This window comes from Podarcis melisellensis (genome assembly GCF_964234715.1).
Source record: "Podarcis melisellensis genome assembly, chromosome: 10".
Taxonomy (NCBI): domain Eukaryota; kingdom Metazoa; phylum Chordata; class Lepidosauria; order Squamata; family Lacertidae; genus Podarcis; species Podarcis melisellensis.
Genome location: NC_138542.1, coordinates 12,444,378 through 12,516,466, shown reverse-complemented (window position 1 = coordinate 12,516,466; position 72,089 = coordinate 12,444,378). Strand labels below are relative to the sequence as shown.

General features: G+C 42.4%; 2 protein-coding genes across 5 annotated transcripts in view; one reads left to right on the top strand and one right to left on the bottom strand.

The window, feature by feature from the left end:
- Positions 1 to 16,974: 16,974 nt before the first annotated feature.
- BRD1 (bromodomain containing 1) lies at positions 16,975 to 60,413 on the bottom strand. 4 transcript variants are annotated; one of them, XM_081929131.1, is made up of 13 exons: positions 60,057 to 60,413; positions 50,678 to 52,055; positions 47,444 to 47,600; positions 47,030 to 47,161; positions 45,667 to 45,795; positions 44,179 to 44,491; positions 41,574 to 41,831; positions 39,432 to 39,920; positions 29,414 to 29,549; positions 28,911 to 29,038; positions 25,431 to 25,540; positions 21,032 to 21,186; positions 16,975 to 18,825 (listed from the first exon to the last, which is right to left on the bottom strand). In XM_081929131.1, the coding sequence occupies exons 2-13, from the start codon at positions 52,039 to 52,041 to the stop codon at positions 18,642 to 18,644; spliced, it is 3,555 nt and encodes a 1,184-aa protein (XP_081785257.1). In that variant the 5' UTR covers positions 52,042 to 52,055; positions 60,057 to 60,413; the 3' UTR covers positions 16,975 to 18,641. The 4 variants fall into 4 exon arrangements, with proteins under 4 accessions (XP_081785257.1, XP_081785256.1, XP_081785258.1 ...); XM_081929130.1 differs by having other exon boundaries at positions 28,971 to 29,038; positions 60,057 to 60,190; XM_081929132.1 differs by having other exon boundaries at positions 39,432 to 39,536; positions 60,057 to 60,190.
- A 5,699-nt stretch (positions 60,414 to 66,112) lies between these two features.
- ZBED4 (zinc finger BED-type containing 4) overlaps positions 66,113 to 72,089 on the top strand; it is a 15,779-nt gene continuing 9,802 nt past the window's right edge. The window contains exon 1 of the mRNA XM_081929129.1: positions 66,113 to 66,265. The gene's annotated coding sequence lies outside the window, so the exon portion shown is untranslated. The remainder of the gene's footprint in view (positions 66,266 to 72,089) is intronic.

The following is a 72,089-nucleotide window of genomic DNA, read 5'->3' as shown; positions in this document are numbered from 1 at the left end:
GCACTCAGAGGCTGGATGCAGCGCCTCCCAGCTCAGCTGGCTGCTTCGTGCCGCAGTGGCCATGGCAGACGGAGACTCTGGGCGCGGCGCTGCTTTGGCACGGCATGGCGGAGGCAGGCAAGGGCGGAGAGCTGGTGCCATGAGGCGCCACGTCCAGTCTCTGCCTCTTCCCTGGCACCCTCCAGAACTTGGTGCCCTGGCGCCCCGCGCCACTAGCCTCTATGGGTAAGACGGCCCTGCCATTACCTTCAGTAGCTTAGGGCCTCATCAAACCTAAATCTGGCCCTGCTCATATATCTGAGTTTTTAACACTGCAGGAATCCCTTTGCTGGCCAGATGTTTTGGACGGCATCACCCATCGGCCGTGCTTGCTGGGGCAAATGGGAGCCATGGCATCTATAGGGTACCAGACTGGCAAAGGCCGTCATTAGCATGGCACCACGCAACCTCATAGAATCATAGAATCATAGAGTTGGAAGAGACCACAAGGGCCATCGAGTCCAACCCCCTGCCAAGCAGGAAACACCATCAGAGCACTCCTGACATATGGTTGTCAAGCCTCTGCTTAAAGACCTCCAAAGAAGGAGACTCCACCACACTCCTTGGCAGCAAATTCCACTGTCGAACAGCTCTTACTGTCAGGAAGTTCTTCCTAATGTTTAGGTGGAAGCTTCTTTCTTGTAGTTTGGATCCATTGCTCCGTGTCCGCTTCTCTGGAGCAGCAGAAAACAACCTTTCTCCCTCCTCTATGTGACATCCTTTTATATATTTGAACATGGCTATCATATCATATCACCCCTTAACCTCCTCTTCTCCAGGCTAAACATGCCCAGCTCCCTTAGCCGTTCCTCATAAGGCATCATTTTCAGGCCTTTGACCATTTTGGTTGCCCTCCTCTGGACACGTTCCAGTTTGTCAGTGTCCTTCTTGAACTGTGGTGCCCAGAAGTGGACACAGTACTCCAGGTGAGGTCTGACCAGAGCAGAATACAGTGGCACTATTACTTCCCTTGATCTAGATGCTATACTCCTATTGATGCAGCCCAGAATTGCATTGGCTTTTTTAACTGCCGCGTCACACTGTTGGCTCATGTCAGGTTTGTGGTCAACCAAGACTCCTAGATCCTTTTCACATGTAATGCTCTCAAGCCACTGCTCTCGCCTTCCTCCCTTTGCCACGGCATTTCAAAAACTGCTCTGAAAGCTTCTCCTTCCTTTGGTCTGATCTCTGGGGCTTGGCTCCCTTCTCTGGCAATCAGATCTTCGCCAGAGAAGGGCACATCTGGAGGATGCAGGTTCATTATGCAGACAGCTGCCTGAGCCGTCCTCCCCGCTCTGTCATCAACTATCAAGAAGTCTATTTTATCTGCGAGATAAAAAGGCAGGAGTATTGTTTCATGTTTCCTTGGCCTCCGCCGCCTGGGCAGCTCCTTCCTTGTACAATTAAGAACACAGCTTTCGAAGGAGACCTTGAGGATCGCGGCGCACTCGAAGAAAGGGATCCTTAATCGCTATCGACATTATTAGCGCGGGTTACAGGAAAGGGGACACAAACGTCACGGTTTGAAAGCTCTTCCACCCTGAAAGGCAGCAGATCTGTGAGCAAAACAACAACCGTCCCACAGTACAAAAGAGCATCTTCTGCAGCGAACAGGATGCAATAACTTGGAAGAATAAGGCACCAGAATGCAAAGAGAAGGGAGGTAGGGTTGTATTTCCTCTTTGTGGCCATCAACAGAAATGAATGGAGAATTTTTAGGATGAACCCTCTGCCTACACAGACTTAGGCACTGTTGCATCATACATTTTTCATTTAAAAAAAATACATTTTTTATTTTCTTAGGTAAAGATAAAGGAACCCCTGACCATTAGGTCCAGTCGTGACCGGCTCTGGGGTTGCGGTGCTCATCTTGCTTTATTGGCCAAGGGAGCTGGCGTACAGCTTCAGGGTCATGTGGCCAGCATGACTAAGCCACTTCTGGCGAACCAGAGCAGCACACAGAAATGCCGTTTACCTTCCCGCTGGAGCGGTACCTATTTATCTACTTGCACTTGGGCATGCTTTCGAACTGCTAGGTTGGCAGGAGCAGGGACCGAGCAACGGGAACTCACCCCGTTGTGGGGAATTGAACTGCCGACCTTCTGATCGGCAAGTCCTAGTCTCTGTGGTTTAACCCACAGCACCACCCGTGTCCCTTTTTATTTTTTTACCAACAACCGAAACACAGTGAAACCTCCCAGGCAACTGATACATTGGATATACGTAATCAATAATAACATATTCAAATCAACCATATGTACAATTCTATATACATTAACACTCCTCCCTCCACAAGGTTTATTTAACTTTTAACATTTTAATTGCCTCAAGTTGTTCAAACCTACCCAAATAATTCAATATCTTCTCAAACCAATCCTCCTCTTTCTCACTGACTGTTGCAGCATACATTTAAAGCACATTTTGTCCTCCCTCAGGGTACCATATTACCCTGAGACTGCTTGCTGCAAACCCTCCAAGTGTCCCTATTTGCCAGGGACAGTCCCAGATTTACAGAAGCCGCCCCGGTTTCTGATTTGATCCCACAATGTCCTGCTTTTCATTAGAACTTCCCTGTTTTCATTGGAGAAATGTTGGAGGGTATAGAGTTATGCGACCCCCAAGCCAAGGAGATAAGTAGCTAGAGAACATTTAGAAGACATCTGAAGGCAGCCCTCTATAGGGGAGTTTTTAAATGTTTAAAGTTTTATTATTATTTTTATATGTTGGAAGCCACCCAGAGTGGCTGGTGCAATCCAGTCAGACAGGCAGAGTATAATAAATAATAATAATAATAATAATAATAATAATAATAATAATAATAATAATAATCAACATCCCTATTTTTATTGGAGAAATGTTGGAGGGTATGGCACTGGTGACTCAATTCACACATCTAGCATGACAAAAATAATTTGCCTCGTCTTAATCTGCAAACAATAGCATGGAACATATTGAAATGTAAGTCAGCAGTTTCACACTACATTTCCTTTCTTCAGGTATGGCCACTTTAAGGTCACTTACAGAGTATCCTGGGAAGTTGAAGAGTTTTCCCACTCATCTTTAGATATAGCCATTTCCAATGTCAAATTTGTGTCCATTTATTATTTTTCATGGAAACGGGCTGTTTGCTGCCTGTGACATTCTTAAGGCAACATTCATGAGTTCATATCAATCCTCATTTCTTTCGTAGAATGCTATCTGTTTGTTTTTTGTTTGTTTGTTTGCTTATTTCTCACAGTTGTCATTGCCAATTGACAACTTGCTGCCGCCATCTTTCATTTGCTCATTCAGTCATGCATTCATTATAGAGAGCCATCAGTATACAGGGAACTTTAGATAACAACCTAAGCGAAATAAGAAATAAAAAAATGACAAGTTCCTCTCCTCAGGAATGTGCTAGGGAAATGACAGGTAATTTCTCCAGAAAGACTTGGAGATGGTTGGATGAGATGACTCGTCCTCATTTGCCCTCCTCCAGCCAACAAATATAGAAAATCCAGTTTGGGGCTATAGGTTTCACGGCCTTTACCAAGAAAAATCAGAGCGACCCGAATCCATTGCTAAGGTATTGAAATAATTTAGAGAGAGCATCACTAAAAAGATGCAAAGCCCATAAAAATGTGAGGTGGAAAACTTTATTATTTAGATTTCGCCTTGTTGATACATTACTTGGTATCTTCTAATTCTGTCTTAAAATTTCCTGGAGAAAGTCATTCTTGACTCACTGGCAGAATGCTCCAAGTAGTTTGTCACCAAAGAGGTCATTTCATTTGCTTATTTGTCTGTGTCCTGAATTCCAGTTTGGACCCACAGTAAGCCAAGTAGTTTGAAACCTGCACCTAGGCTGGGGAAAGTGTACGCAGGGGCAGATACCATACCCTCCAACATTTCTCTGATGAAAATAGGGAGGTCCTGTTCCAAAATTGATAATTTTACTATTTATACCCCACACATCTTACTGGGTTGTCCCAGACACTCTGGGCGGCTTCCAACATACATAAAAACATAATAAAATATTAAACATTAAGAAAAACTTTCCTATACAGGATTGCCTTTAGACGGTTCAGGGATCAGATAACTCCATACCTTCCAACATTTCTCCAATGAAAATAGAGACATCCCAAGGAAAAGTGGGACATTCTGGAATCAAATCAGAAACCAGGATGGCTTCTCTAAATCAGGGATGTCTCTGGAAAATAGGGACACTTGGAGGGTCTGCCTGTGCCACGATATTTTGTGAGGGTGCCACATTTAAAATGTCACCCCGTTGATGTTTTTTTACACCACTAAATTTCAAAAACACAGATAAAACTCAGCTTGTTCATTCACTCCTGTCCTTGCCGCCCCCCTCACACGCCGGAGGTGCACACACAATAAATTCCACAATACCTGCCAAGTCCATAGTCATTTCTACGGGCAATGCTAAATGGGCAGTTTTTGTTTTGGCATTGCATGCTGTTTGTTAAAATAAATCTAAAAAGACATGAAGATCACACAGACCTAGTCCCGCAAGTGCGCTTAGACATATGCATAGCCAGGTGGTTAATGTTGCCTCCTGGCCAAAAACAAGACCTCAAGGATTTTCTCTTTAACTCCAGACAGGTGGCCTTGCTCATTGTTGAGATCCATAGTGTCTGTTTACCAAAAATACTGACATGCATTTCAGATGAAATGATGGACTTTTTGGCATGCAAGGTAACCAGTCTCGGACTGAAGGCAGTCTCGTTTGCGTTTTAAAAAATGAAGGAGCGTGTAATAAGAATCTGGATGGAAGGTCCTGATGACTAAAAAAACCTCATTCAATTCCATAATTTCCCCCACAAGAAATTCCGTTGGGATCTACACACGTATAGAAAAATGCTACAGAAATGCTTTTCTAAAAAACATTTTGAAAAACACATTGGATTTGGTGTGGCTCACTCTCACCATCTAGTGTCCCATGTGTACATTGCACTTTACAGTGCATTAAAAAAGTTTTATTTGCAGCTGTATAACTGGATGTCAGGGAACTGCCATCGGAGAGTCAGGTGGTGGAAGGGCTCAAGGAGGTTAGGAGACCTTTGGATGCGGAGGAAGGAACCAGTAGGGGGAGAGGGAGAGTTCCTGCAGAAACTCAATCGGAGGAATGGCTCCAAGATGTTTCCAGTGAGAACAGCGGGGAGGGCTCAGGACCTCCGCTGGGGACGCCCACTCCGCGGAGGAAACTGTCATGCAGAGAATCCAGAAGGAGAGTTTCCGTCAAGGAACTCTTATGTTGGCGTAAATTCCGGAAACGCCCACTGACGGATTCTGCCAGCGATTGAGGTAGCCATGCACCCATGGCTCCTCGGACTGGGAAAGTTTAGGAACTGATGGTAAAGCTTGGAGGACTTAAACGCTTACGCACGAGCAGCCCCCTTTTCCCATAACAGCAATCCGTCAGTCTTTGACGCTGCTTGTGCGAAGTAGAGGCATCATGAGCAACCCAACCGGAGCCGAAGGAGCAGGAGGAGCTGGAGGGGGTCCTTCAATACATCTGCGTGATAATTCTTCTCCATCTGCGCAGCAACTACAAGTGATGGCTGGAACACCTCTTAGCGCTACCCTGGTTAAGACTGACAACTCTGACGGATCTACTAGTATAGCCCATCAACGACCTACCACTACTCACCTCATTGAACAGCATCCAACCTCACTAATTTTGCCTAATTCTTCCTCCCCGGCAAAGCCCTCCTTGCCTGTTAATGTTACCAAATCATGGATTCGATCAACACAGAAGACCCTATCCGCACAAACTAAAATTACTGATTTCTTTATGGGTCCTCCTTCTACCTCCAAGAACGTATTAAACAACTCAAAGTGACAATTACCGAGACAGCACAAGGATCTGACATTATCAATACTTAGCTGGAACATTGCTGGTTGGAGAACCAAAAAATCAGATCCCGAATTCAGGAAGTACATAAATTCATTTAATATCATTCTATTCCAAGAAACATGGGATGAGGAAGAGATTATCATAGACGGCTTCGATCTTCTAACACTTCCGCCTCCCCTTCCTTGAAAGGTGGTCGCCCCAAAGGGGGTCTTTTGATTGGGATCTCACTCCAACTTCACGCCAATCTCACTCTGGTACGGGCTTCCCCGCCTTTTGCACTATCTGGACTAATCACAGAAGGGAAGTCCTCATTACTAATTACTAATGTCTATCTCCCCCCTGAAGGCTCTGCACCTGATCTTGATTGGAGATGGGAATCATTTGAAGATCACCTATTGTCATGTCATACCAAATGCCTTAACTCGTACTCCTTAATTGGGGGAGACTTTAATGCTCGTATTGCCACAAATTGGGACCTATTAACCAAGTCCAAATGGTGGACTCCCCCATGCTTGGACAACTTTGACTTGGAACATGCCAGAATTAGAACTTCAAAGGACAACAGAATAAACAAAGCAGGAGTGACCCTTTACCAAATGGCCATTCGCCTGAATCTAGTCTTCTTGAACGGCACCTTCCCCCCCGACATACCGGGGGAGTTCACTCACCTGGGACTTGCATCAAACAGTGTTATCGATTACTTCTTGATCTCCGCAAATTTGGCCGTTAATGTACTTTCCTTCCAAGTTGAAAACCAACATTTCAGTGATCACCTTCCAATAGTGACCACTTTGTCATTGTTCCGGTGCCAGAAGGACTATAAACACTCAGTCCTTCTGGAAACCTCATCATCGACCAAAATAAGAGGGATCAAATGGTCGGAGGCTGTGGCCCAAAAATACCAGGAATTTTTTCATAGGGAAATCATTGCCTATCTACCTCAAACAGGTACTGATTTACAAGATTTCAATTCGGTTTTGAAACTTTTTAACCTTCTCATAACAAACCTTACCACTTTTTTTACATCACCTCCTCAAAAGGCAAAAGTGGCGCATTGCAGTACTGGGGCCCCTTGGTTTAACACCTCTTGCAAACAAGCAAGATCCCTTCTTCACTCTATCTATAACGAATACAAAAACTCTAATGCCCAGGCTCTACCACCCTCCTATTTACAAGCCAAAAGAGCATATAAACAGACTTTAAAGCTGGCCAAACGCGAGTGGTACCAAAAGCGTTGGCGAGCCTTGATTGCGGCCTCTAGATCCCACAGATCCCAGGAATTTTGGGCTCTGATAAACAAAAGAGGAAGGAAGTACCCACTGGCGATTATCCCTGCGCCCACATGGGAACAATTCTTGAGTAAATATTTCTCTTTGGCAGAGGAATCCAACTCACCCATAGAATTCCGAGCCGACCATCTACCTTTGTGGCCCTCTACCGACCCAGAACTGATAATGGACTTGATACTAGATCTGAAAACGGGCAAAGCCCCTGGGCCGGATCTAGTCCCTGCTGAGGCTATTGTTGCACAACCGAGGTGGTGGGCTGAAATTCTGGCCAAAGTCTTTGATGCAATTAATTCTACGGGGCTTATCCCTAGGTCATGGAAGGAGGCCGTGATCGTACCAGTCCACAAAAAGGGTTCCCCCACTGACCCAGAGAACTATCGGAACATCAGCCTTTTGTCTATCATCGGGAAAATCTATGCAAAATTTTTGTTGTCTAAGCTGTCCCACTGGGCATACGACTCAAACTTGATTGGCCACGAGCAAGCGGGCTTTAGGAACAATTATTCGACCACTGACCATATGGTAATTATGTATCATCTTGCCAGAAAATATTCTGCCCCGAGTCGGGGGCGCCTATGTGTTGCTTTCATAGACTTAAAGGCCGCCTTCGACAGTATCCCACGAAACTGTCTATGGAAGAAATTAGAGAGATGGGGCATAGATAGAAGGCTGTTATGGCTTATAACCCAATTACACCACGGGTCGTCGGCTAGAGTGAGACTTACACCGGCGGGAAACCTATCCAATGAGGTCCCAATAAATAGAGGAGTGCGCCAAGGCTGCATTTTGGCCCGACTCCTCTTCAACTTGTTTATTAGTGATATGAAGCTCTTTCTGAGTGAGTCTCAAGCCAACATTCATGCCCCCCGCCTAGCTGATTTTCGCTGCCCTCTGCTCTTATATGCTGACAATGCAGCGATCCTTTCCTACTCTAGAGTCGGTTTATGCAGAGCTCTAAAGATTTTTGCGGCTTATTGCAAACTCAACCACCTGACAATTAATCATGGAAAATCTAAAGTACTGGTCTTTACCAGGTCTCGGAAAATTTACAGCTGGAAGTTAGATGGAGTCCAATTAGAACAGGTTTTCAAATTTAAATACCTGGGAGTCTTTTTTCACTACAACCTAAGCTGGAAGCCACAGATACAGTACTTACTGAACAAAGGGAAAACAATACTTTACACTCTACTCCAATTTTTTGCGGTCGATGGAGCCTCCCACATCCCTTCTGCATTGAAGGTGTACCACGCAAAAGTGGTTTCCACCCTCTGTTATGCTGCCCCGCTCTGGGCCCCAGGGTCCAATTTAACATCGCTGGGGACATTGCAGAATCAGTTTCTCCGTCGCCTCCTGAAACTCCCCATGTGTGTGAGCAACGCAGCCATACATCTGGAGTTAAGGATTGCATCTTTAGAGACGGTCATCTGGAAGCGAGTCTTTGGCTATTGGCTGTCCAGCTGGCATAGGCTTCCCGACCATTACCTCTTTCAGTGCCTCTGGCGGGATGACTTTGTTAACCCGTGGGTAGGAAAAATCCATGCTAAGCTTCTGAGCTTCGGAATTTCCCCAGCGGACTCCTTAAAGATGAACCTACGCTCAGCCAAAAGCCTTATCGAGCAAAGATTAGCAGACATTGAAAATCAACACAACCTCTCCAGGGGTGGGGGTGTCTGCTCCCCCAGGTATCACGGAATAACCCCACCACTTGGCCTTCCATCATACATGTCATCTCTTTCATCTGTACCACACCGACTTGCATTTATTCGTGCAAGGTTCAATGTTTTTCCATCGAACCTGCTGAGCCACAGATTTTCCAAGGGTTTGGTGTCTCCGCTATGCGAGTGTGACGGGAAAACAGTTGAATCTCTTCCACATATAATGTTCAACTGTCCCTTACATAGCATAGCTAGGACTAAATTCCTGGGTCCTGCTTTATTGCGCTTGGTTGGCAGGCCTGTTGAGTTACATGCCGCACTGCTTTTGCAGGATACAGATCCTTCTGTAACTCTGCAGGTGGCGAGATTCCTGAATGCGGTTATCTCACACACAAAAACCACCAAAAAACAACAACAACACCAAAAACTAATCGGACAGTTATGATGAGAGTGCATGATGGATCTCGTCTCCAGTTCTCCTTTTTCTGTGAACCGTCCCTTGGATCTTTCCGGGCCCCAAGCTGTTATTTGTCACTGCTCAATGACCCACCCTTGCATCGTGGTGTTCCCCTTCTGTTGTTAGATGTATTGGTTTTTTATGCTTCTGTGCTTTTATGTTTGTACATATTTTATGGGCTAATAGCCGTAAATAAATTTGAATTTGAATTTGAATTTGAGCTGGAGGGGGACCAACTCTGGAGGAGTTTAGGAACTGATGGTAAAGCTTGGAGGACTTAAACGCTTACGCACGAGCAGCCCCCTTTTCCCATAACACTTGAGTTCCCTGTATGCTTTTGCCACAGTGATGTGTGTATTACCAAAATGCTTGTTTACAAAGCTATTGTACTACCAACCTTATTGTATGCTTGTGAAATATGGACCACTTATAAACGCCATCTCCAATTCCTTGAAAGATTCCATCAACGGAGTCTCCGGAAATTTTTACACGTTACTTGGGAAGACAGGTGAACTAATGCCAGTGTACTGGAAGAAGCAAAGATCACCAGTGTCAAAGCAATGATTCTTCAATGTCAACTTTGTTGGACTGGTCATGTTGTGCGGATGCCTGATAATCGTCTTCCAAAGCAACTACTCTATTCTGAACTTTAAAAAGGAAAGCATCATGCTGGTGGTCAACAAGAGGTTTAAAGGCTCTTTCAAGGTAAATCTTTTTAAAAATGTAGCATAAACACCGACAACTGGGAAACACTGGCCTGCGAGTGCTCCAATTGGAGAACAGCCTTTACCAAAGGTGTCATGGGCTTTGAAGACACTCAAACACAGGACGAAAGGGAGAAACGTGCCAAGAGGAAGGCATGCTTGGCAAACCCTCATCGTGATCAACTCCCACCCGGAAACCTAAGTCCCCACCAAGTGATCGCCAGTGAAGAAGATGCTTTCACCACAATGATGTGTGTCTTTTTATGTGTAGAGATTGGTGGGTGATACCTGACTAAGTCATACACAAGAGTACACCCGTTGAAAGCAATGGACTTTTGTGACTGGAGCCTGAACTCACTCTGTATTCCAAGGATGGCCAGCCCTGTAGGGGTTGTTGGACTACAGAATCCATTATGCCTGTCTGTGGACCGTGCTGCCTGGGGCTGATGGGAGTTGTAGTCCGATGATATCCTGAGGGTGACACATCGACTACCCCTGCAGTATTTGATCTGTGGTCAGTCCATATCTTGGAGAGGAGTGGAGGTTCAAGGGACAGCTCTTACTCAGGTGTGGTTCCCTCTGGAAGGAAACAAAACTGGGAACTGCCCTTTGTTATGGGTCCTGAGAATTGCTGGAAGATTTCTATTCCCCTCACAAAGCTACAATTCCCAGCCAGTCCTACTTCTCAGTGACTCGTAACAACTCTCGGCTCATCCCTATTTTATGGCCAAGGGAGCCAGCATTTGTCCACAGACAGCTTTCCGGGTCATTTGGCCAGCATGACTAAATCACTTCTGGCACAATGGGACATCGTGATAGAAACTAGAGCGCACGGAAATGCTGTTTACCTTCCCGCCACAGCGGTACCTATTTATCTACTTGCACTGGCGTGCTTTCTAACTGCTAGGTTGGCAGGAGTTGGGACAGAGCCACGGGAGCTCACCTCGTCATGGGGATTCAAATTGCCAACCTTCTGATCGATCGGCAAGCCAAAGAGGCTCAGTGGTTTAGACCACAGCGGCACCCCTGCGCTCCCAGCCCTGCCCTGCACAGTGGATGGGGAGGCAGATAACTGTACCAGTGTAGAGTTGGCATGATCAGGCCCGATGCTGTCAAATGACAGCAACTGGGCCAGCTGAAGATCCAATGGATCCTGGGACCAGCTCAATCCCACCCCTGCACAGAACCACTTCCCCTCCTCCCTGCCCCCAATTGAGTGGCTATAAAGAAGAGCTTCACACCTGTTGAATGATCTCTCATGCTGCTGGAGAGAGATGTCTGCCCAATTTGACCAGCAGCCAATAATAATAATAATAATAATAATAATAATAATAATAATAATAATTTATTTCTACCCCGCCCATCTGGCTGGGTTTCCCCAGCCACTCTGGGCGGCTTCCAACAAAAGATTAAAAGTACATTAAAACAGTCACAGAAGGGACTTGGATTGCTCTCTTAAAGGTAAAGGGACCCCTGACCATTAGGTCCAGTCATGGCCGACTCTGGGGTTGCGGCACTGATCTCGCTTTATTGGTCAAGGAAGCTGGTGTACAGCTTCCGGGTCATGTGACCAGCATGACTAAGCCACTTCTGGCAAACCAGAGCAGCACACAGAAACGCCGTTTACCTTCCTGCTGGAGCGGTACCTATTTATCTACTTCCACTTTGATGTGCTTTCGAACTCCTAGGTTGGCAGGAGCAGGGACCGAGCAATGGGAGCTCACTCCGTCGCAGGGATTCGAACCACCGACCTTCTGATCGGCAAGACCTAGGCTCTGTGGTTTAACCCACAGCGCCACCTGCGTCCCTCTGGATTGCTCTCTTAACATGCTTAAATTACTACTTTGGCAGCAGGAAAACACTTTTAAAAATAGCTATTATTCACGGTAGGCAGGCAGAACATATCAGATCTACTCATGATGGTTAAATGAACTGCCTATTTTGAAGAAAACCAGTTTGAAAAGCTGATGGCAAAATCACATTGCGGGCACAACTGACAGAAACGATGGCTTTTACTATCCTATCCAGGTATTGTCTCATGTCTATGAACCATTTATAAGAAATATTTTCAACACGTTGATTTTTTTAAAAAATGCACATTAATAGAAAAATAACAGAAAAAGCCATCATTGATAAGTGGGGAAATGATTTTAAACTTCCGTGCCCCTGTCCTCAAGAGGCAGCTGAACCCTGGTACTCTGCTAAGCACAAAAAAGTGGAAAGAGATCAAATTTTAGTAAAAATTGATGGGAAAGCTGCCATTGTAAATGGAAATTCCGACTCTCTCCTGTAGGGATTTTTATATTATTATTATTATTATTATTATTATTATTATTATTATTATTCATTGTCTTAGCATCCAAGTTGGTCTTTTCCTGTGCGCAGAATGTGTATGTTTATTGCGTTAAAAGATCACTAAGCAGACTGTAAAAATGATCCTCTGCCAAACCCTTTGTTTCATCATGTTAAAAAGTAGTAACGCTCTCTTATTTTCCCCCAACCATTTTTTCCTTTTTCATTTTTGAGCTTCTGCTGTTTTAGACCAAGGGATTAATCAAGCGACAGCATTAAATTAGCATAATGGTCTTTAAGGGGTTTTAGCACTTCACATTGATGGATTACGTGTTCATTTAGTGCAAATACCCAGATGCCTAAGGAGAATTATGACAGGTTTATTTTCTTGCAGGGGAAAAAAACCTTCCCCTTTTTAGCAGCTCAGCTGTCCAGTGCAAAGCATGTTGTTGGCTTTTTTTAAAAAAGGATATCCAACGTAAAGAACTACCTTTTACTGTGGCATAATGGCATTAAATGGATGTAAAACCTTGAAGTTAAAAGGCTTAGATTTACTTCGGAAGCATTACAGTAGGTGAATATTTTGCTTTAGAAAGTAGAATTCACGGGAGACCCCAGTTCTGTAGTGCTAGCCTTCCTTTCGGTGGGGAGAAAGGAGGCCAAATCCTGGCTACAAGATAATAGCTAGGGACTGAGAATCGTGTAGGATTGTCTGCATCCCCATTTAACTTTCAAATCCATTGTCTGAGCGCATCTCTGATCTTTTGCCTTATGTCGTAAAGCAGATTGTGTCTGGGTGTGTACGCACATGAACAAAACATATAGGTGTTAAAATTTTCAAGCTGCTGGATCTCAGCAAGTAGGATGTTCCTTACACTTCTAGTCTACCCCCCTCGCCCCCTGGTTTATCAAGCATGGTATTCTCACCCCTATCAAATTACAGTGGTGCCTCGCAAGACGAAAAGAATCCGTTCTGCGAGTCTCTTCGTCTAGCGGTTTTTTCGTCTTGCGAAGCAAGCCCATTGACGGCTTAGCGGATTAGCGCTATTAGCGCTATTAGCGGCTTATCCGCTTAGCGGATAAGTGGCTTAGAAAAAGGGGGGGAAGGGGGAAAAAACGCAGGAACTCGCAAGACATTTTCGTCTTGCGAAGCAAGCCCATAGGAAATTCGTTTTGCGAAGCACCTCCAAAACGGAAAACTCTTTTGTCTAGCGAGTTTTCCGTCTTGCGAGGCATTCGTCTTGCGGGGCACCACTGTACCGTATTTTTCGCTTCATAAGACGCACTGAATCCCAGAAGCCAGGGATCAAACAGCCGTGCGAAGCCTCTTCAGGGCAGGGGGAGCATTCTTCCTGCTGCCATGAAGAGGCTTTGCTCTGCTATCCCAGAAGCCAGAACAGCCAGAAGGATCGCTGCACAGCGAAAGCAGCGATCCCTCTGGCTGTTCTGGCTTATGGGATAGCTTCGCAGCCTGCATTCGCTCCATAAGACGCACACACATTTCCCCTTACTTTTTAGGAGGAAAAAAGTGTGTCTTATAGAAAAAAAATACGATAAGTAACAAGCAATGTTTGGGTAGCCTGTTTCCCTTTTTTTTTTTAATTAATTAAATTTTCTGTTTTACCATTTAGAGTATTCATTTATACCACCTTAAAATATCCATGACTTCATTTCTTCTCTTTCCATAGCGTAAATTCCTGCATATTTTATATAAACTAAACCATTCAGTAATCCATTATGGCTTCCATCAAAACTTATTGGACATGTTGAATTTATCTTAATGCTGCCCACGTTTTCAAGTGCACACAATTTCCCCCCATATATTCAATAAACATTTTCCAATCTTCTCCAATCTTCTTTAAACATATGTTCTTCTTGTTCTCTTATTTTATATGCTAGGTCCACAAGCTACGCATATTCCATCAGTTTAAGCTGTCATTCTTCTTTGGTTGGGACCTTGCTCGTTTTCCATTTTTGGGCTAACAAAACACGGGTAGCCATAGTAGCATACATAAATAACCTTTTTTGACACCTGGGAATTTCCATCTGAATTATCCCCAGCTAAAAGGACTCTGGGGTTTTTTAGGGAAAGGTGCTTTTAAACATTTTTTCCAATTCATTATACACTATTTCCCAATACTCTTTTACCCTTTTTCAGGTCCACCACATATGAAAGAACATACCCTCGACCTCATTGCATCTCCAGCACTTATCTGATTCAGTCTTATACTACTAAGTTTGAATGGGTAGCTTGTTCCCACTGAGGCAATGGAGTCTTGTACAGTGGTACTTCTAGTTGTGGACACAATCCGTTCTGGGGTGCCATTCGCACCCTGAAAAGTCTGCAACTAGAGTGGTGCTTCTGCGCAACAGAGCGCTTCTGTGCATGCACAAAGCATGCAGAACGCTTCTGCGCATGCGACGCAACCCGGAGGTATACACTTCCGGGTTTGCCGCGTCCGCAACCAGAAAAGCCTCAATGTGAAGCAAATGCAACAAGAGGGAAGACTGTACTCTCTCAGCTATGGTCCCAAAATTTCCATCTGTATGACCCTTCAGATCAGGCACCCCCAAACTCACTGAAATTGGCACTACAATTCCCATCATCCCGGACTCCTGGACTTGTTAGCTAGGGATGATGGGAGTTGTAGTCCCAAAACATCTGGAGGGCCGAGTTTGGGGATGCCTGCTTTAGATGGTCCAATTTCCCTCAATCCCAGCTAATCTGCCTAATGGAGTTGAAGTCCTCACCTAGAATTGCCACCCTATTTTCACCCTGACACTGTGCCCGCATGGCCTTTCAACTAATCCCCTCCATATTGATGTGCTTGCAGATGCATCATTATGAGGCATCTCTGGGTTTGGTGCCACGCTGGGAGCCTCAATAGACCAGGCTCCCTCCTTTAGACAAACGTCTTCCAATGAGTGAAGAGCAGAGCTACTGTGCTCCTCCCTATCTGTGTGCCCTCTTCAGGTATATAAGGATCTGCTTAATTTCTTGAGATTTTTATGAACCAAGACAAGGTGCATCTCATATGAAGCCTTTGTGCTGCATTTATACCAGGGGTCAGCAAACTTTTTCAGAAGGGGGCCAGTCCACTGTCCCTCAGACCTTGTGTGGGGCCAGACTATATTTTTTTGGGGAGAAATGAACGAATTCCTATGCATCTGGGACACATTATTGGATGAGTCATGTGACCTGAGCCTTGCTTTCGCCCAGGAAAAAGCGCTTTTTGGGGCGGGGGGGGGGCCAACAGCATTAGAGATCACAGCACCCAAAATGGCCGCCAAGGTCCCACGTGAAAAAGCAGGGTGTCGCTTTTTACCCCAAGGCACTTGGAAGGTATGTTACTAGTGGCAAGGGCTTGAGATGGCAAAAGACGGTCTGAAAGTTAGAGAGGGTCTAGTGCAGGGGTCAGCAACCTTTTTCAGCCGGACTATATTTTTGGGGGGGAAATATGAACAAATTCCTATGCCCCACAAATAATCCAGAGATGCATTTTAAACAAAAGCACACATTCTACTCATGTAATAACACCAGGGACACTTCACAAATAACCCAGAGATGCATTTTAAATAAAAGCACACATTCTACTCATGTAAAAACATGGATTCCTGAACTGTCCGTGGGCCAGATTTAGAAGGCGATTGGGCCGCATCCGGCCCCCGGGCCTTAGTTTGCATACCCATGATTTCTACTCTGCCTTTCTCCAATGGAGCCTACAGAGCTCATGTCCACAGGACTTCCCAGTAAGCCTTAACCTTACTGCAAGACCACCACATATGATAAAAGGAACCTTCTTTCTCTTTACATTTCCAACCCTTATTTGATTTGGATTTATACATTTTTGCCAGTTTACTCGGTGTTCAGAGAAAGCACCCTAACTTTCTAGCAGGTCTTGTAGAAGCTTAAGGAGCTCAAAGAGCACATTCGCTCGCTCGCTTCCTTTCCGAGAAAACAAGAACCGAGTCACGCAGGCCAGAAGTCACTGCACTGTACAACTTCTCTTTCCTAACAGGTCAAAGGGATCAACTCTCACCTTTGTGACCCACGTTTCTGTTCCTTAAGCCACATTCCATCATTTCCAACACTTTCAACAAACTCTCAAATGTTCCAATCTTATTGGAACTCCTGCAAATGGCAACCCCAATATTATACAAGGTATTTACAGATCTAGAAGATGCACATTGAATGAACTATTGATGTGAAGATAAATTTCCAATGCTTTGGGGTATGTGACCTGCCCTATGCCTACTGCCGTTTATAGCATGCCTAGTGAAAAATCAACTGGGCAAAAGCACAGGAGCTGTTTTTTCAATCAGCCCCAAATGCACATCCTTTTGTCCAGAGTTTACATAGTTTTGCAATCCTCACATTTAAGCTACCGCAGCTTCAATTTTCTTTGTGCTGCTCAGACATTACGTTAAGTTCCCTTGCAGAGTTCTTCTTGTAATGCAAACACAGAGAAGTTAAACTTTCGAGATCCTAGAAGTGTTCCTTAGCGATCACAAATATTGCTGCATATGAGATCTGTGAGCGGTTAGGTGGCTCAAAATGCAAGCTCGGTGCAAAACTGGATCCTTTGTATAGCATTTGTAGTGATCTCTGTTATGAGAAAGTGGTTAGGCGATTCTGGCTCTCATGGAGACATCCTAAGGGGCCCAATGCATGACAAAAGTATCACTTGAGAAAGGAAGTTTATTTCAAGCTTCTAAGGGGGTATTACAAACCATAGATAATAAAAAACATTAGAAACTATTCCAAAATTGGTTGTAGCTTTAAAATAAAAATCCAAGCAGGTTTTACAATGAAGAACGCTATTCAATGAAATTGTTTAAAAAGACTTTAAAAGTATTGGCTTTGCCATCTTTGCTAACCCATTTTAAAAAAAAGAAGCTGGGCATAAATATTTCGTGCATTCATATGCATTATTTGGTGTTGCATATTATATATCTCGGTACAGCATTTAAGTTATCACTGAAGAGTCCACCGCAGTGCACTTATAAATAGTGTAGTCATTATAAATCACATTGAAAACATCCTTGCCATTTCCATTGTTACAAATTCAGTATTCCAGTGAACATAGAAATAAAGTAGCTACAACAATCAATAGTTTTACTTTATTTTTTAATATAAAAGTTATTACTCGAAACCCACCCTATCATTTTCCTTCCCTAAATGTAATGCTTTAATTCTTCGAAATAAAAATAAAGTACTAATTCTATATACATCACATGTACCATACAAAAATGTATCCAAAGTTTCTATTGCTACCAAAGTGTTCTAAAATTAAAAGTTACATAAATCCCCTTTGAAAGAAAGATTACAAGTTACAAAAAAAAGGTCAAATGACACACAACCCATCAAGTTATTTTGTACAACCATTTCCAAGACAGCTTTTTCTCCCAAAGCAAATTGTCTTATGTGCCTATATAAAAATGTATATCAATATACTTTCTCATTTATTTCTCTTTATAAAGCAAAGTAATACATTTTCTACAATAAATATAACACAGGGAGGCACATAAAATCCAGGGGAGATAGATGAGATATGGTTTGCAAGAAATAATATACTCACAGGCTTTAAGCCGGTTGTGTGTAAAACACAAATAATTTCTAAAGTGATATTTTGGGCAACAATGGAGTGTTTTTGGTGATTTTTCAAGTGATGTACATAGCATAATTTTTTTTTACTTCTGTTGTCTTTCTCACAAAGTACCCTCCAAAATAATGTAATTTCTTCTCTTAAAATACACATTTGCTGTTGTAAATTTACATCTTAACTATGTGGTACTTTGTGCAAAGATTAATTGATTTATGCAAAATCAAACATTCAGAGGTCTTGTTAAAAAGCTACAGATCACATACAAGTTTCATAAGCAGCACCATATCATAATATATGATTTAGCCAAATCTATCTGATGTTATTTACTTCAAGAAACACCTAGCACCTTAAGCTGGAAGGTGGCGCTGAAGTTTTTTTTTTTAATTAAAAAAAATGCGGAAAGAAATGGAAATGACAATCTATCCCTTTCCCAGCCAAAATAAAAGAAATAAAAAGGTACATCTAAAATCAGAATAAGTTAAGAGTTGAATATACATATATGTACACTTTATGAACACTATGAACAAGATATTTTAGTGGAAAAATCCTCCAAACAGCAACACAATGATAAAAAAAAACTTTAAATCAATATGGCAATGGTGATTCAGAGGATCTGCTGCAGAACCCTGCCACTGGATCAATGATTACGAAGTTGTATCTTCAATACATTCTTGTAGACGAAGAAGTTAATTTGTAGATCTCTATACAGGGTGGTTTTTTGTGTGCCTTGGCTGCACCTATGTTAGTCAATATCACTGAAGTCACTGACTGGTTCTCCGTGGACTCTACTGAGATGGTTCATAGCACGATCAAAAGCAACCCTTACGGCTTTGCGAATACTTGAGTTCCGACCTTCCATCATTTTTAACTTGTCTATTGTTTCATCAATCCCAAGTGGAATCATTTTGGATTTTGGAAGCCATTGCCTGGAAGAGGATAAGTCAACATCTCAGATACTTATCACCATTTTGGAAAATTAAAAAATACCCTGGTTCTCATGCAATTTTTGTTTTGTTTTAAGTCCTCCTTTCCACTCACAGCCGTCTACAACAGACAATTAAAACCAACTTCCATTAAAAATTGCAAGGATAACTGTTGGAAAGAAAAGAAACCTACACTTACAGATTAGCGGTAATCGGAATAATGAAAAGCTAAAAACGCATGGTGGAACAAAAATGTTTGAGTCCAATGTTTAAAACCATACATTACCACCAGCCCCAAGTGGTCTTCAAACAGGGAAGTAAACCAAAATTTCATACAAATCTCATAATGGACAAATTCTCTAAGGAAGTGGTTTTAAAACTGTGGTCCATGGAAAAGATGTGCAGCAGTCAAGAACATCAGTATTAGGCCTGCACTTTATTTTTCAGACAACCAAGGCCATTTCAATGAGGACCATATTATCAAGCAGGCTAGCAAGATTACTTTTTAAAAACATGGCATTGGTATGAGATGGCAGTTTCATCATTTCTCAGCTGAAGGTCTAAATACACAATCAGGATGGGTACTGAACAGGATCAGAGGCTAACAATGACAAACATTACAACAGAGTCTGCAGAGGATAAATTCATATGCAACGTTAAGCCAAGTTATGGCTACATGTGAATGATAGAGGCAGCTTTGCTACTCCTGCCACATGGTTGTTGTTGTTGTTGTTGTTATTATTATTATTATTATTATTAATAATAATAATAATAATAATAATAATAATAATAATTTATACCCCACCCATCTGGCTGGGTTTCCCCAGCCACTCTGGGTGGCTCCCAACAGGATATTAAAAACACAATAAAACATCAAATATTAAAAACTTCCCTAAACAGGGCTGCCTTCAGATGTCTTCTAAAAGTCAGTTGTTTATTTCCTTGAAATCTGGTGGAAGGGCGTTCCACACGGCAGGCGCCACTACTGAGGTTCCCTGTAACCTCACTTCTCGCAGTGAGGGAACCACCAGAAAGCCCTCGGAGCTGAACGATGGGAGCAGAGACGCTCCTTCAGGTATACTGGACCGAGGCTGTTTTGGGCTTTAAAGGTCAGCACCAACACTTTGAATTGTGCTTGGAAACGTACTGGGAGGCAATATAGATTTTTCAAGACCAGTGTTATACGGTCTTGGTGGCCACTCCCAGTCACCAGTCTAGCTGCCGCATTCTGGATTAGTTGTAGTTTCCAGGTCACCTTCAAAGGTAGCCCCATGTAGAGTGCATTGCAGCAGTCCAAGCGGGAGATAACTAGAGCATGCACCACTCTGGCAAGACAGTTTGTGGGGAGGTAGGGTCTCAGCTTGCGTACCAGATGTAGTGTTACATCTGAACCCGAGCTTGTGGTTTATCTGTCCCGGATATGCCATGACTGGTAAAGCAATGAAATGAACCTTGGCAACAGGACATGCTTTGCTCAGAGAGACAAAAGCCCAGATAATGCTAAGTCAAACTATGGCTTTAACTGACAGCAGGACCAGAGCAAAACAGTTGCAATTTTCACTCCATGCACTCAGTGCGTACTTGTTCAAGCATGACTTGGCTTTGTGGTATGTGCAAATAAGGCCCTTGATTACAACTGGACGTCACAATAAATCATAATTCATCATGGCGGGAATGTGCCTGCACAAATCTTGTGCTTGCACACTCCAAATTTTCCACTGGTGCTGCTAAATTGAGAAGTTCTGAAGCTTTCAATTCAGTTTCCGGTTCACTGTAGCTGATCATTACAGCTGAACCTGAAAAAACCATGGTTACTCTTAAGTATGGTTTAAAGCAAGCCAACTTCAAACCATGAATCATAAAGGTGGCTCGTTTCAAATAAAGTTCAAGTTAAGCTTTGTTTTTGCGCTGGAAGAGGGAAAGGGGAAGCCTTTAAGCCCAAGGCTAGCACAGCCTTATTCCTTTCAAAATAAACTATGGTTTATCATGATGTCTAAACACAGTTACTATAGGAGGAATCAGGTTTTTCAGAAGCTGGAGCTTTTATGCTTCCTAAAATTATTTGGATCACGCAAGTAACATTTTTATCTCCTGCAAAATTCCATTTCTGAGCAAATAAGGAGCTGTGGAACCCAATTTATCACATTTTCAGCTGCCCTTACAGTTAAAATATACAGGACTTTTTCACTTGAGAAAGAAGTTTACATACCAGCTCCTTTTATTGTCAAAAAATAAAACCAAGAAAAGCTTCTCATCCGATTTGGTCTGCATTTGTTCTCCAATTTTCAACACATCAAGGGGTGGCACTGGTATTGTAACACCATTGTGATGACCAGCAACACGAGGCATTTTAGGGTCAATTATCTATAAAATGGAGGAGAAAGAATAATAATTTAGTAACTGTTCTTAAAGATTTTATTGTATATTAGGCAGCTTTCTACTCACATAAATCTCAAACCAATGTACACAACATTAAACTCAATTCACAGGAGTCACACTCTTAATAATGTGGTAACTTCCCATTCAGTTCCCACATGATGAAGCCCCAGGCTGCTACAGCAAGGATAACTAACTTGTGGTCCTCCAGTGGTTGCTCAATTCCAGCCAGCCTAATCAACAATCAGGGATGATGCGAGTTTGAATCCAGCTATCTCTGAAGGACCACAGGCAAGCCAGCCCTGTGCTACAGTAACCTCTTTGAAATAACCAACTATTTACCCATTAAGTACACTTTGGTATCCAATACTTAAGACTTTAATTTGTTAGACATTGTGGTTATTATGGTTATTTATTAAATTCATATACCACCCTTTAACCAAAGATCACAGGCCATTTCATAGCATAACACTACAGAATGGAAACACAAAATACATACAACAACCACCATCACCAATAACACCCTCTCATAAACAAAACTGAAAGTCCAGATTGTTTAATTAGTCAAAGGCCTGGTTATAGAGGAACATTTTTGCCTGGAGCCTAAAGATATGTAGCGAAGGCACCAGGAGAGCCTCTCTGGAGAGAGCATTCCAGAGAGCCATGGCAGAAAAGGCCCATTTCCGTGTTGCCACCCTCTAGACCTCTTGTGGAGGAAGCACATGAAGAAGGATCTTGGATGATGATTTGAAGGCCTGGTTCAGACCTTCAGGTAAAAAATAAAAAGGTAAAGGACCCCTGGTCCAGTCAAAGGCGACTATGGGGTGTGGCGCTCATCTTGCTTTTCAGGCCGAGGTAGCAGGCGTTTGTCCACAGACAGCTTTCCGGGTCATGTGGCCAGCATGACTAAACCGCTTCTAGCACAACGGAACACCATGACGGAAACCAGAGTGCATGGAAACACCGTTTACCTTCCTGCCTACTTATCTACTTGCACTGGTGTGCTTTTGAACTGCTAGGTTGGCAGAAGATGGGACAGAGCAACGGGAGCTCACCCCTTTGTGCAGATTCAAACCACCAACCTTCTGATCGGCAAGCCCAAGAGGCTCAGTGGTTTGGACCACAGAGCAGTACTGAGCCATTTAAAGCTTTACAGATCCAAACCAGCACTTTGAATTGGGTCTGGCAACTAATTGAGCAATGTGACCGCCATTTTCTACACCAACTGAAGTTTCCAAACCACCTTCAGAAGCAGCCACATGTTCAATGCATTGTATTAATCTACACTGGAGATTGCCAAAGCACAGGCAGCAGAAGCGAAGCTATCCCTGTCCAGATAGCGGCACAGCTGGGCCACCAGTCAAAGCTGAGGGAAGGAACTCTGTACCACCAAGGCCACCTGAGCCTCAAGTGACAGCAATGGTTCCAGGAGTACCCCCAAGCTATGTACCCACTCCTTCAGAGGGAATGTGACCCCGTCAAGAGCAGGCAACTTCCCATGCATTCACTCTAGGGAACAACCCACTAACAGTGGCTTAGTCTTATCTGGACTGAGCTCCAGTTTGTTGGCTCTCATCCAGTCATCCAGTCCCATTACCAGGCAAGACACTGGTCCAGCACTTCAACTGCCTCACCTGCAGATGCAAAGGAGAAGTAGAGCTGTGTGTCATCAGCATATTGCTGACAACATAGTCCCAAATTGTGGATAGCCCAACTCGGTGGTTTCATGTTGATACTAAACAGCATGGGGGATTAAACTGAACCCACATTGACGACTCCACAGAGCTGAAGAGAACTCCCCAAGCATTACTCTCTTGGAAACGGCTAAGGAAGACCAAGAAGTGATGCCCATCCCTAACTCGGACAGCTACTCCAGAAGGATACCGTGATCGATAGTATCAAAAGCCGCTGAGAAGTCAAGGAGAAGTAACTGGAACGCATTTCCCCACTCTCCTGACAGAAGTCATTATAAAGGGAGACCAAAACCATTTCTGTACCAAAACCAGGCATAAACTGTTATTGAAATGGATCTATTAATATTTCCAGTATCAATTTATTCCAACTTGGTACAGAAAACCAGGTTTGCTTGTTGTTGTTGTTGTTTAAGAACGTATTGGAGAGTTGACATCTCCAAACATGGATATGAAGGGACATATATACATACAAGTTGGAATAAATTAATGGGAAACTAATTAATGGGTATCACTTCCAAAATTGGGCTAACATGACACTTACATGGAAACTGACTCTGAAAGCGTCAGAATATGACAACTACCACTTGCCATTTCATGAACTCATAATAAATTGTGCAACCCATAATAAATTGTGCAACTGGAATAAAAAAAAAGGTATGTTACCGTATTTTTCGCTCCATAGGACGCACTTTTTCCCTCCTAAAATGTAAGGGAAAAAGTCTGTGCGTCTTATGGAGCGAATGTGTGGTCCCTGGAACCAAATCGCTGTTGCCCTGCGCTCCTGGGCTGCTCTTTAGGAGTGGGGGGAGGAGCCACGGTGCTCTGCCGGCAGCCTCCGCTTTCCCCTGAAGCCCCGGCAACGTTTGCAAGCAGCGGGAAGGCTGTGCACTCCCGGGCTGCTCTTTGGGGGTGGGGGGAGGAGCCACGCGGCTCTGCCGGCAGCCTCTGCTTTCCCCTGAAGCTCCGGCAAGGTTTGCAAGCAGAGGGGAGGCTGTGTGTTCCTGGGATGGGGGGGGAGGAGCCACGCGGCTCTGCCGGCAGCCTCTGCTTTCCCCTGAAGCCCTGACAAGGTTTGCAAGCAGAGGGAAGGCTGTGCGCCTTTGCTCCGCACTCCTGGGGTGCTTTTGGGGGGTGGAGTGGGGAGTCACACTGCTCTGCCTGCAGCCTTTGCTTTCCCCTGAAGCCCCGACAAGGTTTGCAAGCAGAGGGAAGGCTGTGTGCTCCTGGGGTGCTCTTTGGGGTGGGGGGGAGGAGCCACACTGCTCTGCCTACAGCCTTTGCTTTCCCCTGAAGCCCCGACAAGGTTTGCATGCAGAGGGAAGGCTGTGTGCTCCTGGGGTGCTCTTTCGGGTGGGGGGGAGGAGCCACACTGCTCTGCCTGCAGCCTTTGCTTTCCCCTGAAGCCCCGACAAGGTTTGCAAGCAGAGGGAAGGCTGTGTGCTCCTGGGGTGCTCTTTGGGGTGGGGGGGAGGAGCCACACTGCTCTGCCTACAGCCTTTGCTTTCCCCTGAAGCCCCGACAAGGTTTGCATGCAGAGGGAAGGCTGTGTGCTCCTGGGGTGCTCTTTGCCCTGCACCCCTGGGATGCTTGGTGGGGAGCAGCAAATTGCTGTCTCTCAGTGCCTCCTTATTCAACTGCAGAGGATTGCCTAACAGGATTCTGAGCTCCATTTGAAGTTTAAAAATATTAAGTTTGGGGATTTCTTCAAGTAGCAGTTTTGCAGAAATAGTCATAAATACATGCAAAGCATCTCCACAAACCAGTAATAGTGAGCTCAGCTACAACTGAGCAGGCATCTGGCTCAGGAACAGTTTAAACTGCACAACTATAACCAGACATCCTGTGTGTTTGTGTGTGGACCATGTTCCTAGCAGCTAATCTTTATTGCTGAAAAGAGACACTGATATTCCACTCCAAATCTATAATTCATTATACAAATTCTTACAAGTACAGTCCACCTATACCAAACCAAAAACATTGTGTTCTCTTGTTATTGAATGGAAGCTATTTATCTGCCCTCTTTTCCTCCTTTGTTCTTTGCTCAGTCACTCCATTTTGAATCTTCCTTTCAAAACAACCATGCCTATTTTGAGAAAACTTCAGAGATTTAGGAACTGGAGCGCAATCATTTTATCTCTTTGCTGTTCCTCCATACTCCAAGCACTTCTCATTTGCACAGCCCTGGTTTCTCTCCCTGACTATTAATATTCTTGATTAATAACAGTAAAATGCTCAAATTTTAGTTTTTGTGACTGCTGCCAATACTGACTTCCCAGTGATAATGAAAACAGCTGCAATATAATGGAATGTCTGTCCTTTGCCCATTCTCTTCATTATATACCGTGGCTCGCTTTAAAGCAGCAAAGTGGACAGGAGCCACACACTTTGCTGTTTTAAATAGCTTAGTACAACATTTGAGTCCGATTTTTTTTTCTTGTTTTCCTGCTCTAAAAACTTGGTGCGTCTTTTCGTCAGGAGCGTCCTATGGAGCGAAAAATACGGTACTTCTAGTCACCTCTAATATAAATGACAACTCACCAGTGCTGGATAGGAAGGATACCCACTGCATTTGGCCCACACAACTTTTAGAGGCTCAAGGACAGAATTGGAAGCATCTGTTGAAATCCACATGCTGCTGTGCCCAACTTCTAAAGGGGAAAAGAGAGAAAGAGAGAGTAAATCAATAACGGCTACAGTTGATGCAATGGTTGACACACTGAAAAGGTAAACTTTGTGTGTGCCCTTTGAGTAGGGCATTAGCATGAAGCAGCTCCTATGTTGTTTAGGCAATTTTAACCAGCAGTTAATCTTTGCTCTTCTACTTGCTCAAGTCTTTGGTGTGGTGAAAAGCAGTCCATACCACATAGGTTTCGGAACAAAACATTCCATGCAGAAAAGCGGCTACATCAAGGTTGGAGATAGCTCAATATATTGTTACACAGAGTTCATTGGCTGACTGGGAGAACAGAGTAACATATGCAAGAACCACAGATACATTGAGCTAAGAGAATTTGTTGGCTGTGGCCTTATAAGACTCATGAGTGATCATTTCCACAAATTGAAACTGGCAGTCCTGTGATTCTGTTCTCCTGTTATTTAGTGTAGATTTGAAGAAGAAAAATCAAACAGCAAGTCAACTAACTTTTAGTAACAGTAGACCCACTGAAATAAAGTGGTTGACTCACATTCTGGAAGTATAATAAGGAATCTGGAAGTGGGGATGCAATTTCTATGGCTTGATTTGGAACTTGACAGGGTAGAAGAGTTAGGTCCATACTGAATTTGAGGTAGAAATGCTATAAAATGACTTTTGAATGAGAAAAATGTTTGATGAGCGACTAGCACTTTTAAACCATTTTTTTCCTTCCCAAAGACATTGATGGTTTGGTTTTATTTATGTACGGCATTTACTCCCCAACCCTTTTGCCAAAAAGACTCTTAAGAGCAGCTTACAAAAAATTATAATTAGATGGTCCTTGCCCTCAGACTTGCAATTAAGAAAAAGGAGAGTGGGAGTGGGTGGACTTTTTGGAAAGGTTTTTGTTTTTACTGCATCTTTTGCAAAACTTTTTACTGCAATAGATCAAGGGGAATGTCTAACTCGTGCCATTACCCAGGAGTTGCCTTTTTTTTTTTTAAAAAAAAAAAAGCATTTTCTGGTCCAAAGTTTGCCTAAGCTCCCATGAATGAGGAAATTGATGCACGTGCTCAGTATGAACCGCTGTTGCCCAGCAACAGTTTGAAAGGCAGCCCATTTTACGAGTCAGAGAAGTTTGCAAGTAAGAAAGGTCCTTCCACCACCCTGCCATTCTGTGCACACAGCAAACCCAATGTTCAAGAGAATATCAATACAAAGTGCGAGTGAAATTTGGTCAAATCATACCCTACCTCAGTTACATTCTGTATGCCAGATTCCACACTGACACAACACATGGTTTTAATTTTCCAAAAGAGTAGTTTATAAAGTGAACCAATGTAGGGTAAGGGTTAGTTTGGTGGATAAGGAATCCTCATCAGCCGTGACGGCTAAGGTACCACAGGGTTTTTGCGAGGATGAAATGGAAGAGGCAGAATTATGTACACTACTTCGAGCTCCTTGGAGGAAAGGAAGCATAGAAAATTATTTCAAGTTTATACGATGTAACCTTGGTTCTCGAACACCTTGGTACTCGAACATTTCGGCTCCCAAACGCCAAAAATCCAGAAGTGTTCCAGTTTTAAAATGTTTTTTTGGAAGCCAAACGTCCGATGCGGCTTTCAGCTATTGTTTCCGGGGTGCCAGTGCCAATCAGAAGCCGTGCCTTGGCTTTCAAACATTTTGGAAGTCGAAAGGACTTCCAGAACAGATTATGTTCAAGAACCAAGGTACCACTGTAATTTTAAATTACCAATACACAGTTCCACTTTCCACTGCTATAACTAGAAATGGAGGCAGATGTGTGTTGTGTTTTAATCGTATCAAATGACTAGACTTCTTGACAACTCAGTTTCCTACAGGCTCTTCAGGAGCATCTCAGCTAAGTCTAACAGACTTGAGGCACATACAGACTGAACTTCAGAAAAGCTGAAATATGGTTCAGGTATAAATGATGGTATAAGTTTATGCCCAGGATCTCGTTCCACACAGTGTTCTGAAGTATAACCAGTTTCTGAGCAGGTAATTTATTAAGAGGCCCCAGCACTCAAATACAGTACCATACCTATAAACAGAAGTGTAATGGTGGAAGGCAAACCCTGGTTGTGTGTGTCTGTGTGCGTGTCAACTGCTCCTCCTCCCTTCTTAAACAGCCCCTTCCAACTCTTATCATTTGTGCCAGTTGTGTAGTTGTAACATGGAAGGGTAACTTCAGTTGCATGTTAGCTTCAGCTGCATAGACCCCACTTGTCTATTCCAGTGAACAGACAAATCTGGGAGTTAGGCTGATCCCTCTGCAATGGAAAGCCTTTGAAATGCTATCTATACCAGGTCACTCAACCTCTGCTACTGTGTCCTTTCTTCTAGCAGATCAAGATAATCGGGCGACAGCAAAAACTGCAAAAAATTTAGCAGGGGCAATTAGAATAAGGTCTATTATTTGATCATTGATGTAAACCTCCAGAATGTATTTTGTATAGTTAAGTTTTTACCTCTATCTTCAGTACACTGTATTTTATTTTATTGCTACGGCTAGTGGCTGGTGCAAATAAAGGTTCTTCTGATTCTGAACTGCAAGCCATTCTGCTCCAAGGTGGCGGCGAAGCTTGAACTAACCACAGCATGGATCCCGTACCATACTGCCTCAATAATGTGTCTTGTTCTCAGCTGCGATTTCCTGGCATTTTGGAGCAGAGTCAACATGGAAAGCCCTGAACACAACATGCAAACTAAGAGTTCTTTGTTAATTGAAATTTATTTGCTTAGTGACACCAGTGTGTTAAGGCAATATATAGAACAGGGAAAATATAGTGCTCAAAGGGCTTACAGTTTATATTAGATGGACAAAAGAAGTAACGAGGGCGTGAACAAGAGACAACACAGCTGAGGGAAAGCAGATGAGGTGAAGCAAGGCCGGTGCAGGAAAGGCAATGCTAACAAGGCCTCGAGGTGGAGATGCGCTAAAGGGAATGGTTAAATAGTCATAAGGGACCAACTGCTATAATCACAAAGAGCAGAACGCAAGACAAGGAAAGAGGAGTTTAAAGGTGTAACGGGTGTTCAAAGCAGATCAATCTTAACGATGAGTTTAGAAAAGGGTGCATAGGAGAGAAATATGGGTGGGAGGTTTGTGTTTGTTATGTTCAACCTCAAAATGTCTGAGGCAGAGGAAATAAGAGATCGATCAGAAGGAGGCACATGGGGGGCAAGTTGGAAAACCTAACGGGTATCTTCAAGAGGTAGACACAAATAGGCAAAGTCTCACATTCATCTGGCCACAGAGTAAGATGTCCTGGGAAGGCATCGCCCTTCGTTTATAGAGAGCAGGCAGGAAGAAACGCCAGATATTTTTTATAAATACATAGCGTAAATATATCAGTTACCAGCCGCAATTCTTGCTGCTTTTGCGTAGTTTCCATTTTCAATGCATGATATCAACTCACTTCGGTCTTCTAACGTGTGTCTTCGTATAAGCGCTGGTTTGCCTTTCCCACATTTTGGCAGGCTAAAACTAGAAACATTTGAAGTGTCAGAAAACATAATAACAATAACAATAGTTTGCAGAAACACGTGAATCGTTATACTTCTTTACAAGGTTTCATGGACATGGCCATTTATATGCCAGAAGTCTCTCACCCCAGTAACTAATATTACTGTTGGGTGGGCTGCCCACTTCTGAAATCCAGTGAAGATTCTTGCTTGAGGAAGGGAAATGGGGATTTTTACCACTTTCCTCACTGTTCCAGAGGGTCCTGCAACCCTCCAGAGAATATTTTCAAGAGGCACAGGGCAAATGACAAACTGCAGTACCTCTGCTTATAGGAAGACTAGATCCAAATAATTATATTTTGAACATACTTTGGGCTAATAACACCACATTTTTTACCTTGAATTACACAACAGGCTGTTACTTGAGGATATACTGGACTCTGATGCACAACGGCGACGAGGTTCAACTTTTCTCCCTGGAGTATCATTTAACTCCGACTCTTTACTGCCATCTCCAAAACCATTCGAAAGACCTGGCAGGTTAACAAGAGAAAAATACACATAATGTGGAAGTGGATTGTATTTTCATACATGTTTCAATATATACTTATGTGCATGTTTTAGTACCTCTGTTAATAGAGCTGTAACATGTGCAAGAGGAATGAGATTAAATGTTAAATAGTTAAGTGGAACATGCAGAATGTGTAGACATCAGTGAAGATAGAGGAGGTAAAATCAAGGGACTGATACTTGTTGCAAGATATATCAAACTGTGCCGCTCCTAAAGCAATGCATGCAGAATGAAGTCTAGGCAAACATACAAAAGACAGGTCTACATTTTCATTAAATATCTAAAAATTAAAAGAATGTGAGTTAATGCAGTACTTAAAGCATCTGAGTTGCAAGTGACAGCAAACTCGTTCTATTTCTCAAATCGTCAGAAGAAAATGGAGAATGGCTGTCTCCAACCTCCCAGCAGCGTAAGGACCAGTCTGGTATCAAATAGGCGACTGCTAACTTTCAATAGAGCTCTAGAAAATGCTAACACTGTCTGCACATATTCAGTTTAGGATTCAGAACCTGTGTACAGAAGCCTAATACAGAACTAAACTAGTATAAAAGTCCACAACCCGAACAGCTTATCTGCCAACTTTGAAATTTGATCTTCTCTTATTTTAGAAACAGGAATGATAGTGTCTCATATTGTAATAATAAATAAAACTGAAAGATGCTTCAATTGACCATGAATGAAAATTGTACATAAGATTCAACAGATGCATAAAATACGTTGAAAACACGCAGGTGACTCACAACTTAGGTACATTTTTACACTGGTGAAAACTGATTGGTTGACATCCCATAAATTAAGAGCATGGAAGGCAGAGAGCTTTTTGTGCAGGGTTTTCCCGGGGCAAAAAGAGCTTTTAAGCTCTCTGCCTGGCTCTGGGAGCCTCTTGCAAGATCTCAGAAGACCCCTGTGAGTCCAGTAAGCAAGTCTAAGAGCTTAAAAGCTCTCTGCCTCGCTTGGGGCGGGGGGATAAGATCTGCTTGGCACACCAGCTGCAGAGGGTAAGATGGCCTATATGGAGGCATGGTTCCGCCAGTATACAAACACTTGTGGTGAACACAGCAACACTAAAATTATGCTTCCTTGGAGTGTTTTAAATAACATGTTTCCAATCTTTCATTTTTCAAAAAAAGAAAAAAAAAGAAACCTGCTCTAAGAAATAACTTTTCCTAAAACTGGTACCGTGTGATGAACAAGTCAGACACTAGTCGATCCAACAAGATATGAACCTGTGGCAATACAAGCTGAAGACAACCAACTGCAATACAGAATGCAGGCAAACTGAGATTACAATTTCCCTATACCCACATATGCTCCTTCTTGTCATTCAGTTAGTCACTCTGCATTTTTACACCAGAATATACAGGGTACAGAGAAATCAAAATGAGAAGCAGTCAACAATAGCTTGTGTCGTATCAGCTTTGAAGGTTTCATGAAGCTTCCTTGTTTTATATACCGGTACTCATTTTACAAGGTGGTGGTGCATAGGAAAAGATTACTGCATTACTGACACTGTGCGCAAATCTTACTGAAAAACTACTGTTAGAAAGAGCAGTTATAGGGCTGAAGCCCCACACAGGTAAGATCTTCATCCTCCTCCAAAACAGGACAGCATGAATTGGGGGGGAGGAATGCTAAATATAAGCTAAATGTAAATGCAATAATATTTGCAAAGTGAATATTTTCCAAGTAGTATGTACACACAGAAGGGCTTGAATGGGCCAGCATCATTATTTCTAAGAGACCAGAGGATCAAATGCTTAGAATTGAAACCAGTGTAATACTGCATGCTGATCTGTTGTGTGAGCCAAACAGAAAAATATTTCAGGCAAACTGGAAAGACAATTTAAAACTTTTGGACACACACTTCTATATGAGCAGTTAAAGCACAGAAGTTCAAATACCATATCCAACCGAAGTCCATTCCTTACATCCCCACACTATTCCACAATGAGTGCTAATAAATTGCAGAAATATGTGTAAAACATACAGGGCTGGTTCAAGCATGACACGAAAATGTAGTCTAGCATTACAAAAATGAGCTGCAGCGTGTCCTGCAGTTGTAAGCTAAACTATAGTTACTATTTTTTAAAAAAAAAAAGCTTCCAGACTTCTCTTAGCCACTCTAGTAGAGAAAGGCAAGGGGGAAGCACTCCAAGGTTTGTTTGTGTAATGCTAAACCACAATCCACCATTAAATCCAAACACAGCCATAGAAGTATACAAAAACATAATTGATAACTTAGCAAGAAAAGGGTGGAATCTACACATATATAAAAATGCTGTGAAAATGCTTTTTCTTTTAAAAAAAAAGTTTTTGAAAAATATATTGAATTTGCCATAGCTCACCATTGTCATCTAGTGCCACATGTTTCACTTTACAACACACACAAAACATTTTATTTGCAGCAGTATAGCTGAGTCCCAGGTGTTGCCAGAAACAGATACAGTTGCATAAAACATTTTGGCCTGGCCTAACACAATTTACAAAAATTAGAGAGTAACGAGGAAGAAGCACTTGGTAGCCGGATACTATCAATTTCTCAAGCAATTTTAGAGACTCTGTTGGAGCAATGGTAAAATAGCTGAATCTGTTTTCATTTTCTTCTGCATTTGAGATGCTCTGTCAGATCCACACTGAAGTTTTCTGGAACCATTAGTACTCCACGGGAAGTTAACAGACCTTTACAATGATCTTTCTGTGTTTCTAAGTTTTCATTAGTTGTCCAAACAACTTTTTCCTAACACACCATTCTTTGCTACGGCTATTTTGAGTACATTCAGAAGAAAAGGCATGTTAGTCTGTTTCAACAAGGAAGAGTGTGGCATTCTAAATGTTAAACGCCTATGAAATTTCATTGTTCATAGTCCATTTCAGATCCTTTGCGCTTCTGATGAACAAGCTCTTGCCTACACAAGCTCATGCTGCAAGAAGCTAGTTAAGGGACAACAGAATACTTTCTAAGTAGTAAAGAACTCTTTGACTACTATTGATGAAGATATTCTATGTAACAACATGTACTTAAGATTTTCATACTGTGGAAAGAATGTTATTTTTAATAGGTGAAGAGAGAGAGAGCCTAGGGCTTGCCGATCAGAAGGTCGGCGGTTCGAATCTCCGCAACGGGGTGAGCTCCTGTTGCTTCATCCCAGCTCCTGCCCACCTAGCAGTTCGAAAGCACGCAGTGCAAGTAAACAGGTACCGCTCCAGCGGGAAGGTAAACAGTGTTTCCGTGTGCTGCATGCTGGTCACATGACCCGGAAGTTGTACTCCGGCTCCCTTGGCCAGTAAAGAGAGATGAGCGCAGCAACCCCAGAGTTGTCCGCAACTGGACCTAACAGTCAGAGGTCCCTTTACCTTTACCTTGAGTGTAAGTTGAAGCAGATATGCAACTGTCACAGTAGAAGCTACAACTACAACTACTCCTTGCTGTAACACAACTAACCATTTCATGGAAACACAGGATATTTTGGAACTGAAGTTATACCCAATCTGTAAATATGGAGTCAAACTTATTGTGTCAAGAGTGTTTAAAATTTATGTAAAAAAGAAGTAGTCCCATGTCTACCAGATAAGAATTCTCAACTGGACTCTGAAAAAAGTCAATGCAGTAGAAAGCAATCAGTTATGAAGAAATAGAAGAAAAAGGGAAGGATTTTTTTTTTTAAAAAAATGAGGAATACTAAGTTTGGAAAGTAAACATAAGATACTGCATTTAGGAATTCAAAATCCCTTTGGCTTAGGAAGTTACAAAACCCTTGCCTAATTCCCTCTCTGTATAACGCAGGATTGGGTTTTCTGATCTAGGCAGTAATTGAGGGTGTCGGCTGGCAAGTATTTTCAATAATCAATGAATGGCACCACTATATAGACCCTGTTTGCTGCCCAGTGCTAGTGCAAAATCATGTTCAATTCCTATAGAGCCCTGTATTTTCTGCAACAAAATAAAGATGGAGAGAAATGTAGTTATTATATTTGGTGAATGTATTATGGAGTCTATATCCTGGCCAAGGGAAGATTAGATTGGCTTGCAGAGGAATGGCGATGGAAAGGAACATTCTTAACCAATCAACCCACAAGGAGCACGTTTGAGGTAAGACTTCTGGGGATTGGTAAAACTGCGACCAATTTATGTCACATAAGATTGCAACATACAACTTCATAACTTACGGAGATGGGGAAATATACTGAATGAAGAGCATAGGTTCATATATATCAAAGACTTCCTCCAACAGGGTTCAAGATATTGATTTTGTTTTTAAGGATGGCTGGTGTCTCCAACATGATCCAAAATAATTACTTGAAATGTAATTGTCTTTCTGCGTTCCAAAATGATCATTACATTGAATTCCAGTCCGTGTTCAGGATAATAGAAAATAATTAGGATCCAAATAGATAAATACTCAGCATATTAGTTAATATGAGAACCTGGAAGACAGTGAAAAAGCCATTTAGTCTCACTGAAAGGGAAAAGAGCTTTAATTAAATAAGCCCTCCTCCCAGCAGTATTCAGAGCAAGAATAGCAAAAACTATGCAAACTATCAATGTCTTCTACTAGTCATATTTAATGTAATATCTGAAAGTGGAAGACTGAAATATTCTCCACTTTGAATCAACTGCTCATTACTGAAAGCAGCAGAGAGCTTAGGGGCATTTTTCATAAGAGATACCATGAACAGGGGCCGCATTTTTGCAGAAATTCATTCCAATGAAAGAAGATGACAGATTAATTGATCCACCTATTTCTATATTTGGAGCATCAGTACCTCTAAAGATGCTTCAGCAGTACAGTAAGACATTAGCAGACGAAGCCCAAGGACATGTGAATTTAGAAGGTGTATTGTGAGTTAGCAGAAGCATGTGCTAAGGGTCACAAGATGCTACTGAACTGGTTTTCAGCACACAGAATTTTTTAAAAAGGAAATTGTAGGCTTAGGGTGAAGGAACTACTAAATTGTTTATTCCAAATTTTGCTTTTACCATGTACAATAGTTAAGTAGTTCAAAGAAAACAATATACGCTGCAGTTAATTGATGGATCGTAAGATTTCTATGCAGCGTTTTAGAAATGTTTCCAGCTACTGTCAATTGCTCCACAAATAAGAAAACAGACTAGAGGGCATCAAGTTCCACAATTTCAGAAGTAAACTGAGCTTATTCTTTCCAAAACACTCTCACAGCATTTCCTTAATAATTACATAACACACACACAATTTAAGAAAGGATCTTACTTTTCCACATTAGAGATATAGCTATAGAATTGTCCTGCTTACATTTTCAGTAAAGTACTGGAAACATTATCATTTCAATATTTCTAACAAAAACCGGGTAAGATATTCTAGTATAGTTGATAGTCTATTAGTTTTTCCCTGCCAATTTTATACTTAAGTTAAACTTAAGTTTTCATCAACAGTCATGAGAACACTTAGAAAGAGCTTTTTCTCTGCTAACAGATATCAAAGATTGCATGAACACTAGGGATCTAGAAAGACAGCTTTATGGAAGTTTTCTTAATAAGGCCAGCAGCAAGTCATCTGCATCCGCAATATACATTAGAAGAGTCTTGTAAGATGATTACCGTATTTTTCGCTCTATAACACGCACCCGACCATAACACACATAGTTTTTAGAGGAGGAAAATCCGTAGGCATGCCACCCATAGGCATTCCCTCCATAACACGCACAGACATTTCCCCTTACTTTTTAGGAGGAAAAAAGTGAGTGTTATGGTGCAAAAAATACGGTAATTGAAATAGTGTTGACACTCTGAAACAGCTTTATTCAACAACAAAATACTGCACTATGCCATCCTTCTACTCAAAGCACAACAGTATTTACAAAAGGTCTATTTAAGTGCAAAGAAGAAACATTTGCCAATTAACTAATACTGCCTGAATATTTTATGGGCTTAAAAAGTTCTATATAAGAGAGATGGGACAGAAACACACACAAATTAAAAAAAAAGCTTTACAGCATTTTCTTCTTCTTTTCCCTCAGAAGGGAATATTCAGTTGATACCACCAGGGAAAAACTTATTTCTGGGTTAGGATTATAAACTCACCCCTCTTTCTAGATTTTGCAACTATTTAAAATAGGTGCTATAAAACATTTGCCAAGAAAAATACCGTATTTTTCGCTCTATAACACGCACCCGACCATAACACGCACGTAGTTTTTAGAGGAGGAAAATCCGTAGGCAAGCCACCCATAGGCATTCCCTCCATAACACGCACAGACATTTCCCCTTACTTGCTAGGAGGAAAAAAGTGAGTGTTATGGTGCAAAAAATACGGTATATTTAACATTTACCTATACAGTCATACCTCAGTTTACAGACACTTCAGGTTGCACGATTTTGGGTTGTGCACCGCGCCGAACCCGCAAGTACCAGAATGGGTTACTTCCGGGTTACGGCACTTGCGCAAAAGCGCCAAATTGCAACCTGAGCGTGTGAGGACGCAGCACTGCGGGTTGCGAACGTGTTTCTCGCACAGATCATGTTCGCAACCCGAGCGTCCACTATACATTTTTTTAATTTAAAAAATCAACAGTAAAAATTGGAGTTCTGAAAAAAAGGGGACAACAACACTTCTCTCTCCCTGCTGCTTCTCAACTTTAGGGGCACTTTACCTCTTTCACGTGTAGTAGTGAGGCAGGCAGCGGGGAGGAGAGAAAAGAAACAGCACTATGTGTCATCACGTGTTCACTGTGAAACTGGAACGGCACAATTGGAACTTCTCAGGAAAGCGTGAGGAGGCTGGGCCAAGAAGAGGAAGGAAAAGAGAAACACACCATTCCAATGGTAGGAAGGAAAGGGCATGAGTACTCGGATGTTGTCCTCGCAACCCAAGTTCCAGGCAACTGATCAAAAAGGGATCAAAAGGGATCAACAAGGCCACTCACCAGCAAGCGGCAAGAGCCTCAAGAGAACAGGACACCGATTGCTAGTCGCAAGTCTAATTTCCATTGCAGTTTTTGAGCAGGTAAGAAATAGCAGAAGTTCCTACCAAGCAAATGGTGACACTTCCACTATTTCTTACTGCCCCCTTACCTCCACACAAATGCCTACCCTCCCAGGTATTCTGTGAATGCCAGATGACGCAGGAGAGGGGACTGGTAGCAATTACATGTGATAGCTGGCAAGTAAGCCAAGGAACGCTTGTGAACCACTGGTTGACGGTCTTGTGAGCTTCTGGACCTTTGCTATAACCTCAGTAAAAAAGAGAAAACGTGTTCAGTAGGAAGACTCTGGACAAATATAGAGAAGGGGGGGGGCTCTGCTATGAGTTCATAATGAGCTGCAAGAAACAAACTAGCAAGTGGCATACTCTTGCGCTAGAGGTTCCTTAGGTGTGTAGGCAGGCATAATGAAACACAATGAGAACAGACACACACAGGTAAACTTTGTTCAGATGGCATTCTAGACACAAGGAAAAAATGAGTTCCACTTGTAAAATACTGACTTTAAAGCTAAGTCAAGCAGCTACTAGATCAGGCTTCCTCAACCTCGGTCCTCCAGTTGTTTTTGGACTACAAGTCCCATGATCCCTAGCTAGCAGGACCAGTGGTCAGGGATGCTGGGAATTGTAGGCTCAAAAATATCTGAAGGGCAGAGGCTGAGGAAGCCTGTACTAGATGCTACTATTTGCTAAAACAAGTCAGGCTAAGAACATGCTTCCGGTGGATATTCAGGTAAATGGGGTTTGTATCTATGTATGTGTGTGTGTATATAAATGAAAAAATGATTAAGTAAAATAAACACACATGGAAACATACAGAGGCACCAACTACAAAAGACATTTCTCTCTCTGCACCAAATGCTAGTCAAGACAGTTTGATGTGACATTTCTAGAAACTGCAATGAGAAATGGTGGGGGTGGAAACTCAAATATAGACTTTGTGGGTAAAAACATTCTGTAGTGTGTGATAGTTGGGGCAGCCCATTAAACAGTTGTTCCTGTGGCACATTCCCCATCGAGATGCAGAACACAATTGTATGCATCCAGAACTAGTTAGCTGCACGTAAGTTGCACAGAGTTCAATGTGATCTAAGTTCCATTTCCTTCAACTGGACCCAAGTAAGACTAACTTGCTCTGGATTTAAACCCATATTTGATACCTGCAATATTCTCCGAACAATTAATACTTGAAAATGTATGCCAATCACAGCCTCTTCAACTGAACTCCTGGCAACAGAAAAGAAAAACATGGAAGCAGAACAGAAGAGAGGAAAGCAATCTTGTTAGCTAATTTATAGAGCTAATTAGCTGGAGTCAACAAGTTTACTGAATATGCATCTTGAAGGGTAACATCCTGAAAATCTGGTTTGCTACTGTTACTGGTTTGCTCAATTACTGGTTTGTTCAACAGAACAGCTCTTTGCTGTGAATCAGGTCTGATGGCTTGAACCACTAAAACAAACACCGTTCGCCAAGCTACTTTCTGCTTTTGCCGTTTCACAGAAAAGTAAAATTGTAAATCACCACTATTTTCTACATTGCAAACAAATAAACCTGCTTAACACAACAAGTATATGAAAGATGAATGTCAGACCATTATGCTTAAGACAAGCTGCTCAAATGCTTGAAATGTTGACATTAACAGCAGCACGTCATAATCAAGTGTGTGCATTTTGTATCGCCAAACTGATCCTTTAAAAATGATACAAGTTTTCAATGACACAATGCAGATATAACATTCCCTCGTCTGACCACGGTTAAGAGACCGGCTATGTGTTACGGACTCAAAATCTCCTTTCCTGCTCCCACACAATCTTCGTCACAGGAAGAAAGGAGATGGACAGGAAAACCTTATGGTTTGTTACGCCAGGCTGGCACAGCAAACAGGTCCAGATCCGCAACTTACCACCAGCAAGGCCACCTTTTTAATTCAGTTAACCCTTTGCTGGTTCAGCTCCACCTCTGCCTTCCCAGACATCCCTTTGGGGGGGGGGGCTTTATGCTAGATACCACCAGCAACAGCTTCCATATAACCACCGTTCAGGCAGGTGAATAAAGGAGAGCTCCACGGGGGCTCTGCTTCCTGCCAGCAAAGCCCAGGCACAGTTGAGTAGGGGGGGACACCACTTCTTCATCCAAACCCTGGTCAGAGTGGCAGAGTAGGGATTTGGTTGCTTTGTAAGAACCTATCACTCAAAAAAATAATAATAATTCATAACACTAATAAAACTTTTCCCCCAGATTAATCTCATTCATAACTTTGAGGGTTTTCTTTGAAAACACACACACACACAGTGTAATATAGGATTGGATCCAAAGGGGCACTCCCAGTGCTCGAGCACTAAAGGAAAACCATGACGCTTAATCCTGACAAGCAACGTACACAGCTGCTTGGATCCAACGCATAAAACTTAGGGGGGAACCACAATTTATACTCAAGAGAGGGCTGCTTCTGGGAATGGCACAACAGAACTGGTCCAAACCTTTTTGGGTTTGAATGTAAATCCTAAAGTTGACCTTTAACAGAATCCATGTATATTCTTCTCATGATTAGACACAAAGGTAGCCATATAAAAGATAGCTAACTAGGCTGCAAGCATTCAGATTCATTAGTGGAGAAGGTTTGAAGAAAGATCTAACATTCAATTCAATTTAAAAGAAGAGCAGATCACAGCAGCAAAGAAAAAAGAAAAAACAACCATCCCTGAATATGAAGTTAGACAACATGGATAAAACAAATTAATCAGATGTCAGAAGATATCAGGCTTCTACAAATATAAAGCTGTACATTTATATTGTCAATTTAATGTGGGCTTTTTTTTAAAAAAAGGATTAAATTATTATTTATCCATGTTATCTTTAAAAGGAATATGGAAGCAAATGTTTACCTGTATCCAAACGCTTTACAGGGGACTCATCATCCACCTCAGAATCTCCACAAGCACTCCTTGATCTTTTCCTGGGCTGCAGTAGTGTCTCCAACCTTGGAAGGACTACAGACAAAAAGGTTTTGGTCCCTAGCTGTGGAGAAGTTGGCTGGGTTTCAGTGTTCTTTGCAGACTTTGGGGGGCTTACACTTTTCGATTTGCAGAAGAGAACAGAAGTACGTCTGTTTACATCAGTTGATGACTCAGCTACAGCAGAAACGGTCGACTCACTGAGATTACTGTCAAGTAAGTGTTCTGGAGTGTGTCCATTTATTTCTTTCTGAATGGAAGTACTATACAATTCATTGTCAAATTTTACTCTTTTGTAAAGTTTATTCTGCTCTGGATTGAGTTCTACAGGTTTGAGGGTTGGTGGCTCTGAATTAGTCTCCGAGTTTGAAGGAAGAGGTAATGCATCTGATGGTTCAAGTTTAGGGGGAGATTTATCTCCTGAAAAAATTAATAAAGTTGGGTTTTTGAAAACTGATAGTTATAAGAGCTACTACATAAAACTTAGTATCAAATATGTAGCCCACAATAATTATTATTGTTTGATACAAAGTATAACACATAAACTTTAAACCAACTGTCCTAGTTAGTGCCTGGATTTAGGGGAATATGGTAAGTGTGGAAAAGATTGGCTCTAATCTTCAATGTATTTATTTCATAGCAAGTCCCACTGGAACCAAAGGACTCACTCTTGCATTGTGGATTGAATCTTAAGAGTTCCAATTTGTGCCAAAGTTTTAAGCCTCTAAAATACTATTAGCTTTCAAATTGCATAGCGTTTCATGACGTAAGCTGTTTATAAAAGTACTTAAAATACAGTAAGCGGAGTAATATATCCACCTTACCTGTTTAAACTTTTTCAGTTAGTTTTTTTAAAACACTTTTGGAGCCTGAAACTGTTGAGAATTAATAGGGGGCTTTGAAAGCGTTGCTAAATTAATATATTATTGAGAATTGCAAAATAGCTTAGAGTTACGGTTACCAGTTTCAATTCAGTAAAACTTACACTTCTATCTTAATGGCAAAAACCCGACAGGAAATATCATAGGTTGGCTCCAGACTTCAGTCATGCTTGCAATGAACCCAACCCTAAGGATGACATTCTGTAGTGTACCTGACTGATCAGTGGACTGCTTACATGACACTGAATTTCACCCACTATTTGGAGGAGATATATATATTTTGCAATTTGCTTCTACACACAATGAAAATACTAAGCAGCTCCCCATTTAAACTTGCTTTGGATTTTAACCTTTTCCATATTTTTGACTTAAAAAAGGATTCGGCATACATTCTTTATTCACATCTCAACCTTTTAATTTTTCCGGTTTTTACCTTCTTTTTTTGCAGTTCACCTATAAAACTTGCATGGCCATGACTGTGACGACAGTAGACATAGCAAACATGTGCACCTGAGCTATTAACAACCGCCTTATCGGGTGTATCGGGAGCAATTTCCAGTGCGACAGCAGGGAAAGAAACTAGCCACTAATGAAAATATGAAGGCCCACCGCAACAAATGCAACTTTCTATGTAATGTAAAAACTGGACAATCACTTGGAAACAGATAGGTGCAACAGTAAGCTTCTTTAGGCACATTAGATTATTCTCACCTCTTCAATCTACTCTTATTTTTTCCATTCCTATATGCTCCCTTTTAAACTGGATTATAGTGATTTCTAGCTTATCTGGAAAACAAACTTATTTTACTTCTGCAAGAAACTGAGCAAGGATGCAAAATATGGATTTTCTGAAATCTCTTAATCCCTATGCAATCCTGCCAGCATCACTCTGATCTTATACATGTTTACTCAAAAGCAATTATTTGTAATTCATTCATTGCAGGATTAAGGTACTCTCGGAATCTGGGCAGGAAACTTAAGATAGTAAAACCTTTTTTAAAAAAACGCACCTCTGATTATATACCAACCAATTAAGTTAAGATTCCTAAATTTGTATTTAGAACCTACAAAAGTATACAGAAGTGCAGGGCTTTTGATAACACTAAGAAAATTTCTTATCCCCTTTCACTCCAGGATTGTGGCAATTTCTATCAACTTTTTATTAATACTTGCTTAAATTAACAGATCTTACCTTCTTCGCCTTCTTGTTCTAATACTGCATTTTCTTCTTCAAAACTTCCAATACCTGATTCAATCTGAGAGGGCTGATGCTGTTGCTGGCTTATCTTGATGCGAATCAAGTTAATTTCTTTCTTTAAAAGCTTTGCTCGCTTACTCCTAGAACCACTGGATTTCATTGCACAGGTGAGATCAAGTTTTTCTAGTAACTCTTTCAGCTGTTCTTCCAAAGACATGTGCACTCGGTTAGCAGGATTCAGTAACCTATCCACTGAAGTTAAAAACATAGGCATTTGAACAATGTTTTTCACTCTATAGCATTAAGAGCACAGCTAAAACAATGTTTTTCACCCTATAGCATTAAGAGCACAGCTAAAACAGTGTGACACGGGTGCAGCAGAAACACTTGATAAATTGTAGGATTCTGTTCTCCCACTGCAACTGGTATTGTCCCAACAGCAGTTTTCACTAAAATCATTAAAACATACCTAGGAAATCTCTAGGATTTCAGACAGCGGTCTCTTGTGCAGTGGACGTTCCTCATGCAAAGCAGATGTTCCAAAGTACAGTCGAACCTTGGTTCTTGAACAGATTCTGGAAGTCCGTTCAACTTCGAAAACCAAGGGGCGTCTTCCGATTGGTCTGCAGGAGCTTCCTGCACTCAATTGGAAGCTGCAGAAGCAGCAGTCGGATGTTCGGGTTCCAAAGAACGTTCGCAAACCGGAACACTCACTTCCTGGTTTGCGACGTTCCGGGTGCCAAATGTACGAGTACCAAGGCGTTCAACAACCAAGGAGTGACTGTACTAACTTTGCATGCCAAAGGACCCAGGTTTAATCACTGGCATATCCACTTGAAAGGACCCTCAATAGCAGGGCTGGGCAAAACCAATGCCTGAAACCCGAGAGCTACATCTAATCACAACACTGAGCAAAATGAGCCAATGGTATGATTCAATTTCAAAAATTCAATGCTAAGACTCTCCTGGCAGCTCCACAAGCTCTATTGATGATCTCATTCACTTCCCTCTGCAACATGAACTGAACATGAATTTTATGTCCTGAAGGGCACAAAAATGCCTTTATGAGTTATTGTATCAAAGCTACTAATGTATTTGGCCATCCAATCTGAAACGAATTCTATGTGTAAGCCTGTATGCAGAATTTCCCTCCCTGTGAATTTCTCCACAGATTAAGCGATTCAAATTTACCTTGCACAGGTCATGAAACAGCACTGATACATTTGCTTTCTGCTATTCTTCCACTCTGCATTCCAGGGATTTGTAACGACATCTGCACTGGGAGTATGTGTTTTTGAATTGCTATAAAAACTCCTTTGCCATCCCCGAAATCTCATATGAATGTATGAGAAGTGCTTTTTCTCAAATCTCATGCCATAATAGCAAATGGATTACTATTGCACTACTGCTAGTTTACATGCATGCTTTTGAAGGAAGAAAGCCTACCACAGGTTTAATTAACTCTCTCGACATATACATTAAAAATTGCTTCTGTATGTGCAGAAGCTGAAATCAATATTCCTTTCTTTTCCTAGGAGGCCAGAAAGATAATTATGATACAGGCAGGAATATAAATCATATTGGGGTAAGAGTGAGTAGATGGGGAAATTATGCTAATAAATGGTAGAAACAGGAAGCTGTGGCAAAAGCAAATAGTACATGTTCTAGAAATTCACTATAAACTGGAAGACAAACATAACAGGCACTGTCAGCTAATCTGTGGAAGGAATCCAGAATGAAATGAGGAAAGTCCATTCACCTCTAGTTTAACCTCCCATGTTAAAATATCTTGCCATCTTTCTAAAAAAAGTGATTTTTTTTATTTTGCTTTATTATGTTCTTAAGTTTTTTTTACTGTCCAACACTTTTTTCCTATTGCAACACCTACATTCCAGAAGCAGAGTCCACAAAATATGCAAATAAACAATAGGATTTCAGTATTTACTTTTCTAAGAGCAGTCTTCCTGCTTCATATCACAAAATGATCTTTAATCTGAGATACAAAAAATTTGTGATAAGGCTTTCTACATTACAGCAGTCCCCACGATGCCACAAATGCAGGAAACCCTTGCCATATCCCTAAAGCGCCACACTTTGGTACCAACTGCATATACTGCTAAGCCATGAATCTTCATTTATCAAACCACACTGCATACGCTGCCTAACTTCACTCCTTTGTTCCTGGGAATGAAGCGGCTAACCAAATCACAAAGGTCCTAGCTTTTGTGTTTTGAACTTGAGATCATGTTTGGGTTTTTTTTTAAATGGCTAAGCCAACAACCATCATTTAAAGCTGGCTATAAATTGTGGCTTGTACTTAACGTTACATGCTGGGTTTGGATATAACATTAAACTTTCCACTTCATAGTTTCTTTCCACTTGTGAAAGAAGAGGAGTGACATAGGAATGCTTGGGTTGCACACAGCTCATGCACAGTAGATTTTAATAAACCACGTTTCACGGCTTAGTGCTATAGGCAAAGATGAGCTTTGTGTGAGAAACACACCTTGTTTAAAAGGCTTCCAGAATTCTGAACAAGAATTGACCCACTCAATAACCTGAAAATATTATATCAACACTCATTCTGATGCGTCCTTACCATCTTCCCAGGTAAAAGGTGGAGGAGATTCAAGTTTAGGCCGTTCAGGTAAGTGCATTCCAGTTTCGTTATTATACCCAATTGCCTCTGCATCTCTTCTAGCTTGTCGCAGAACAATACCTCCTTGATCTCTTAACCGCACAGCAGCTCTATAGAATATTGTATCTTTTGCATTGTATTTCATACAGTTTTCAATGATAAGGTTAAAATCTTCTTCAAACTCGTTGAGATTTTTATAAGCTTGGGCATCCAACCGTTTTCTCATAGTAGAAAAATCCATGGGATGTTTAATATGATCCAAATAATCTGGAACCTGCAAGTACATTATTATTTTTTTAAAATATTTTTAATTCTTTGCTCTTTGATTGAAGCAGAAATATAAATATACTATACACTATACCACATTAACAGAAGGCAAAAATTACTTAGTTTCTTCCTAAAAATATTGAATCAATGAGATACATAGAAATGTATAAATGTGTATGTTTGTGACCTTGATAATTTGAAGCTTTGCACTTTCCAAACCTCTGTTCCCTTAATCTACTTTTAAAGGTAACCTTTATTTTAAAGTGAGGGACGCAGGTGGCGCTGTGGGTTAAAGCCTCAGCGCCTAGGACTTGCCGATCGAAAGGTCGGCGGTTCGAATCCCTGCGGCGGGGTGCGCTCCCGCTGCTCGGACCCAGCGCCTGCCAACCTAGCAGTTCGAAAGCACCTCCGGGTGCAAGTAGATAAATAGGGACCGCTTACCAGCGGGAAGGTAAACGGTGTTTCCGTGTGCGGCTCTGGCTCGCCAGAGCAGCGATGTCACGCTGGCCACATGACCTGGAAGTGTCTCCGGACAGCGCTGGCCCCTGGCCTCTTAAGTGAGATGGGCGCACAACCCCAGAGTCTGTCAAGACTGGCCCGTACGGGCAGGGGTACCTTTACCTTTATATTTTAAAGTGACTTGGGCACAGACAAATTAATTTTAATAGTTAAGCTAGAAAATAATCTAAAGTACTCTTCTTAGATTTGTATGATTAAATGCTATCATCTGGTTGAAGAATCAAATATTAGGGCTGGATTGAACTAAACAGTTGCACTAGCAGGAGCAGAAATCTTTGCACGAACAGATATTGGATTCCTCCTTTATATAATAATTATTTTTATATTTATGCTTTCACAAAGTCTAGAAAATGAAGGTATTAACATTTTAATGTTTGCAAATTAAAGCATTTTATCCTTCATGTGCAAGTCTGGTGATGCCAATTCTTTTTTTACCAGGTTCCACATCCTGCAGTATATTTCCAAGCTGTTGGCAGAGGGGGACTTTCCTCCTCTGGCAACTCCCTCAATCTATATGCTGAGTGCAGATGAGGAATGGGGTGATGTGTCCATCCTCAGCCAGGTTACTCACTCACCTGCATGAAATTCCATGACACCTATGGCTACCAAGCTAGCGCTTCAATACAAAACTGATCAACTGTATCAGAAATATTAAAGTTTCACCTCTTTAAGATTCACTGGTTGAGCAAATATGCGAGCAGAATCCTTTTCCTGTAGTTGGTCTAGAACTGACCGCAGTAGTACAGTAAATGGAGTTAGCTGAAGTTCCATGGCAACCTGTTCCACTTTGATCTATGCAATGGAAGACAAACAGAGCCCATTTCATTCATGGATACGATTGCAGACTGTAAGTATGAAAAATTGAATTTATCAATCCTAAGCAACTGTATTCAGAAATAAATTCCAACAAGTTTAATGGTGCTTACTCACAAAGTACTGCAACTTAAATGTTATATGTGATGTATGTTCAATGTGCAGTAACAAGGAAACATTGATTTGCCTGTATTTGGCAATGTTTACAGCTTAATTACAAAACCCCGTGTGCTTTTGGCAATACAACTAACGTAGAGCCATAGGTAACATTCAAGAGGAGAGTATACCAATGAAAACACGACACATAATCATGGTGCTCATTCAAAGCTTGGAGCCTTCCCAGTTACGCCACACTTCCAAGGTGCTCTAAGGCTGTTCCAAGTTGCCCTGAAACACGCGCAAACACCTACAGAGAAAGTTAGGGATCTTGAGACTAAGGCCTATTAGGAAAGCTTGAAGGAGTTGGGTATGTTTAGCTTGGAGAAAAGGCTTTTAAAAAATGACACGATAGCCATAGTCAAATATCTGAAGATGGCCATCACATAAGTAACAGCAAATTTGTTTTTGGTTGCTCCAGAAGGCAGGACCCAAAAACAATGGGTTCAAATGACAAAGCGGGGGGACGGGACAGAATTAAACTAAACATTAGGAAACAACTTTCTGACAATGCAAGCTGCTTGACAGTAGAACAAAGAGTCTTGGCAGGTGGACTCTCATTCATTAAAGTGTTTCAATGCTGGATGGCCAGCCATCTGGGATGCAGTGCTAGGTTTACTGGAACTAGGCAATCTTTGGGGTACCTTCCAATTCTATGAGCAAGCAAGGTACAAATGCATGAGATCTCTGATCCCCAAAGCTCTAAGATTGGAAAGAGGGTAGGATTCATACACATTCACTATGTGGGCGTCCAAAATGTTTCAGAAATGGAGCATGAAACACGCTTAAAAACCCCCTGGAGATTAGAATTTGAGAAAGGAGTTCTTCCTGACAGTTCACTATGCTTCAGAGATGTCCTCCACATAGTGTGATGTCAGATACAAGGGGATCCTACCCCTCCCTCATTATGAGAAGAGCAGGTTTCTGGTAACCATAAATTCTGGCGGCTACCAAGGCCACCCAAGATTTATGGGTCCCCGAGTGTGTATCCTTTGAATCAATCCTGACTCGGCAACATTTCCCTTCAAAATCCTAATAAATAAAATTACTCATATACCTGTTCTCTTTTTAACTTTTCTCGTTTTCGTATAAGTTCTATCAGCAGCCGTGCTCTCTCCAGATCGTGACGGAGCCTTTGCCAGTACTTCAACTTCTCCTTTAAGGCTTGTGTTTCTTCATCATCTTCCCTCTTACGAAAGAAAAGTAGTAGTTTCTATGTTATTCTGCTCTTAACTCTACAGCAGCTTCTAGCAAGCATTTCAAGAATAATTTTGAGTCCAGCTAGCCTGTGAAGTTACTTACGATTCCAGGTATACTATTTTTCTCTGATAGAACAAAGATAGGAATTAAAATCTCATCTTCATTTTCACTTAATACACAATTATACTGTTCCTAGCTACCTATGCCATATATTATCAACTCAAATCACATGAGCAGTTTAATTATGCTGGAAATTACGGAAGATACATACCTGTTGTGTGTTTCTTTGTGACTGCAAACTAGACTGCAGTCTTCTCAATAAAGGGACACCATTTCTGGACAACCTTTTAAGTAACCAGTAACTATGTACTCTTTCAACAAATTGCTTCTTTCGCTGAATAGCCACCTGATTCATAATTTTATTTAATCTAAAGCATAGGGGGAAAACAAACATATTAATTTTTGTAACTCAGTGCTGCATATTTTAATTAAGAAAGAAAATGGAATACTTCTGAATCGGAAATGTTGGTTTTGAAATGATACCAATATTTACATGGGCTGGTGTAAAAAGAACTTCAGGAAAGCCAGGTATCCCCCCCTTTTTTATTTTGGATGACACACCTATGTTACATCGCAAACTTGTTTTGGAATTCCCCTTGATTTCAAAAGTTTTACCATGCACTGGGGGTAAGGGACTGCTCCCCAAGAAACGCTAACTGAAAATTATTTTAGGTACTTGGAGCTAGTCACACTTTTAGAAGCAGGGTATTATACACAGTTACATAAATCTTACAAACCTGATACAGCTGGAATGTTATTTTCACCTGTTATTTCCTAGTGGAATGTTTCACAATACAGACCAAAAAAGAAAAGAAAGAGCCTGAACTACGCACATACCCTAAGACCTTTGACAAATCAATACATATTCACTGAGTTCCTTTCTTTGATTAAATTATTTAACGGTTTTGCTACTGAAGTTATGTAGTGAAGCCTGGGAAGCACGTTTACAAGACTTATAGTATCACATGTCCAAACACATACCTGTTATGACACATTTGACTGTGTAATACTAAAAAAAGAATCAACTCTCTTTCAATTAACCTGGTTGCCTAGAGATAATTCTCAACTGATATAAGATCCAGGCAAGTTGCCATTTACAAGTTTGATGTATCAGACTGCTATATTTCTATTACTATGCCAGCTGTGTTTGCTTCATCTAAGTACCAACAGGTGCATCTTATTTCCACTAGTTTTTTCTTCTTCATGGCATGCCAATCTGGATAATAGGGGATTGCATTAGGAATGTTGAGGCAGAAATAACCTTCTAGTAATTAGCTAAAATATTTTTTGGGGAAAACAAATTTACAGATGAGTGCTAAAACTGTTATTAGAAACAATTCTCCTTACACTTCTGCATGTAACTTCACTAATTTTATTCAAGGGATATACAAAGGTATTAGAACCGCATATAGCATCCAAAGAACTGCACATGCACATATACAAGGTTGGGGGGTTTTTTGGCCACCCATCCTAATGTAACCCTCACTCTCTCTCTCTCTCTCCAAATGCCTATTCCACTGCTCCTGAAGGTTGGGAACCATCAAGAGTAAATTTAAATTCAGAATTAGGAGCTATAAATCAAAAGTAAGATTGGCAACCCTCCCAACCTCCCTGAGTACAATCGGACTTGGATCTGGGCCATTGGTCTGTATGTGTAATTATTTCATAGGCAGTAGTACACTATTAAAAGCACAGGGGAAAGGGAAATATTTAACACTTCCTAATATCAGATAAAATACCAAGATTAGACCAAATTGTCTGCCCAGTAGTTTTCTGGGTTGAGGCAAATATGTCCCAAGATATTACACCTGTTAGGGTTGCCTTTAAGAATCAATTTCTCAAAATAAACAAAGTCAATATATGAAATAGTAGAAGTATGCAGCACCCAACCTTCCATTTCCAGTGTGGGTATCACATCACACACAGTAAGTACCCTGGGCTCCTCTGGGGACAAAGGCAGGATATAATTTTAAAATATAAAGAAGCAATATGTAGCCAATAAGGATACTTTCTAAAAGTAATGAGTTCCATGAAATTATTTAAATATATACATGATGTTTTTGTGTTTAACCCCTCTGAATGTTTAGAGGTTGACACCATCATACAAATAGGAAGTCACTCTTGAATAGCCCCTCTATTCACAAACCCAACTCCACTAACACAGCATAGCTGGGGGGAAAACAGGGAACCCCATAAAATAAAATAAATTCTAACTGCTAATTGAGGGTGTAGGCAACCCCTTTTTCAGGGCTGCATTTCAGTGGAGGACAGAAACAGAAACGATGATGGGTAGAACTAGAAACATTCACTAGATGAATGTGAGAATTAAGACCATTCTGTGCAAGTCTACTCAGAAGAAAGTCTCATGGGACTGTGACAGGGTTGCTCTCAAATAAGCATACAGGGGTTTTTTTTTAGAACAACAGATTAATAGCTGTTGTTTTGGAAAGCAAGTAAAAGTAATTCTTTCGATGGGTCACACAAAGAGCAAAAGCCTATCCATTTGTTCTCAGACATCCATTTCCTCAAGCCATACAAGCAGGGGAATTTATTTTCTTTAGAGAAACAAACATAAATTTAAATTAAGCAAAATACTGCCACTTGCAGTTGCTCCGAAGCTACATAAGGAGGGGAAGAACACTTTGAAAAACAAAGAAGAGTAAGTAGGAAATGTATGAGCAGAGAAGAAATGTTGATGGGATGGGGAAAGGTGGCAGCTTCAAGAAACACTGAAGGCTGAATAAAATGAGGTCAAAGGCTACAGACCGTCCACCTGTGATCTAAGCAAATAATTTAAAGGTTTCCTGTTCAATTTACTGTATTTTTCGCCCTATAGGACACACTTTTTCCCCTCCAAAAATGAAGGGGAAATGTGTGTGCGTCCTATGGGGCGAATGCAGGCTTCACGCAGCTCTCCACAAGCCGTGGGAGCCCGCGCCAGAGAGTTGCCTGCATGCTGAAGCCTAGGCGCGCTGAGCTCAGCACGCCCAGACTTCGCGCAGCTCTCCGCAAGGCGCAGGAGCCCGGCGCCAGGCTCCCGCGACTTGCAGAGAGTTGCCTGTTCTGGGGGCTGGGGAAGCTCGGGCTTCCCCTGCATCAGCCCCGCACCTGGGGGGAAATAATCCCCCCCTTATTTCCCCCCCAAAAAACTAGGTGCGCTTTATGGGGCGGTGCGTCCTACAGGGCGAAAAATACGGTAAGTGAACTCAAACCACAGCAATGATGACTCTGAAAGCTATCCTCACTCTTCTACAAAAAGATTAAGTTACTGAGTAAAAAGATTAAAAAAATTCTATTAACTTGTTTGTCAAATAGTGCCAGAAAGTATTGCAAGTTTCATTCCCTATCAATAAGCTGACAACTAAAAGAAAATTAAAATAAAGCAAATTTAACTTTAACATACTATTAAGCTAAATAAAGCATTGACTTCTAATGTTTGTCTTACCTCTGAGGAGGGATACACGGAGCAGATACTGCAGGCATAACTGTACAGGGTTCAGCCGGTGTCTTCTTTGACTTTTTAGCCTTTTTTCTGACCTTTGATGTGGACCTTGTTTTGGCAGAGCCCTCTTTTCTATAGAGGCCATTTTTCATTTCAGCTTCTCCATAAATGTTCAGAGGTCTCCGAATGGAACCTGGTGGTGTATGTACATCACAATATGCAGTCTTTTTTACTGAGAATGTCGTGCCACTACCAGTTAATTCTTTCACTGGTTCCATTTTCATATACAAACCAGCTTTTTGAGCACATGTAACATGGAATGCTGTGTAGCAGTTTGCTTTGTGGCACTGAATACAGGCACCAACACCTTTCTGTTTACAGAGGTAGCATGTTAACTTCCATCGGGCAGGGGGAATGTTCTTAACTCCATCTATTGGCTCAATAAAAACTGTATTGGCAAATCCAACTTCCGGAATCCAAAGAGCACAAACAACATGTCCCCATCGATCATCATCTGTCTTTTTAAAGGCACCTCCTTTGTTTGGACACAGTACACAGTCTACAGGCCGTGAACGGGACTGTAGACACTGTCTGCAGAGCCACTGGCCCTCAGGTATATATGGCACCCCATAACACTCCTGATGCACTGCTAAGTTACACATATCACAAAAAAGAATTACATTGCTGTTCTGACACTCTCCATCCATGCAAATACAACAAACTGCATCTTCATCAATTAAAGACTGATGCTCACCCTGTTTTTGAGTCTCACAATAAGATTCTTTCTCAAAACGGTCCATAAGAAATTCAAACATGTTTTGCGATACAACCGAGAATCCATCACTCTTTCGCTTTTCATTGATTATTTCTAGCCACGCATAATCTTCTTCATCCATATCATACTCCACTTCATTATCAAGTTCTTCCGAAGACTTTTCAATAAATTTATAGTACGATGGAGGCCTCCGGGGTGCAGAAGGTGGACTGTACTCAACAATATGCACTTTGGGTTCTGGAAGAGTACTTGCTGTAGACGGGATGCCATGCGCACTCGGAGACGTTTCATTTTTCTTTTTAACTTTGTTGTTTCTATGCCTCTTTGTTCTCAGAAAGATTGGTGGCCTTTCACTATTTTCTTTATTGCTGTTGCATTCACTTAATTCTTGGGCTGTAAGATCATCTTCTAATATAATTTCCAGGGGTTCGAAGATACTGATCCTGTGCAATCGCCCTTCAATTTCTATTTCTACCATCCTTTGAGCCTGGGCATAGGTCAAAGTTTCTCTAGTAGGGGAGTGTTTAATACTGCATGGAGAAGAAGAGTGTCTTGCTGAAGATACTCGATGACATCTTCCTTTCCTCCTCATTTGGTACTGATTACCTAAAATTAGAAGCATGATTGTAAGATGAAATTGTATATTTTAATATGAAAACAGGAAAGACAAACGGAGAAACATTTAAATGTAGTATCTTGAAGGCATTTAAAAACTATGAAACAAAATACTTTCATAAGACCACAGTAAGAACTCCACACATTTTTGTAGTTTAAGAAAACTCTTAACAATTCATTTTATAAAAAATCCCTGCAGTTAAACAGATGTGTGTACTGTCATTAAGTCAGCCTTCCCCAACCTTAACTACGCAGATGTTGTTGTACTACAACTCCCATCATCCCTGACTACTGGCCACAATGGCTAGAAGTGATGAAGATCGTAGTTTAACAATATCTGAAGAAACAGAGTTATAGCATGATCTAGTAGCATGATATATTTACTGGTTTGCTGGTCACTGGTATTCAAAATGAGTTGGATCCAGAGAACCGTGATTGAAAATCTGCTTGTACAGTAGGGCTTTCCTGACTACAACCACCCCAAAGCTGCTCCTGAGAGTTGAGAGCCCTTGTCTAATGGCTTGGGATGAGAAACAGGAAGTTGCAGCAGGGCAGGTACATTCAGAATAATTCAGCAAGGCTTCAGAAGCATTTTTCTACTCACACAAGACACAAACAAGCCCATTTCTTAAAACTAAATAGTAGTTTATCCACTTATTATCATTATTCCATTTATCTGTTGCATTTTTTTTGTCTCAAGCAGGAAAAAGTCATTTTTAAAAAACACATAAAACATTAAAACCAGAAATGAAAAGAAAACGTTAAAGTATCCCATCCCCTCTAAAAGGCTCTATACTGTTAAAAGTCAAATGCCTGGTTGAAGAGGAATGTTTTCACCTGAAACCTGAAGCTATTAAGTGATGGCAACAGAAGAGCCTCCCTGGTGACAGCATTGCCTAAATCCTACGCACGCTTACTTGGAAGTAAGGGACACTGAAGTCGATGTAAATATTGTGCTGTTAAAAATACATGCATAACACATTTTGCCTGATATTAAATAAAAGGAGGGAAAAAAGACTAACAGCATGTGATATGCAGTACTTTAATTAGTAACTTGAACAGACGATCGGTGAGCCTGTCTACAGTCCAGTTCACATGTCATTAAAATAAACTATGGTATAAAGCAGGCAGGTCCAACAGGTAGATCGTGATCTACCGGTAGATCACTGAATGTCTGTGGTAGATCACAGGTAGATCACTGTCTCCTCCCAAAGAAACTCAACAAGCTCATCATTTTCGTCCTGCTCCCCCCAAAAAACAGGCCTTCACCCTTCCTAAAAGCTTGGCAACTTTGACCTGAACCCCCCAAAAGGGGGTAGATCACTACCAGTTTTTAACTGTGAGTAGATCGCAGTCTCTTGGAAGTTGGCCACCCCTGGTATAAAGTGACCAAACAGTGTGTTGGAGCACGTTGATCGAAAGACTGTGCTTTGTTTTTGCCTTCAGCAACACTGGAGAAGAAATTGGAGGGTGGATTCAAGTTACTTACAAACCAGTGGTTGTCATTTGCCTGAACTCGCAAACACACCACACAGTGTAAGCAAAAAACAAATATTTGCATACTGCTCATTAAGGCTGGCCTTTCAACACTGTGATATATCACCAGCTAAACAATGCAATGTACTGATATATCACAATGTCTGAAATAAGGATGGAGCTATGTAGAGGCATTTGATGGTGTCACGGTTTTTCCTACATTGTGATTTTTGCACAGCACACAAACACACACATCACAATTTGTAAAATATTGCAAGGTAAAAAAATTATGAAACTGGTATCACAATATGGACTTCAAACAGGTTTTGGACAATATATCGCCCAGCCCTAATACACATCATGATTCATGATATATTGCCCGGTTAAAAATTATGAAACCAGTATCCTTATATGGACTTTAAAACTGTTTTGGACAATATATCACCCAGCCATACGGCTCATGGCTTGTGTGGGAGGAGGGAACAAACCATTACTTCTGGTTCATGCATGATGGAAAGCTAGCTTCTGGGGGTTTTTTACTATAGAATCATAGAGTTGGAAGAGACCACAAGGGCCATCGAGTCCAACCCCCTGCCAAGAACTGAACACCATCAGAGCACTCCTGACATATTGTTGTCAAGCCTCTGCTTAAAGACCTCCAAAGAAGGAGACTCCACCACACTCCTTGGCAGCAAATTCCACTGTCAAACAGCTCTTACTAAAGGTTTGCTTTCCTGCAGCTAAGGACTGGCAGAAGCAAAGGGAGAACAAAGCACCTGTGCTTTCAGAAGTGTGCAGAATGTGAACCAGTCCTTCAAGCAATAGCAAGCTTTGATTGCAGATTTGTTTACTGGAGAGATTAATGATTCATTGGGCATGCCACTTCCTACTTTCACTATATATATTTGAAACAGTGAGCCACTCCTTAATTCACGTTCAAACAACTATCCATCATTCACAGGTGTAACATAGCATAGCATAAACTAAAACAGGTACACTTCACTGACACCAGAGTCCTATGCACAGGCAGAAAAAACCCATCTGCTTGTAAGGACTGGGGCTGCCAATTTTTGCAGCATTTCACAGCATGAAGAATCCTGAAGTGTCCTGTGACTTCCAAAAGCAAGGAGGCAGAATGGAGAAAAGTAAGTGGGTGGGTGTTTGAATGACAGAGTGAGAGATAGTACACCTGCAATGAAAGGAGCTAGGAAGCTCCAATGCATTTGCAGAATACTGTGCATAGCCTTTTGGATCAAACACTTTAACATTATTTGGAAAGTTTATTTTGCACCTATTTGTTTTATTTAGATGGGTTATCCTAAAGACAGATATTGAATTATACAAGAGCTTGAAATTTTGGTGCAAGGAACGGAATGGTGCCAGTAAATGAAGGCATTTAAGGCTATCATTGGAGAGGTGATAGCTATACAAGACAATGTTCCATCAGGTAATTTCCTGGGGCCTCCCACCACCACCAGTGCAAAAGAAAGAAAATAAAAATCCATCACCTTGTTTCTAATACAGGATGTCTTGAAATATTTTTTAAATGGACCTCTGCAAAAATGGCTCAAAGAAATGTGAAGTGAGCATCAGATGCTGATTTCTATGAAGGATTTGTTATAGGAACTAACTGACAGATGTCAACAAATACTTAACACTTTTTTATTCTCCTTAGCTCCACAGTATTGAGGATTGCATTCTGCTCTTCTATCAAGCAAAATGGGCCTCTAATTATGAAAAATGACTTGCACAAGGTCTTTCATGCAGTGGTTCCTCACCGACTCCTTCTGACTGCAACCACAGAGCTCTCCAAAGCCAAGTAACATGGGATTGCACATGGAGGGCTACAGTGAGAAAGGGGTCTCTCCCCACACCAACTGTGACAAACAGATTTTAGGGGTAAAGAAACAACTCTGTTGCACAAGTAGCCTAATTTTTCTCATGGTCTGGATCTAAGCCAGCATGTGAAATCCACAGAATTAAATCCAATGTTGAATTTGTAGATATTTTTGTTCAACAACAATATATACATAATTCATGTTTGTGACCTACATTACAATCAACAAAGATTGTTTCCATAATGTTCTTATTTTTCTTAGGTAGAATAGAAACCGTTTTACCTGATGTTATAGGATTTCACTTGTGTTTATGGTTGTGTAGCTTTTAATACATACTGTCTGGAAATTATACAGAGGATGGTATATTTTGTGTACATATCTCTTTTACTTGCCTCTGAGAAAGGACAGTTTTGATAATGAGATATAGCAACACTTTCAGGTTCTGGGTTAAAGCAGACACTGACACAATTTGTAGTTATGAACCAACAAATGTTGTGATGCAGTGTAAATGAGCCCATAAAAAAATCATTTGGAGAAAACTTGGAGGAACGTAATTATGACTGATATGCTTGGGAAGAAGTGGGACATTTGTTCCTTCCCCTTTAGTGTATTGCTTGACTTGCTCATCAGCAGAAAAATGATATTTGAATGGCTCTGTCTTGTAATAGGGTCAGAAATTTGCTGGGAAATGCTGATGTACAGTACAGTACAGTACACAAATACAAGTACGAGGCAGCACCTGTGAGGGATGTTATGTGCTTCTAATGGGGAACAGGGCAAGAGAGGAAAAAGAAGAGTTATGTTGTGAAAATTCACATGCCAAAATGTGAAAGAAAGGAAATACAGTGAGTTGAGCTCAAAAACTAAAGGAGCAAAATCACACCTTGGTCATTTCTGTAAACTGTCCTGTTTACAAACAATGTAGGCAAATTTTATTGTTCTGTTTACAGCAATTATTTTTCATTCAATAAATAAACTCTGTCAAACTATCTGCTGAACAAGTATTCACTTAAGGCAGATTTTCCAGATGTTTTGATTACAACTCCCATCAGACCCAGCCAGCATGGCCAATGGTCCAAACTACAGTATCTGGAGGACAAAAGGTTGGAGAAGACTGTCTCACAGCATCAGATTCTCTCCCCAAGGCACCAACCTTCACTGCCACAGGATCAATTTTACTCTAACAGGAACAAAACAAGACTATGACTACTAGACAACAAAACAAAGTATTATCTGGATAGCCTCAGTGCGATTTTCCAGACTAAACTACAGCACAATCAACAACGAATTAGCTTCTTAGAACATGAACCACAATAAGTGGTCAACTTGATAAAATCAGTAAAAAACTGTGGCTAGCCTTGATCATTTGGAGCCATACAACCATTCAACGTTACTAAGGAAAGCTTGGCTCCCCGAGGATTAGAATAATTTCATGCAGTTAGTAAAAGCATATTAAATTAAATATAATTTTTTCAACCATCATCTAAGCTCACTCAATTCCTCTGGGAGGTTTGATAAAAAGCTAATTATTTCATTTCAGTAAGTGCACAAGAGGGTGTGCTTCAAGTGCGCTGAAGGACCTATGGCACCTACACAAGATCACATATGCCTACTCCAGACTGTATTTAATTTTAAGTGCCCACATCACCGATAGCTCATGTGCATTCATGTATTCACCTTAAAAAGCACGGGAGGTAAAAATCCTTTGTATGTACACGTACACAGAATCCCCCGAATGAACAGGGCAATGGTCCTGTATTTCCATGTCCTCCAGCTCAGTATATGAACACTCAGTGAACTAGGCTGTTATAGGAAATATTGGTCTGTGTACAACTCTCATATCCACAATATAGTCAAGGAAAATGAGTTCGTGGTTTGGGAAGCACTCATCTGGGAGTGGGGTGTAAGAGGACAGAAATACTATGGGTATCCCTTGCATTTGCGGATGCTACAACCACAACAGGAAGGTCCATGCACCCAGATGACAAGTATGCCAATGGAGTTAAAGTTGTTAAGGGTTACTAGTATTTGGTAATCTTGAGCAAAGCACCCTATCTCCCTTCCTCCCACTGTTCCCCCATGGACTACAAAGCTATAACAGACACTTAAAGGAATGCATGCCTAAAAAAAACTTGCTCAAACATTTTATGGACACAGGTCCCAAGTCCTGCACGCCTTCACATGCAGAATGATTCTTAGGTCACAATCTTTTTTCTGTTATTACCCAATAACTGGTTGTGTTTGTGGTTTATTTGAGCTTAGACTGTCGTAATTTATAAAGCTTCTTATACAGCCTTATAAAAAGAACTGAAGCACAAAACAAAATAGTATTTATAAAGTTATCACTGCAAAACGTAGCTTTGATATATTACTTTAAAAAACTGTGCAGACTGCAAAACATGTATCAGAAAGCAATTCAACAGGCAACAGCTGCTTCTTAAAAAAGTGGTAATAGAAGACTACTGGATAGTAATCATCATTTTCTCTTCCAGTAACCGCAGCTGTTAGTAAGAAAAGAATAGGGTAGCTGTGCAATGATATCTGAAGACATAAAACAAGCAACACTCAACAAATGTCTGCACTGGGGAAACATTTTACACATATTCATGGCACCAACTCTATTTGAAACATTTGTGTCAATGCCCTCCCTTCAAATGACAGTTCTCCCACTTCCCCATGTTACAGAGGATGAATATTACTTATTTTCAAATTGTGTTGACATTTCCCCCCACAATAAGCACTTTTGGGAAGTGCAAATATTCCCACTAAATCTTTAATCACGAATACTGAGGGGTAAGAAAGAGGAGCAGAAGCTACATGAACTTTGTGAAATTGTAGTGTTTTAATAGCAAGTTCATCGAGTGAACACCCAAATGCAAGAGGCATCTATACAAACCTTCATCAAAATTGGCACTCTTATGAAACAGCCACTCAGACCTGGTCTGGTAGCTTGCAACTCATCTCCCACCTCCCCCGCTTTTTTTTACTGGTTCCAGACTAAACTGCATCAAATCCAATGTCACATTTCAATTTTTGTAACAGAAAGAGGGCTATGTTTGTGTGTGTACACAATGGGGAGCATTTCTAAGCTTTTTATGGAGAGCTATTACAACATAATCCTATGGCTTTCCAGTTCAATGGGATTTACCCATCACATTGAATCAGATTGAATCCTTGGGGAACCAACTGACTTAACCTTGTGAGGTAGGCCACTACTTCTCTCATTTTATAATTGGTGATCTGATGAGAAAGACAGAAATGGATCTCGCATTCAGACATTTTTAGATCCAAGCAAACTTTTAAAATACCCAAACTGTGTTTACAGTACTATTTGACAGCCATAATTCATTTCAAAATCTCAGACATTATATAAATGAAAACTAAACTAAAACTGTGGAAGAAATTATTATGCTAAACTACAACTATTTCCCCATGGATTTTAAAAAGAAAAAAAAAACATGGGAAAAGAAAGAACCATGCAAGTTATTCTGAGAGCGTATTCCTCTATCATAAACTAGATAAAATCTAGATCAGAGAGAATGAATTCCACGTCTAGAAGAATGACAGAAAGAAATGCTTACCATATGTGTAAACAACTATCTGACTTTTAGAAGACATCTGAAGGCAGCCCTGTTTAGAGAAGTTTTTAATGTTTGTAATTTTACCGTGTTTTTAATATTCTGTTGGGAGCTGCCCAGAGTGGCTGGGGAAACCCAGATAGATGGGTGGGGTATAAATCATCATCAACAACAACATTTCTCAAAGTTCAGCAACAGCCAAAGCGTCTTAAAAGTGACATTTTATCACCAGACCACATTGCCAAAATAAAGCCTTCCTCAAGAAGCATACCGTTTGCGAGGCTTGTACTATTGTACTATAGTCAGGGTTTACCCTATCTGCAGTTCCCTTGGGAACGCAAAATAATAAATCACACGTCCACTTGCGGAGCGTCTTACATCATCTCTTGTTACAGAAAGGAAGATGAAAGCCTCTTCCAACTGCATGCCGCCGAGTTAAAAGGCCCCGGTCCCTGGGAGGTAACGCTCCTCTTACAAACTGCGGAACCCGCTGCACTGAATCCGGCCGGGCCAGCTCCCAGCTGGGAGTTACAACAGAAAGGCGAGGGGGAAGGTGGGGGGTGGGGAAAGTCGCGCTTCGCCCCGAAAGCGAAAGCGAACTCCCCAGGAAGTAACCCTTTCCTCCCCGACGGGAACCAGGCGAAACAGGAAGACTCGATAGGTTTTGCGGGAGGCGCGGGCCACCCTCCCTCTTTCCAATCCTCCTTCCCCCCCCCCCTCGGTTTCGCGGAATGGTTGCGCCCTGCACGAGATTCCCGTACAACAACCCCCGCCGCCGCCGCCCACCCCCTTCCCCGAACGTCGCCTTCCCCCCCGCCCGCCCGGCCGCGACATCAACAACAGCGGGCGCCCCTCCCGCTGGCGCGCCGATGGTTCCTTCCCCTCCCCCACCGCCCCTCCCCTCTCGCCGAGTGGTTCCTCCCACGCCAGGCCCGGCGCCTTATCCTTTGCGAGGCCCTACCTCTCCCCGCCGCGCCCGCCTCGCTTTTCCTGCCCCCCACCCGGGACAATGCTCGGGCCGCAAACATGGCGCCCGCCCGCCCGTGAGGTGGGTGGTGGCGCGGAGGGGGTGGCGGTTTGACGGGGCCGCGGGCGCTCACCTGAGGGAGCTGGCCGACCCCTCCCTTGGCTGCGAGACTCCGGGGCTAATGGCGGCTCCCTCAGCTTGCTAACGCCGAGCGGCTGTGAGGAGACTGAGGGAGGGGCCTCGTCGTCCGCGCTGTCCCGGCCGCCTTGGGGCTCCCGGTGGCGGCGGCGGCGGCGGTTGCTGTCTCCGGCTGCCGCGACGCATTCGGGGGCGGAGGGCCGGCTGCGGGTTGGTCGCCGAGGCTCCCGTGGCCGAGAACCTTCCCCTCCTCCTCCTCCTCCCCCCTTCGGCACAAACAATGCGGCGGCTTCACCACAGCGCTCGCGCCGGCGGGGGAGGGGAGGGAGGGAGGCGGGGGAGGAGCAGCAGCAGCAGCGGGACGCGAGGGCGCCAGGCACCTCCCAGCCCCGCGGACGACGACGCGCGTTCTGGGGGCGGGGCCACGGAGGCTCCGCCCATCACCGCCTTCGTCATCCGCCCGCCGCCAACCAATCCTCGGGAGCGAGGTGGGCGGGGCCGAGAGCGCGTCGGATTTTGTTAAGACCGCAGGCTGCTGCCGGGTTCAGGGATGGACGGGGCGGATGGGAAGGGAGCACGAGGCCCTTTCTTGGGCGATCTTCCGCGGCGTGGCGCTTTTTTCCTTGCGGAGCGAGGTGGGAGGAGAAGGTTTCGTAGGATCGGCTGGGGGAGTCCTGACGCGTCAGGTTCTTTGCCACTCCAGATCCCACTGTATTTGGGAAGATTAAAGGGATCCAGCCCCTTAGATCTTCATCTTCTTTGATGCAGAGGGCTTTAAAGCCTGGATTCGGCCCCCAACTTGGGGCCCGCCTTCACTGACATACTTTTGGCACTCCCGTGAAAGCTCACCTTTCCAAGTTTTCATGGATGAAATAATGGAATACTGAATGGTTATAGGGCAGGCATGTCCCACTCCCAAGAGACTGTGATCTACTCCCAGTATAAAAAAAACTGGCAGTGATCTACCCATTGTCATTGGAGGGAGGAGGAGCGAGCCTGGGATGGATAGCTTGCCCAGAATTTCTTTAGGAGGGAAGTGCCCAGAGTTGTTGAGCTTTTTTTGGGGGGGGGGAATTGCACAGAGTTTTTTAGCTTTCCCCCCATAACGATCTACCAGGATCAGCTGGGGATCTACTGGTAGATCGTGATCTGCTGCTTGGACATCCTTGGTATAGGTTTTTTTATATATATAAAATATGCAGGGATTTGTGATACGTGAAATGAACCATGGAAAGAGAAGGAAAATCATTGATATCTTAAGGACATAACTCTCTGACTTTTAGAAGACATATGAAGGCAGTCCTGTAGCTTGTAGATCATAGTGAAAGTACATGAAACTATTATATTTCATTGGATGGTAAAAAATGCTTTTAATTATATGAATAATAATAATGATAGACTATTTATACTCTACCCATCTAGCTGGGTTTCCCCATCCACTCTGGGCAGCTTCCAACAGAATATTAAAAAGTTAAGTAAAATAAATACTTTACTGTATTGAGTCTGTCAACGGAGGGGGGAAATTTTTAATGGTATGCATTGTCACATGTTCTGTTAGTAACATAAACATTTGTATTCTTTATGTTGCTGAGGATATTTTCTGTTTCCACAGGCAACATCTCTATAGTATTATGATTTAATACTGATACATTGTTATTGGAATGTTGCCCTTTGGCTCCTTAGAAGTTGGACTCCCGATTTCCATCAGTCTCGACCAATATTGTCAAGGATGGTTAGAGCTGTAGTGCAATAATACTCTGCAGGGCTCAAGGTTCCCGTATCCCTATACTGCAAGCTTTATGGCAATAATATGTGAGCACCCCTGTTTATCTGCCATGTGACAAGTATCTGCATGGAACCAGGTCTCAAACTGAATTAAGTAATGCTCAGGACTGTCACACAATAAAAGAATAAAAGTGGGAGAAGTAAAACTTTAGAACCCACAGTAAGATGCAATTCCAACATGTGATGCAAACACCCATATCGATCAACAATCTTAAATAAGAGTTTGGAAACAAATGGCCTGAAGTTAGTTTGTAGCAAAGATGCCCAACATATTCATATGGTGATAATAGAAATAAAAAAGAAGCTGAATTCTGTCTATATTGTGTTAATTTTAGGGAATGGCCAGCTGTCCTTGTTCTCAAGGGATTCTTGCAAAAATACTAAACTATTTCATTCCCTTATCTGTAATTACAGCATTCTAGTACTTTCAGTTATACTTCTTAAGAATTAGTTTCTGTATAAAGGGTAACAATCATTGAAAGATAACCAAGTATTCAAAATACAGCTCACACTACATATTTCAGGCCTACATGACATAATGCATTACAACAGCCTTTAATTACAAGCCTTTTTTATAAGTCCTCAGCTAGTGATAAGATTATTAAAGTTAAATAAATGATTCAAATCTGTCATCCCCGTTGTTTTTTAATCTTCCTCTGACCTTCTCAAGTTCCTCCATATCACTGCATTTTAAGCCAGTTTCCTTCTGCTGGAGAACTAAAAACAAAGCGTTCCTATTATCAGCTTTAGTAGCAACTTCAAGCTGCATCCACACACTTCTTTACTATGAGCCAAGTATGTTGCTGAATGCTGTACTTAACAATCAACTCTCCTTTTAATTTTTCATTGAAAGGGTTAGATATAACTTCATTTAGAAACAGCAGGGGGAAATCAAGTGTAGGACCAGTGCTTCCCCCCCCCCCCAGGGGGATACTCAAGGGTACTCAGTATGGCACCTTTTTGTTGTTCTAAAGTGTGCTACCTACTATAACAACCTATTTTTCTAGAAAAAAAGCACTGTGCAGAACTAAAACGTAAAGGTAGAATCTAAAGCAAACAGTAGGGTCTTCAATAAGGCCAGCTACCATGTAACAAAATAGTGAGCACATTTTAAAGTTAAGAACTGTTAATTTAACACACACACACACACAAAAGATGAAAAATAAAAAAAAAGATACAGGTCATTACAAAAGCTCCAGTGTTTCAAATCCCAAACTGTTTTTTCTTGATTCAGGTAGGTAGCCGTGCTGGTCTGACACAGTCGAAATATATATATAAAAATAAAAGAAATTGTCCAGTAGCACCTTAGAGACCAACTAAGTTTGTTCTTGGTATAAGCTTTCATGTGCATGCACACTTCTTAAGATACCTGAAGAAGTGTGCATGCACATGAAAGCTTATACCACACAAAAGCTTATACCAAGAAAAAACTTAGTTGGTCTCTAGGTTGCTAATTTAATTTTTTCCCCTGTTTTTTCTTCACACTCCCCATTTTGTGTGTGTTTAATTACTAGCCTGAGCGTTCTAGTTTTGCCTTATTTCTCCTTTGGGAAAGAAAGGGAATTTTTTTGCCTCCCTTGACACAGAAAGGCTTACTATTAACAGTTTGAAAAACTGCAATACAAATGATGGAAAATAGAGTAGAGCATAGCCATTTCGTAATGTGCTTGTTTAATTTGTTAGTTCAGGTGGTGGGCTTTACCTAGTTACAGAAAATCACTGTAAAACCAAATTGAATATATATACAGAAGCTGTTGTATGAGTCATCTTGCCTAGTGTTCCCATCACAGCTTTATCTCCCTAATTTACAAAAGTTTATTACAGTTTCTTTCAGAAATGACACCCAATTTCCACAGACTATCTGGACCTAATTAATCAACATCTTTTAAGACTTGAGACAGACAAAACTGCACCACATATACAACTCTGTATCCTAAAGAGATCTTTCTCACACAAAAGAGCTGTGTGATGTTTTCTCTTGGTGTAGGTCAAAGTCATACAACTGGTCTAGCAACTAAGGTAAATTTCTGTTATGTAAGATTTTAAAAGTACAACAGCAGGGAAAAGTTTGGACTGAGAGTGGTGGTGCTGGTAAACCTCTTACAAAATCTTTTGCATGCTCAACAAATGTTGAGTCAACAAAACTCATAATCTGGTAATTGCATGGGTGAATCCAGTCTGATGGTGTGCGTATTTAGCCGGCATACAAATGTCTCTTCAGGATGCTAAATATAAACAGGTATTGGTTAGTGTCAGAACATGTGGTCTTGCCTGCGAGACAAAGTCTCAGATTTAACTGGTATCTCTAGCTAAAAGTTTTCAGCTATTAAAACTAGAAAAAAACCGCTCTGCTGAAAAGCTGCTGTCTGTCAATAAGTGCTATGCTAAATGGATCAATCTAATTTGCTTTAAGGGTACACTTCCCCCCACCACCACCATTGACAGTTTAATTATCAAAATTAAACTCTTATCCCCTTACACAAATAAAACATGCTATAAAGGTACTCTTAGACTCATACAATAAATTCTGGAACAATACCAGTCTTTGTGCAAATCTTAACAAATTCTACTGTACATCATGTCTCCACACACATTCACAGGCTGAAGTCACACATGCAGACACTTATCCAGGAGTAAGCAAGTACAGGCATACATGTGCATAGGACTGTAGTCTTATATGGAAGATCTGTGTAAGTGAATCACCTTTATGTGATTAATTGTAATATTTAAAATCCAAAGAGTTTCATTTCATTCTGGGTGGAAAGTATAAATTATGTATTAAACTTGCTATACCTCCATGTCAGCTCACAGAACAAGCATTGTCAAGGAGAGGGCACACCTAATATTTATGGTGCTCAGATGCGCCTTTAATAATTGGATAGCAGCAAGAGTTTGGGCAGATGTAGGCTGCAAGGTTATAGCACCACAGGGCTTGAAATATCTGCGTCCGCAAGAACATCTTTCCATGAATTCAAGATGCCCCACCTTCTATTGCATTCAGTCCTCCTTCACCACTTCTGCTTTATACAGCTCTAACAGTGCCATAACACCTCCACTTACAGTGCAATTATATGAATGTCTACTCAAAAGTGAACCCAGCAAACAGCCTTTACAGAGTTTTATTTAGTTCCTTCCAGGAAAGTGTGCACAGGGCTGAAAGCGTTCACAACATGCACCAAGTGACCAAGAAGCACAACCTACACCTTTTCAGCCCCACAACTGCCATTCAGCTGTCATGAGTCACAGACTCTGCATAAAAGCGAGAAAAGAAATCAAGCCGATGGATTCCCTCAGGAAATTTCCCTTTTTTGGAGTTAACAACGTTAGCATAGCAAGTTAACCTAAACGGCTGTAGGAAGGGCTCAGCAGACGACTTCGGGGCGGGGGGGGGGGGACTGTTCAAAATAAGAAATCCTGGCGCTCGTGTACCTTCCAAGACTCCGATATGTACGCAGCTGTCAATGCTGCAATCGTATGCAAAAATTACTCGGGCAGCGAGATCTACGGTGCTGGTCGAAAGTTTCAAGTTATAAAATAAATCCCACCCTTCCGCCTTCGTACATAAAAGAGCTTAATGCGTTGGGAGTTTCTCGCGGCACAGGAGATCCGAATTACCACTGGGGGAAAGCGAGCGACAGAGACCAGCCGCAAAGCGTGAGGAAACCTAGCCAGATGTGCAGGGCAAAAAAATATTACTATTACTATTATTATATACCCTCTAATTCGAGCGGCATTTCCTCCCGGGTGAAAACATGCCTACCGGGAGCCCAGGCCGCCGACGAAACGATTCTTTTCCGCCCTACCCCGTCTGTGTGTCTCAGGCTGGGGAGCGCAGAACCCGCACTCAGGCCCCTTCGGTTGGCCTCCTCACCCTCACGGCAGAGAGAGAGGAAAACCACCACCACCACCACCCCAGGCAACATCCACAACTGGGCCTGGATACATTAGTCAATAATAATAATAATAATAATAATAATAATAATAATAATAATAATTTATACCGCACTCTGGACGGCTTCCCACAGAATATTAAAAACACGATAAAGCATCAAACATTAAAAACTTCCGATCTGACTCTTCTCCCCCCCCCCCCGCAACATCCACCGTTGCCGGCCATTTTGTCCGCCTCGGCGAGGCGCGCGTCGCTCTCCGGATGACGCGCCACGTCGCGCGCGACGACGACGACGCTCCCCTCCGGCTTCGCCCGCCTCCCCTTTCCCTCCCCCACCGGCCGCGCGCCGCACATGCGCAGTGCGCGGCGTGGTCGGCCGAGCCGGGTTTATGTGTGTGTGTGAGGAGGGAGGGAAGGAAGGAGGGGAGTCGGCGTCGTTCGGCGTCGCGGCGGCAGCGGGCGAGGCGAGACAAAGCGGCCGGGGAGGCGGGCCCGCGTCGAGTCGCTCCGCGCGGGAGAAAGACGAGGTGAGCGAAGGGAAGGGTCCGGCGCTCCGTAGGTAGACATAGATATATATATGTGTGTGTGTGTGAGGGAAAGCGAAGCGCCTGTCTCCTCAGCCTCCCCACCCCCAACCCCGCGCGGACTCCTTTCGGCCGGCGAGGGACGCCTCCTGGCCCGTCGGAATCCTTCCGCTGGGACCAGGCCCACCACCTCAGGAGAGAGACACGGCGCGAGGGGGGGCGCCTTTCAGAGACCGACCCCCCACCCCTTCCAAATAAGCGTGCGCCGGCCTTATTGTCTGTGAGGAGAGCCTGAGGGGAAGAGAAAGAAACACTCCATTCACACACTTAATTCATTCCTGGGCCTTGAGGAACAACCCCCCCCTCCCAACAGCAACGCCTTAAGTCCTCCCACTCTTCTCCCCCCCTCCAGTGCCGGATGAGGAAGGGCTTCTCTCTCCACCACCCCCCCTCCAGAAGGTGCTGGGCCGCCGCGCGTCCCTTCCTGGAGCGTGGCTTTGTCTGCCCCTCGGTTCGGTTCCTCTCTCAAACCTTTCCCTCCCCCCCCCCCTCAGCAACAACCACACCACCACCCGCTTTGAGTTCTCCTTCCCCTGGGAAACGCCCGTGGGGTATGTCACCTCCCACACCCCAAATTTTATCAATTTGATCCATAGGGGTCTTCGGCCTCCCCACGATAAAATATTTCAGCCATACACACAAACACATCCTAAGTTGATGGGCATTGCCATTCAAATTGATCCATAGGGGTATTCGGTTTCCCCACAAGAAAATCCTTCAGACACACACCCACACCCAAGTTGATGGGCATTGCCATTCAAATGCCATTCAGATTGATCCATGGAATCAGTTCATTTTGTAATGCTTTTCAGGTTTACACATTTCCCTAATTTTACCGTCATGTTAACATTTCAAAGCTTGGCTTCCCTCCTCTTCTTTCTGCTGTTGCTTAAATTTATTTTTATTGTCTTCTGCATATCCAAATGAACTTAATTTGCTCATTTGTTCATCTATTTTAAATATATACTCTTAAAAAGCTGCTGGCTGTTGCAATTATCCTGCCAGATCCATGGGATCAATTACTTGAGGTGGGGCTTACCTGGCTGCCCCCCTCCCCCAATATTTTTTTCAAGTTGGCGCACACACACTCTGAACCAATGCAATAGTCCTCTTTGCTGCTATGTTTTTTTTCTTCTTTTTTTTGGGGGGGGGGTGTCCCAGACACACACTTCGTGGGTGGTACCAGAGTGCTTTTCTTCCATCCTCCACTTACTGGAATAGGAGGTAGGTGGGCTGACAACACACCTTTTCTGACAGCAAGCTTTGCTCTCTCCCCCCCCCCCCACTTTGCAAGCAGTTTCTCCTCCCCCCCCCCCCAGTGACAAATGAGGGACCCTTGTGCAGAGTCTAACAGCAAAAGGTGCTAAGCTCTAATGGGCTAATCCTCTTAACTTCCTAGGCAGAGGGGGAGGCACTTCCAGGGATTGTTTCTACCATAGGGATGGGAAATTTAAGGCCACTTCCAGCTCTCCAGCAAATATATGTGCATCTTTGCAGTTATCACAGACCTAGAGCACTCAACCTGTGAGGTTGTGGTTTGAGACCGGTTTCTTAAGGTCTAAGCACTTCTTCATAAGTGTTGGTTAAGGGACCCAGTAATTCATTAAATCACCCTGATGCAGAGTAATCAGAGTGTTAATAGCCATTCTGACCTTACAATTCAATCCATGGCATCTCCAGTTACAAGTATCTCAGATATCAGGGGTGGGGGAGACCTCTGCTTGAGACCTTGGAGAGTGGCTGCTTGTCAGCATAGGCAGTGGATCAATGGACTGAATTAGGGATCAATGATCTGGCAGCATTACACAAGTTTTTAATGCATGCACATGCATACTAAGGGACAATTCAACCCCCACTTCACCCCCCACATGGAGGTTGTCATAGACCACTTCCCAATGGCAGCTCCATGGTTTAAACTTTTCTTATACGTCATCCCAAAAGTGTGAGGTTTCTTCATGCAACATCTTGCATCCCATACAACCAACTAACAATTGCTTGGAGTTGTGGTATGTTTCAGCCAGATTGTGGACTAGGGAACATTTTAAATATTTGTTTGCTGTTTGGAGAGTCATAACAAGAAAGCATTTTTTGCAGCCTTCATGTTTCATTTAAACTTGCCCTAGGAGAAATTGAGTAGGTGAGGGAATCTTATCGATCCAGCTTGTGTTAAAAAACAACAACAACACTGCTGGAAGAAAAAATTATTTGCTTACTAATTTCTTTCTTACTAAAGTTGTTGGTCTTAGGGATTCAAAACAAAAATCTATAACAATAGCAGTTGTGTTTGGTTTGGTTTTCATCTACTGGCAGAGTGTAGCCTCGTAATAAGCCTCCCAGACTTGAGTCTATGGTCTAGAAGTCAGGTTCAACTTGTTTCCTGATCAAGCTGTGGAACTGCATAATGATTTGGCTTGATAAATAGAGACTAGTATAAATTGTCCCTCAAACTGAATTATTTACTGTAGTGGCAGGACCTTGGTATTTTGAACTACAAACCATTTTCCATTTTAATCATAAATTAAAATAAAGGAGGAATAACCTGGTTGTTCTCCTTTTCCTTACTTATATGCCATATAATTGCACTTTTGCACAGGATGCAAAGTTTGCAAGGTTGAAATGCTTTGTGTGAAGCATTAAAGTCTCGTTTCTTTCCATCTCATAAGTGATACTTAAATGCCTGTTTCTAATGTCTGTATTATGCAGATACCGTGCTTTTGAATGCATATATAATGTGCAAGTATTACAGCTCTTTTAAGTGATTTAGAAAGATGTCCAGTGCTATTTGTTAAGGAAAAAAGTATAATGCCTCATATACTGGGACCTACAGCTGTTGGATTCCAACTCCCATCAATCCCAGCCAGCATCAGTGATTGGCCGGGGAGATGGAAGCTGTAGTCCAACAACATCTGGTTGCTCCTTCTTCTGATATCATAAACAGAACCATAGAAGTCTGAAAAGCTGTCTTATGTAGGCAAACTAAGGCCCGGGGGCCGGATTCGGCCCAAACGCCTTCTAAATCCGGCCCACAGACTGTCTGGGAATTGCCGTGTTTTTACATGAGTAGAATGTGTGCTTTTATTTAAAACACATCTCTGGGTTATTTGTGGGGCATAGGAATGTGTTCATTCCCCCCCCCCCAATAGGTCTGAGGGGCAGTCGACCGGCCCCCTGTAGTAGGAGCTGCAATTGAAATATGGCTTCCTTGCGAGTAGTCTTGGTGAGAAGCTGGAATTCTGTCCTGTGGCTCATCAATGTATATGCATCCTGTGTGAATGCTTTCTTGAATTTTTTAGCTTTTGTAATACATGAAATATAAAAATACAAGTATAAAAATAATTATTATATTCTTTGCTTCCATTTAAGAGTATGTAGAATTGTAGCCTAAATTTGAAACGTGAAATTAGTTAATTGTAACTAAATCAAGTCCCATTTTTAGCATCACCCCCCCCCCCCCGAAGTAAGTCTCATTTTGTTCAATGGAGCTTCCTTGCCATTAACTGTGAAAAGGATTGTAATCTTAGCTTGACTGGTAGAGCATAAGAGCCCTTAACCTCAGGGGTTGTGGGTTCGAACCCCACATTGTGGGAAAAATTCCTGCTTTGCAGGGGGATAGACTACATGACCCCTTTGCCCATTCCAGCTCTATAGTTTTATGATTCTGTGACTCCAGCTGGATGGAGTCCATGTTAGCAATTTCAGAATAATCACCACTACTGCCTCAGGTTTTCGATTCGGAATAACCAAAACAGAGCCCTTTTCCACCCTGAGTAACAGCATACTAGGGTGTTGAGGAGTAACCACCCAGATTAGTGTTGCATATAGTTAGCAATTTGTTAACATTTTCGAAATAGGAACTTCAGCGGATTATCCATGTACTTAGGTCAGCCTTGTATGTAACAACTTGTCTTGTAGCCCTAGATGACCAGGAATTCAGTGCAAACAAGTTCATGTGGGCTGACAGAGGAGGAACGGATCACTTCATCCATCCCCTTTTCACCTTCCTCCCAAACGAACATGGAAATGCAGCTGGCTGGAGAGGACAGCTGGATCATTGTCTTTTTTTTCACCAGTTCCCTTGGCAGAAGGCTTTTTTTGCTAATCGGCTAAGAGGCTAGTGTTTCCATATTGGTTGCTGCTTTGTAGCCAGCATTAGTCATTTAATATTTATTAATTAATTTGCAGGGTAGTAGCACAATCCTGTGCATGTCTAGTCAGAAAGAAGTCACTTTTGAGTTCAATAGGCCTTACTTCTAGGTAAACTTACATAGGATTGCACCCTAACATTTGTGTACTAATTTGCAAGGCTGACATATGTTGATAGAAAAAGTCACAGTTGTAAACGACTAAAAGCCCCTTCATCCATTGCCTCATGAACTTATACTAAAACCCTGGGTAATGTTTTATCTGTGGTGGGCTTAGACACTCCTTTAATTTACAGAGACCACAGACTGAAAAAGTGTTGATTAAAAATACCGTATTTTTCGCACCATAGGACGCACTTTTTCCCCTCCAAAAATGAAGGGGAAATGTGTGTGCGTCCTATGGTGCGAATGCAGGCTTTCGCTGAAGCCTGGAGAGTGAGAGGGGTCGGTGCGCACCAACCCCTCATGCTCTCCAGGCTTCGCACACCTCTCCGCAAGCAGTGGGAGCCCAGCGCTGGGCTCCCGCTGCTTGCGGAGAGGTGCCTGCATGCCGAAGCCTGGGCGCGCTGAGCTCAGCGCGTCCAGGCTTCGCGGACCTCTCCGCAAGCAGCGGGAGCGTTCCCGCTGCTTGCGGAGAGGTGCCTGCATGCCGAAGCCTGGGCGCGCTGAGCTCAGCGCGTCCAGGCTTCGCAGACCTCTCCGCAAGCAGCGGGAGCGTTCCCGCTGCTTGCGGAGAGGTGCCTGCATGCCGAAGCCTGGGCGCGCTGAGCTCAGCGCGTCCAGGCTTCGCGGACCTCTCCGCAAGCAGCGGGAGCGTTCCCGCTGCTTGCGGAGAGCTGCCTGCATGCCGAAGCCTGGGCGCGCTGAGCTCAGCGCGCCCAGGCTTCGCGGACCTCTCCGCAAGCAGCGGGAACGTTCCCGCTGCTTGCAGAGAGGTGCCTGCATGCCGAAGCCTGGGCGCGCTGAGCTCAGCGCGTCCAGGCTTCGCGGACCTCTCCGCAAGCAGCGGGAGCGTTCCCGCTGCTTGCGGAGAGGTGCCTGCATGCCGAAGCCTGGGCGCGCCTCAGCGCGTCCAGGCTTCGCGGACCCCTCCGCAAGCAGCGGGAGCGCTCCCGCTGCTTGCGGAGAGCTGCCTGTTTGAGGGCTGGGGTCGGGGGAAGCTCTAGCTTCCCCCGCCCCAGCCCCGCACCTGGGGGGGAAATAATTTTTTCCCCTTTATTTCCCCCCCAAAAAACTGGGTGCGCCCTATGGTGCGAAAAATACGGTAATAATTTTGCATTGTTATATTTTACACCTATTTTAGCACCATCATCTCATCTACTCAAATTTCATTATTTTACTCTTCCAGTAGTTTTTAGATTTTGCATGTTAAAAGAAGAATATTTATTTACATCCCTGTAATTTTTGCAGAACGGGATAGTGTAGGCCACTTCTTCTTTGGTGATCACTCACAGCCGAGTAAGATTGTCTTCCATAAACACGTGAGTCCTTAAGTGACTATAGAGGCCAATTCTGGATCTACACGTCCTTCCACAGTTGGGACATAGGTTTCTGGGTGGGAGTTGATCATGGTGAGGGTTTGCCAAGCATGCCTTCCTCTTAGCACATTTCTCCCTTGTGTCCTG

What these genes read in the sequence shown, in the direction of transcription:
- BRD1 (XM_081929131.1), bottom strand. Translation starts at nt 52,041, where the DNA reads ATGAGGAGGAAAGGAAGATGTCATCGAGTATCTTCAGCAAGACACTCT. An exon ending in AGAACAAGAAGGCGAAGAAG is followed by an intron (nt 39,921 to 41,573) that starts GTAAGATCTGTT and finishes TAATTTTTTCAG; the next exon opens with GAGATAAATCTCCCCCTAAA. An exon ending in AGCAGCAAGAATTGCGGCTG is followed by an intron (nt 25,541 to 28,910) that starts GTAACTGATATA and finishes TTTCCCCTTTAG; the next exon opens with AAGTTGGGCACAGCAGCATG.